Raw genomic sequence first — 64,182 nt, 5'->3', positions numbered from 1 at the left:
ATAATCCAAGAGAAAATTAAAATGCCATGGATTAATCATACAAGAATTTTGCCAATTCCAGCGTACAAAAATACCATAAAACATCAAGAAAATGTCAAGAAGTAAGCATGGATTTTCTAGGAAATTTATCAAAATTTTTAATCAAGACATTGGTTCAAATAGCAAAGAAAAACAGTGCAAATAGTAAAAAAAAGCAAAAAAAACGTGAAAGAAAACTGAGGCCCAAACCAAAACCCAAAACAGACTGGACCTGGATCATCCAAAGGCCTCAGAGGCGTTGGATTGATCCGGATCCAGATCTAACGGTTCAAAACACGCAGCGCATGGTAACATAAATCAAGCATACAGTAACAACGCATCACAGCCATTCAACAAAAGAAACCCTAGATCCTACGGTTCAAAATGAAAACGAAATAAACCGGACCGGTTCACGCGTCTATATAAGGACATGGATACCGGTCCAGTCCATTTCTTTCATTTCCTTCTCTCTCTAAACTTCCCTCTCCTCTCACTTCTCTCTAACCTCGCCGCCGGCGAGGATGAAGCTACGGCGGAGACCTTGAAGGTCCGCCGGAAACTTCATCTTCTCCGGCGAGTTCAAGAACTCCGGTGACCTAAAATTTCCAGAATTTCAAAATTTCTTCATCAATCAATTCGTCCTTTAACCCTAAACACGAATCCAGCAGTTGTTTTTTCAAATTCAATTCGAAACGATGTAGATCTGGAAATTTGCCGTACGGCTTTGAATTTGATTTTGATTTTTCGAAAGAAAACGTTTAGATCCTTGAAGATCTACATCATTTCGTTGTTTAACACCTCTTTGATGTTTGTTTTTGCTTTCAAAACTTAGATCCTTATGGATCTAGGTTTTGTGTTTACGGTTACGGTTTTGGCTTTGAATTCTGGAAATTTTGGATCTATTTTGCTTGCGTGATTTTTAGGTTTAACAGTGATATTATTTCTGAGAAAAGTTTATGAGTTTTACCTAAGGTTTTGGTTGAAACCTTTAATGGAGGAAATCTTTGGAAATCTTGATTCTGTTCTTGATGATTTTGATTCTGTTTGCTTCACCGGTCCAGATTCTTCATCTTCTCTGACTCTTTCTCTGCTTCTCTGTGATTACGTGCTTGAGCTTGCTTCAATGTTTCTTAGATCCACGCGAGGAAATCCTGTGATCAGTGCTTGAGCTTGCTTCAATGTGAGCTCGCACTTGGAATTGCAGGAAAACCTTCAATCCGGTGATGAAGATTCACACGAATCTCTGAGGATTGATAAAAAAAATGTTGATTCTGATGAAAATTAGGGTTTCTGGAAAACGGTTAGGGTTTTTGTTCTTGGTGTTCTTGATGAATCTGAGAAATTTTTCTGTTTTGATTCAGTTGCTGAGAAAAAGAAAATTGTATTTGTGTTTATGAGTTGGCGTGTAATCATTGCTTCTGATTCTGACTCAATGCTTTTATAGCTGACATGTGTACACTTGAGCCAATAGAATTGTGACATCTGGATTTGCTCACTTGGGCGCTGCTTGCTATTTTAAGGACCAATCTGCAAATTGTGAAAATGACAAGGACTGGACTGCAAAATTAAAAAACTCGAAATGAAATAAATAAAAACAGTTTTGGACAAAAAATGCAATTTTGGGACCTCAATTGAGGGACCAAAATGCAATTAAAAATAAAATTTGAATAAAAAACAAAATTTGACCAAACGTAAAGTGAAACAAAAAATAAAACTGACAAAACGGACTAAAACGAACCAATGGCTTAAATGAGGTACTTCAAAGTAACCTCCCTATGTCAAAATTTTATGTGAAATGACCAAAATGCCCCTAGGGCTAAAAATGACCTAAACAGAGCCAAATTGACTCGACACTGACTCAGATGCAAGTTTGAAATGAAATTAGCAAGGTTTACTGATGGAAAGTTAAAAATGAATTTGAAAAGACTCAGAGACAGTCACAAGGATGAAAATGGGTCCCACTGCAGGAAATGACCAAAATACCCTTCTGTATGACTTTTTGCAAATTTTGAAATAAACTGTAGAAAAAAGCAATGTAATGATTCAGAGACACTTTTAAATGACTTACAAGACAAGTAAAGACATTTTAAAAGGTTTTATGCAAGAAAAACATAGGTAAAATTGTGATTGAAAATACTGCGAGGCAGAGACAAATTGAACTGTGCAGTTGAAATTTGATAATTGACAAAGTTTGAAATGAAATTGGGCCCTGGTATTTTTAGGTCCAAAAACGGGGTATAACACAAGCTTTAAACCTTAATCTTATGTAACCCTAATTTCTTATCAAAATTCACCGCTTTAACATGGATCAACCATTATGAAACTGTGGAAACGAAAGTGGAGGGTTTGATAATTATTTATCCATCATCTCAAATATCAATTCATAAAACGAAAGTGGAGCTTTGATATTCGAACAAGTGAATTTAGACAAAGATTGTAAAGGCAGTGAAATAGTCTTTACAATCTTTGAGACATATAGTTTCGAACTTCAAGGATTCTAAATAGGCTTGATTGCTAGAGGAACAAAAGAGACACTGTCTTTAGAAGTTAGGTCTAACATAAGGTTATAAGTTTAATAGTTTGGTTTGAGAAGGGCTTGTCGTTAGGATGAACCAATAATCCCAAGGCTTGTATCTTTTATTATTATTTTCTTTTAAATATACAAAAATACAACTTTCTACTTTCTATACTTTAATTCTAATCATTGTTAAAAGATAATTGAATTCATAACTCCCTGTCGGAACGATACTCTTATTTTACTACTTCGATAGAACCGTGCACTTGCTCAATCGCCACAAGCACCGCCCCGAACACCTATTCAACGCCACCCACATCACCAATGTACCGTCTTTCTTCGCGGAGGAGAAAAATCTCAAATCATCCAAAGACTGGATCCACCACAACTGCACGACCCTTTGCAAACCTAAAGGACGACCAGAAAGAAGGAACATGAACCAACGATCTGCCACCGAGAAAACTACCAACCACCACCAGGAAGCAAACCAAACCAGCCCACCCAAACAGCACCAAACGCACCAGAGACGCTTCGAAAAGGGCGCAACGACATTGACGACAACGGAGAGAGAGGATGCCGATTGAATGCACCACTAAGAAGGGAGAAGTTGGCGCAAACCAAACTAGGAAGGAGAAAAACCGCAGCAGCCGTTGCCACCTGCACAAACAGCCGCCAGAAAGCAGAAGAGGGTCCAGACACTAGCACATGCAGCAACCAGCTCAACACCAAAAGGCACCACAACCACCAACCAACCCCTATAACCTCCGCAAACAATCCTCTAGCCACCACCCATAACCACCACCACCCACCACAGAACAACACACCAAAGATCCACAAAATCGAAAAAACAATCATGAATATTGAGATTGTGGTTGCGATCTATGGAAAACACCAAAACATGAAAACAGATCGGACCAAACAAGGCTAAAGCGCTCCGATCTGTAACATGGGTTGTGATGGCCACCTAAGAAATCTACCTTCCGGCACCGGAGAACCACCGCCGAGAGTAAGTGATGCGGATGGCTAGCCCATCATCGCACCACTTGCCACCACCATCTACATCTTGGACAACCGTGATTTGGATTAGAGGGGCGGTAGTAATGAGTAGAGGTGTCAAATGGGCCGGCCCGGCCCAGCCCGGCTCGGGCCCTAGAGGCCTGACTATAGAAATGGGCCAGCCCAGCCCGACCCGTTTATGATTGGGCCGTGAATTCTAAGGCCCAGCCCTGGTGGGCCATGGGCCAGCCCGGCCTGGCCCGTTTATGTTTTATTTTTAAAATTAATTCATTTTTTTTTTATGTATTTTCTTATGTATGAGTTACTCACCATTATTTTTTTGCTAAAATATGAATGGATGAACATAAAAATATAAATAATTTTTACATTAACATTGAATAATAATTAAACTCTAGATTATTCTTTCAATTAAATCAAATTAATAATTTATAAACTTTAAAATTTTAAAACTGTAAGCTAAATTCATCCATATTTATTAAGTTTATTTCTTTAAATATTTTTTTGTTAATAAATTTTAAATTAGTTGATAATTTTTTTAAAAAAATATGTTGTTTTTTAACAAAAATAAAATGAAATATGGGCTAATGGGCCGACCCAAAGCTCGGTGGGCCAGCCCGGCCCAACTTTTGTATGGCCCAAATGGGCTTAGGCCAAAACAGCCCGAGTGCATATTTTGATTAGTTTTTTAGGCCCGGACCGACCCAAAAATATGGGTCAATGGGCCGGCCCATGAGCCCGGCCCATTTTTTACAGCTCTAGGACTAATGAGGGAAAGTTAGAGTGAGGTCAGAGAAAAGTTTATTTGTAGAGAGAGAAAATTGTTGTCTATAAGTCCTAACAATAAGATATTATCTAACAGATACGTTGTCTAATTACTACTCCCTTTGTCACATATTAGATGACCTATTAAACAATGTGCATTGTTGAATTAATATATTTTGACTATATTTTTCTACTAATATATAAAAATAAATAATATCATATAAGATGTTGAATTTGTCTCGATGAATATTTTCAAAATATGAAATTTTCATAATTTTTTTATAAATAATTAAAAATAAAAAAAATATTCATTAGTATACGTGACAGAGTTAACAATATCACTTAATATGCGACGAGGGAGTATAACAAAGTCATCAACTTAGACTACTTTAATCTGTCCGTTTGATTTAACTTTAGTTTTATTGTTCAGTTTACCATCATCCATATCCCCTACGCCATATCACATGTCTAACATTGAAATCCAGTAAAGGTAACCCAGACAAGCATCAAGCACGAGTTATTTTTTTACTTTTTTTATAATTGTTTTGCAGCTAGAACAAAACTAATTAATACTGTTTAACTAAGCAACTTGCCATAGATAAACCAAATTCTTAAATCACGTGAAAACCAACGTGCTTTGCTTGCATAACAAACTATTAAAGAATGACTAAGCACGAGCATTTTTTAGGGAAACTATTAACGAATACCAGGGTCATTTTTTTAATCTGATTTTGGTACAGAGTTTTTTTGTATAAAAAACAGTTAAATCTCACTTTGCTTTAAAAATTAATTAACAACGTTCCACTCACTGTATAAGTCTCAATCATGACTACATTGTAGTATTCATCTCAAACATTGTATTTTTCATCTCACATAATGACAAAAATTATAATAATCGCAGAAATGGCAGTGCCTTTTGTAACTGCCCGATTTTCGCTAGATTTATTTTTTAATTGTTTTAATATGTGTTTTATGTGCTTGTGTGTGATTATTTGTCATTAGATGCATTTTAATGAGTTTTAGTGCAAAGGGTAGTTTAGTCATTTTGTAAGTAAGGGTAAATTAGTAATTTTTAGTGATGATTATTTTTAGTGTTATAGTGAGAACCATTATTTTACTAAGTTATTAGTGTGGTAAATAGTTGTGAGCCGTTAAGTCACCGTTGTTAGTATTTTACCGTTAAGTGTAGAAACATTTTAAAATTGTGAGTAAGTGGGTTAAGCCCACTAAGGCATTAGGGTTAAGCCCAATTGAGAGTAACCTATATAAACCTTGTCTTAAGAGAAAATAGCATTCATTTTTCATTTCACAAGATTTTTAGAGAGAGGTAGAGTGAGAAAGTGCAAGAGAAGAGGAAAAAGGGTTAGAAGAGAGGAGACTTGAAGACCTAAGAGGTGGTGGTGATTCTAGGAGCTAAATTGATGTTTGGGCTAGGATTTGTGCTAACTAAGGTAAGGGGGTTAGATTTCAATCATAACCACTTAGTTAGTTTCTTTTCTCTTTTTCTATGCATAAGTGATTATTTGAATAAGTGATTATTATGAACCCAATCTTTGAAATTCGTGCTCATGTTGTAGTGATATGTTTAAGTATGTTAATTTGATGTTAATTGAATTGTTGATGATGAAATTTCATGTTCATGATGTATGTAAATGGGTAGTTTGTGAATTATGCTCAATTGATGAATTATGACATGTTGTTGTTGAATTCTGATGGAAAGCATGATTATAAGTTGTGGTTGTGGTTGATTGTTGATGATAACCTCATTTCATGACTTGGGTATGAATTATGTTGAGTTGTTGTTGAATTGGAAAAAATGAGTTGTTGTTGTTGTTGAAGACTTATTGTTTTGAGAAAATCAATTTAAACAATTTCATAACTTATTCAAATTCCACAAAACGAGCGAGTTCGACGTGTTAGAGCCTCGAGTTATGCCTCATATCATTTTTAACGATTGGGGGTTTTAAGTATTCGATTTTGGGGCGAAATTGGCGAAAACCCGCGGCCGAAACACGCAAAAATGCGCGTTACGGAGCGCTGCGCGCCTGAACAAGGGCGCTAGGCGCCCATATGTCAGAGAGCTAGTGCTAGGCGCTGCACCTCTAGCGCCAGGCGCCCAGGACAGTACAACTGGAACAAACTTGGCTTTATTGAAACTTAGATTTTTCAAATGGTTTGAAACTTGTATTTGTGCCGTTTCGAGTGTCAGATTTTCTCGGAAATGAACTTTTGTGAACTAAATGAGATTACAAGTTTGGTCTACAGTTTATATAGAATTAGGCAAGGCTTGTAAAGTTGGTTAAATGTCTTAATCATGTCAAACTTGATATTTCGGGTGGGAAAGTGGAAAATGTGAATTTAGGTTTTCTCATACGAACTTAAGCGATACTTTGAACTAATGTCTAATAGTTTGTAAGTGGCTTAAGCTCATGACTACATCATTGATTAAGATTGATTTGTGAGTTTTCAAACTTGAATAAGTTACTTTATTTTGGTAATCATCAATGTTGGCCGTTTTGCCGCTTGATATGAACTTTGTCAAAAACGATTCTTTAAAGCCAAATACGTTATAATCTTTTGTGATTAGTTGTATAGGGTTGAATGTGGTTATGTGAGTAATTGTGAAGTATTGAATATGATATTTATCATAAGGTGTTGTATTTTCCTCCTTTACTTGTATTATGAGAAGTTGAATGGAGCTGTTGAACTATATGATATAGTTGAAGTGGATTAATGAATACATGTTGATGAATTATGATATTTTGATGATGACTCTTAATTGAATAATGACATGTTGATTGTGTCGATGTAAATGCTTGATAATGCAATTGTTGTTGAAGTTGAACAATGTAATTGAATGTGTACTTTTACATTGTGTTGGTATATGTATATGTTGAGTAGTTGCATTATTGGGTCTTTGCTTATGTCCATGCATCATTGTCATATCGAGTCATATGAGAAATGTAAAAGGAGGTGTACTTTTACATAGTTGTGTATAAGAGGAGGTGTACTCTTACATAAGATGTGTGGTTGGCATCATGTTGTTGTTGTTTAGTACCACATGCATGTATATTGACGTGAGTCGTAATTGTTGCATGTGAATGATAATTTTGAAGATTGTGATGAGAATGTGAATGATAATTGTTGAAGATTGTGATGAGATTGTGAATGATAATTGTTGATGATAAGTGTGCTTGGTGAGTACTTGATCGTGATATTTGGGATTATTTTGTGAATGTGTATATTGAATTAATTGTTTATGTGAAGTACTCAGACTTGATTTTAATTCATATATGCTCAAGTTTATTATATTGATTATGATTGATGTGAATCTTACCCCTAGTGATTTTGACCGCCTACCTGTCTGTATGGATGATAGACGACGTGCATGATTAGTTGCTTTGGTGAGTTGCTCGGTGGTTGCTTAGACAACGGGAGCTATCTCCATTGTCGTGTCCTTAGAGTCTAGGATATGCTCTGATCTAGGTGTCTGTTTATGATTACTCTAGATTATTTGTTGTGGATTTATTTATGTGTTGGAGATTTGCCCACTTGTCGGGATTTGGAGAATTTTTATATTGAGATATTTTGATATCATGACATGTATATTTTTTAGGTGTATGCTTTATATCCGCTGCGACTGTTGGAATTTTTATACATGCGTGTTGTTTTGAATTTTGTTGATGACGTGACGTCTATTTCTTGAATATTTATCTTATTTGCGTGTCTTATCGCTTTGATAGAAATAGGGTGTTACATCTTTTGCGATTGACCAACTTCTTCCATTATTAACAGAAGAAGTCAGTCTGCTCAAAGATGTTCACAACGAATTTGAAGACATTAAAGATGAACTTGAAAGTATCCAAGCCTTTCTTCAGGATGCTGATAAAAGAGCTGTAGCTGAAGGAGACAACACTAGCGAAGGAGTGAAAATATGGTTGAAGCAGGTTAGGAAAGCATCTTTTCGCATAGAAAACATCGTTGATGATTATGTGATCCATGTAGGCCAGCAGCCTTGTGATCCTGGATGTGTACCTTTCCTCTATAAGCTCAAAACTTTGACCCTTCGCCATCAAATAGCATATGAGATTCGAGACATTAAGTCATATGTTTGTCGGATCAAGGAAAGAAGTGACAAATATGGCTTCCAACGTTCTATTGAACAAGGTTCAAACAGTTCTAGAAAAAGCCAGAATTCCAAATGGTACGACCCTCGAGTGGCTGCTCTTTACATGCAGGAAGATGACATTGTAGGCTTTAAGGTTCCAAGAAGAATATTGATTAGTTGGATGGTGAAGGGGAGAGAAGAGGGCACTATCATCTCTGTGGTAGGAATGGGAGGGCAAGGAAAAACAACTCTAGCAAAGAGAGTTTCTGACAACAAGGATGTCATTGGACACTTTAATTGTCTTATATGGATCAGTGTCTCAATCATATGATGTAGAAGGGTTGTTAAGCGACATGTTGATAAAGTGATACAAACAAAAAGGAAAGGATCCCCCTCAGAGTATTTATCAAATGGATCGAGAGTCATTGACAGATGAAGTAAGAAACTACTTACGGGATAAGAGGTATGTTGTTGTGTTTGATGATGTTTGGAGTTTACATTTTTGGGATGATATTGAATTTGTTGTAATTGATAATAAAAAAGGAAGTAACATATTGATAACAACAAGGAACCTGGATGTTGTTGTCTCTTGTAAAAGGTCTTATTTCACTGAGGTACTTGAGTTGCAACCTTTAACCGAAGAACAATCTATAGAGTTGTTCAATAAGAAGACGTTCAAATTTGAACATAGTGGGTGTTGTCCAAATGATCTGATTGTCATAACTAATGAAATTGTTAAAAAATGCCTCGGTTTACCACTTGCTATTGTTTCCATGGGTGGACTTTTGTCTTCACGAGAGAAAAATAGATTTGTGTGGCAAAAATTTATAGAAAATCTAAGTTTAGAGTTAAAGAAAGATACATATTTAATTGGCATAAACAAAATTTTAGGTTTAAGCTATGATGATTTGCCTTACTATCTCAAGTCATGCTTGTAGTATTTTGGAGTATGTCCATAAGATTATGAAATTAATTTAAAGCGAGTAATTCGACAATGGATAGCTGAAGGGTTTGTGAAGGAGGAAAGCGGGAAGACTTTGGAAGAAATTGCAGAAGGATTCCTAATAGAGTTAATCCATAGAAGCTTGGTGCAAGTATTGATGAAGAATAATATGGAAGTCTCTCTAGAATACTAAAGAATAATGTGGAAGTCTCTAGAACACCAAAGAATAATAGGGAAGTCTCTAGAATACTAGATAATAATAAGGTAGCTACTAGATACTCTACTAAATGAAATAAAATTAAGCACTAGGAAAATCTTAATGTTTCTAGATCCTTCTAGTCATACGTACTAGAGTATCCATATCTCTTGACTTTTCTTGGTTTCTAGATATTTCTAGTGTGTCATGGAGTGTCTTCCTAGAGTAGTATAAATAAGGCTCACCACCAAGTGTTTAGGATACCTCGGAGTTGGCAGCAGAACTGGTTACGATACCTCGGAGTTGAGTTTGAGCGAAAAAACTTCACTTTGCGGCCATTTGTTTGCGAAACTACCTCGGAGTTGAGTTATAGCGAAAAAATCAACGGAAAGTGAGTTTTCAAGTGAGCATGGAGTTGCCTATGGAAAACTTCACTTTGCGGCCATTTTGTTCGGGAAACTAACACCGTCATTTTGATTGGGAAGTGAAGAAAACTCTTGGTTAACAAGTCTTCACCACCAACAAAACCACCACTCACCACCACAATCTTCACCAAATAGCTCGTTAAACCACCATGGTCAAAATGCCACCAAAAAAACAAAACCAAAGACGTTTGCATGAAATTGAGATGGAAGAAATGAGGCGACAAATTCAACTACTCCAGGAAACTGTCAACGCCCAACAAGTATTATTGGAAGCATAACAAAGAAGAAATGATGATGATGACTCTGGTAGTGACTCTTCATCTTCCAGAAGTAGTCGCTCACATCGACGTCAAACTCGGATGAGTGATATCAAAGTAGACATTCCAGATTTTGAAGGGAAGCTACAACCTGATGAGTTTGCGGATTGGCTACAAACTATTGAATGAGTATTTGAGTATAAGGAGGTTCCAGAGGAGCAAAAAGTAAAGATCGTTGCTGTCAAGCTGAATAAACACGCTTCAATTTGGTGGGAAAATCATAAAAGGAAACTAGAGCGTGAAGGGAAAAGCAAGATCAAGACATGGGAAAAGATGCGTCGAGAACTAACCCGTAAGATTTTACCTCCTCATTATTATCAGGACAATTTTATTCAATTACAAAATATCCGTCAAAAATCTATGTCGGTAGAAGAATATACTAGAGATTTTGAGAAGTTGATGATGAAATGTGATATCCAAGAAAAGGAAGAGTAAATGATTGCTCGATACCTTGGAGGGCTAAACACCGACATTGCGCACCTAGTCCAACTTCAACAATATTGGAGCATGGATGAGGTTATTCGTCTAGCCATCTGGGTTGAGAAACAACTACCTAAAAAATTGTCATACCAACCTCTTTCCTCCACCAGAAGTTATACCCACCTTAACAAACCACCAACCCAAGAACCTAGCTCCTCAAGCAAACCGCCACAAAAGACCACCAAAGAGAACATTTCTAAGACACCTAAATGCTTTAAATGTCAAGGGTTTGGACATATTGCTTCTGATTGTCCAAATCGCAAAACCATCACCATCATTAAAGGGGAGATACATGAAGCTTCTGAAGAAGAAGATATTCATGAAGCGCTAAAACAAGAAGAGATGGGCGAGCCAATATATGACGAAAAGTTTGTTCTTGCTGATTGCGGTGAATCACTAATAGTTAGAAGAAGCTTACACACCACAACATTCAAAGAAGAACCATGGCTAAGACATAATATCTTCCACACTCACTACAGCTCGCAAGGCAAAGTTTGCGATGTCATCATTGACAATGGAAGCTGTGAGAATGTTGTATCAACCTATATGGTGGAAAAATTGGAGCTGGCTACAAAAGATCACCCATATCCTTACAAGTTACAATGGCTCAACAAAGGTAACGAGGTCAGAGTCTCTAAGCGTTGCCTTGTATCTTTTTCCATTGGGTAAAAGTACAAAGACAATGTATGGTGTGATGTCATCCCCATTGGGAAAAATTATAGCTGCCTACAAAAGATCACCCATATCCATACAAGTATGTGTTTTTAGGTTATTCTATTGGTTTTAAAGGTTATGTTCTTTTAGATATTCACTCTAGAGAAATCCATATCTCTAGACATGTCAACTTTCATGACCATATTCTACCTTATCCATCAAATCCTTCCTCCATCACTACTACTTGGAACTACTTTTCTCCCGATTCTTGCTCTGCAAGTAATCTTCCACCTGATAGTTCACCTACTCCCATCATTCCCAAAACTCCTATTATAGACCCTGATCCACCATATATTGAGCCTACATCACCTATACCTTCTCTTTCTCCACCTATTATCAAGAAAATCATACAGAACTATAAATCCACCTTCACATTTACAAGACTATGTCTGTAATAATGCATCTTCAATTTTTCCTGCTTTATCTGACAATGTTAAATATCCTATTTCACATTCCCTATCATATACTAGTTTGTCTCCATCTCATTGTGCTTACTCCCTATCCATTGATTCACACATTGAGCCAACAACCTATGATCAAGCAAGCAAGCACACTTGTTGTAAACAGGCTATGCAGGTTAAGCTTACAACTCTTGAAAATACTGGAACTTGGAAACTAGTGAATTTACCACCTAATATCAAACCTATAGGTTTCAGATGGATCTACAAGACCAAGCATCATGCAGATGGCTCCATAGAGAGATACAAAGCAAGACTAGTTGCTAAGGGTTACAGTCAAATTAAGGGATTGAACTATTTTCTCGCTTACTCTCTAGTTTCTAAACTCACCACAATCAGAACTGTTATTGCTTTGGCTTCTATTAACAACTAGAATATTCACCAACTAGATGTGAATAATGCTTTTCTACATGGTGATTTACAAGAAGATGTGTATATGCTTGTACCACAAGGTGTCACTACTTCCAAACCTAATCAAGTTTGAAAGCTCTTAAAATCTCTTTATGTTCTCAAGCAAGCTAGCAGAAAGTGGTATGAAAACCTCACTTCCCTTCTCCTTCACCATCAATATACGCAATCCACCCCAGATCACTCTTTGTTTATCAAGAACACTACGACTTCCTTCATTGTGCTCTTAGTATATGTTGATGATGTGATAATTGCTGGTAACACTATGTCTGAATTTCAACATATCAATGATATCCTGCATTCGTCATTCAAAATTAAAGATCTTGGTCAGTTGAAATATTTCCTTGGTTTAGAAGTTGCACATTCATCTCAAGGAATCTCTTTGTGCCAAAGGAAATATTGCATTGATCTTCTTATTGATTTAGGTCATCTAGCTTCCAAACCTGTTTCTACACCTTCTAAACCATCATGTTCCTTCATACAGAAGATTGATAGGGAGGCTGACTTATCTCACAAACAATAGGTCAAATATTTCTTTTGCTACTCAACAGCTAAGCCAATTTCGCTCTTCACCTACTTAGAAACATTTCACTGCAGCTACTAGAATCTTAAGGTACTTGAAGAAATGTCTTGGTCAAGGTCTCTTCTTTCCGAGAGATTCTTCTTTGTGCATTTCAGGATTTTCAGATGCTGACTAGGCAGGGTGTATAGATTCTAGAAGATCCATTTCTGGTCAATGTTTTTTTCTTGGGAAGTCCCTTATATCTTGGAGAACTAAGAAACAATTAATTGTTTCTAGATCTTCATCAGAAGCTGAGTATAAAGCATTAGGAGCAGCTACTTGTGAACTGCAATGGCTCTTATATATGCTTAGAGATCTACATGTGTCTACTATCAAGCTTCCTGTCCTTTATTGTGACAATCAGAGTGCTTTACACATAGCTGCTAACCCTGTATTTCATAAAAGGACAAAGCATCTTGAGATTGACTGTCATTTGGTTAGGGAAAAATTGCAAGCAGGGATCACGAAGTTACTTCCAGTTTCTTCTAAGGATCAACTGGAAAATTTCTTTACTAAGCCTCTTCTTCCTCAACCTTTTCATCTACTCTTATTTAAGCTGGAAATGCTTGATATTTAACATGTCCCAGCTTGTGGGGGACTATAAGCGAAAGAAGGAAAGGAAGAAGAGATCATAACTAGTGAGATTACTTGATGTACAAGTTACTTAGCATAACTTAGTTAATAATTGAGATTAACATGTAATTAGGAGCTTTGTACTCTTATAAATACTCCTTGTAGTTGCTTATTCATCTATGAGAAATGTACTTGCTTATTCATCTATGAGAAATGAGAGTTTGTTCATTTTACACATTCCATAACAGTGTTAAGTTTAACGCTCTAGTCGTTGTTTTATTTATTTTAATTTATTTAGAGTCTTGTATGTGATTTTAAATAATATTTGTGATTTATGTGGTGTATTACATTTTATTATATAGTTTATTTTTATAATAATTGGATTAAGTGAAAAATAATTATTATTTTGGAGTTTGGGGAGTTAATTAGAATTTATTAGAATTAATGGGGAGTTAAGTGAAATAATGGGAAGTTGAGAAGGAAGTTAAGAAAGTCAAAAAAGAGTCAGAAAACAGTTTATGTAAAAACTGTCAGTTTTGGGAGAAAAGAGAGAGAAGAGCAAGTAGAGCCAAGAAACCAATTTGCTGTGCATTTCTTTTGCAATTCTAAAGGTAAGGGTGAGGTTTGCTTCAATAGTATAGATGTTAATTCTGATTTTGAGTTTAACAGGTTTTTGGTGAGAATTGGGAATTATGGGTTTTGTGATGAAATGATGATTTTGGGGTAGAGATTGTTGTTCTGATGTTAGAAATAGGTTCTGAGTGTATAGAGCAAGTTAATTCACATTTGTAAACTAATTTGGGGAGTGAATTGGAGGAAAATGGGATTTTGGGGAAAAACCTGCTTTCTGCCCGTACAGAGGTTCATCGCTCGCCTCGCGAGTAGCCTTGCTCGCCAAGGCGAGTGAGTAACTTCATGGCTCGCCTCACGAGCAGAACAACTCGCCGTGGCGAGTAACCCAGTATAAAACATGATTTTCAAATTGTTGTTATAAGATGTATTTTGGTTAGTTTAATGTACCTAAATGATTTTAGAGAGGACTGGAGCAAGTTTTAGATTAAAAAGATGAATAGGGAGCTTAGAATTGAAGTTTGAGTGAGAAAAATGTCAAAACTCCCGAGAGCACCATATTCTCGCTCGCCTCGAGTTCACCTTGAACTCGCCATGGCGAGCAACCCGTTTTCTGAGTTCGCCATAGCGAGCAGATGTGCTTGCGAGGCGAGTTGTCCAGTATTTGCCTTGTTGATTCTGTTTTGGTATGTTGTTGATGTTTTGGCATAATTGTGATTAATTGTGCATCTTCCTGGATTGCTGGATTACTGATTGATGATGTTGTTGATGGCTGTAATGTATGTTGAATTTACTAAATCATACATGTTGTATAAACTCGGAGTCATATGAAAATGTATGCATGGTGAAGTTGTATGTAGATATACACAAGTGAGTCCATTGCATATGCATAAACAGCGGGAGGACTCATGTCCTGAAGCACTTGTTGTTCACAGCGGTGAGGGCTTATGTCCCGATGAATGCTTTAACTGTAACGCCCCATTTTTATTTAATTATTTTTAGTTGATTTAAAGTCTTTTATATGATTTTTAAATGATTTACGTTGATTTTGTGGTGTGGTATATTTTATTAAATGACTATTTTGTTATTTAATAGAATAATTGAGAATTAGGATTTATTTTGGAGTTTGGGGGTTAAATTAGAATTTAATATAATTAAGAGGAGTTAAGGAATATGGAGAGGTTATATATATTAAGAAATAGAAAATAAAAGGGGAGAAGCAGTTTTCACGTACAACAGAGAAAAGGGAGAAAAGTCAAGAAAAGGGAAGAGGACCTTGAGGGCTGCGATTTCGACTTTCTAAGGTAAGGGTGAGGCTAACTTACATTAATTTTAGTGTATATGATTCTGATTATGTTTTAACTGAAGTTATGAACAATTTGGAGAATTGGGAATTAGGGTTATGATGAGAATTGATGATTAAATGATGGAATTAGGGTGAATTGATGTAGAAATGATGAACAGACCTTAGATGTTTCATATATTGGTGTTTAGAATCAGTTTTAAGGTTAGAACAATGGGTTTGGGTGAATTTTTGAGAAAAAATGTAACCTGGCCGTACTGTTATTCATCGCTCGCCTCCCGAGTGATGAACCTCGCCATAGCGAGTGATGAAGATCATCGCTCGCCTCGCGAGCAGGAGTGGTCGCCTCGCGAGTTGCATTTCGCAGCTCGCCATAGCGAGCAAGTTTACTCGCCGTGGCGAGTGTGGGCAGAGGGCTTGCAAGATTTTGTGTTTTTGAGCTGTGAGTTTAACCTTAGGTGTTTATGAGGGCCTGAACATGTACCCTAATGATTAGGCAAAGTTTTAGAATGAGATTGAACTCGGAAATGAGTCAGAATGGATTCTTGAGCGTTTTACCCTAACTCGCCGTGGCGAGTAGAGGCTCTCGCCTCGCGAGCTAGTGCTTGGCAGACTGCGTTGTTTAGGATTTCATGTGACTTTGTCGCACGAGAGGTTGTGAGTTGAACTTGAGATAGCAATGAAAGACGTATAGGATATAAACGATGAACTGTGAATCTAGTCATGGCAAATTGAGGTTATTAACGTGATAAAATTGTATAAGTAATACCTGGATTATGTGAAAATGCTAGACATCGTTGAATTGTATAAGATATTGTTATATCATGCTGATGTATACTGTTGTGTTGCTGTTGATTGATTATGATTGTTGATGATCGCTGGATTATACTTAATTGCATTCAATTAGAATGTACAATATGTTGGTTCGAGTTGTAAGTGGCGAGTTGTCGTTCTAAGTAACGAAGTCATAGGTTGTTGATGTTGATCGAGTTGGGGAGTGAGTCATAGTTATTATGCACGGTCGTTGTCGTTGCCTATGTTGTCGTTGTCGTAGTTGAGTTGTATGCTGATATACACAAGTTGAGTCCTTCATGATTAGGAAACCGTTGAGGGCTTATGCCCTGGAATGCTTTGTCATTCAACTGTTGAGGGCTTATGCCCTGGAATGCTTTGTCATTCAACTGTTGAGGGCTCATGCCCTGGAAATGCCTTGTCATTTCAAATTGTTGGGGGCTTATGCCCCGGAATGCTTAGTCATTCAGCCCGTTGAAAATAGTACCCCGTTGTTGTTGTTGTTGTAGATGTTGTGGGAGAGTTGCTGTTGTAGTTGTTGAGAGAGTTGTTGTGGTAGATGTTGTTGAGAGAGTTGTTGTTGTAGATGTGAATGAGTCATTGTCGTAGATGTTGTCGAGTGAAGTGTTGTTGAATGAGCTGTTGTAGTTGTTGATAAATACTGATGTGTCGTTGTTGTTGGTTGAATTAGTAAGTGTTATTAAAATTGAAGAAGTATGAATATTATTATTGGATAAATGTTGTCAATTATGTTATTTAATTAAGTTGATGATTTATATACCTATTATTATTGTTTGTGAATCTCACCCCTTCTGCTTGGAATTGTTGCCCTTCGTATGGGTAACTTGCAGGTATTGAAAAGTAACTGAAGTGGTGGCTCATGTGTCCTAGGGCTCTGATACGTAACGGGATGGGAATTTGTTGTCATGTTTTCATTCCTTATGTGTCACTATGAACCTGTTGATATTGATTTGAATCTTTAAGGATATTTTGTTGAGGCCATGTGCCAAGGATTTATTAGAAGTGGTTTAACGTTGAAAGATATTTTCCGCTGCAAATTATTGTCGTTTAAGAAGGATATTTATTAAATAGTTTTATATTCTATTTAAGAAATTTTAAAAAGCAGTGTAACACTCCGTTGTTGATTTAAACTCTGATTTTATTTATGAATACAAATTGTTGGGAAGTCGGGGTGTTACATTAACCATTCAAAAGCGGTGAGGGCTTCGGTCCTGTTTGGTACCACATGCATAATTGCATTTATTGAGGGGTCTTAGTGGTGTCGTCATGTCATGCATGATTCATTGTAGTTGGTTGCATTTGCCTTATTGAAGATGATGTTGTTGCTTTGTGAATTATATATTTATATTTACAAGATGATGTATTGATGTTTATAGGATGTTAGATTCAATTGATGATTTTAATATCTATATTTTATTGTTGTGAATCTCACCCCTTCTGCTTGAAAATGTTGCCCTTCCTATGGGTAACTTGCAGGTGATCATGAGTAGTTGGTGGTGGCTCAAGTGTCGTGTCTAGGGCTCTGATACATTCGGGATGGGTTTACCTTGTTTATTTACATTCCTTATGTATCATATTTTTGAGACTTGTTGATGTAGCCCTATGTTGGTTGAACTATGTTGTTAAGGCTTTATGCCAAGATATTATTTTGGAGGTCAAAACAGTTGTTGATGTTTTGATGATAATATTCCGCTGCTAATTAAATGTTGATTTCTTTGGATGTTTAATAAATAGATTTTTATATTCTATTTAAGAAATTTTGAAAAGAGTAGTGTGACATGCCCGTTGGGTTGTACTCTGATGTGTTTTTAATTATTATTTAATTACTTTTGGGTAACGGGGTGTTACATTAAGTGCTAAAATATTCTTTATATTATATGATTATGTATACAAATTGATGAGTTAATTGAAAAAATTAATGATATTTGTTTCAACCATGGAAACATTTTGAAAGAAAGTGATTACATTAACTTAAAAATTACTAAGAATGTACATATGGGATTAAATTAAACAAACCTCAAACCACTGTAACATATATATGTTATTTGTATTGAAAATTAATTATGAATTTCAAATTCTAATGTCCTCGATAGCATTAGAATTTCTAAATTCTAATAACCTCAATATTTTTTGTGAGGTCTACAATAAACTCCTAAATATTTATATTTATTCTTATCTATTTGTTACATGTGTTATTTGTATTGAAAATTGATGGCATTTTTGGAAATAGAAAAGGTCAACCCAAAAGAGCTGAAAGAGGTTATTTTCTTTATATATAGTATAAAATAGATTATTATTGTTGTTATTGTTACTAGCGAAAAGACTGACACACACATGTCCGTCTTTCCATTATTTTTATTGCGCTAATATTTAAAAACTATGAACGTTGTATTTTTATTAAATTTTTGATTTTGATTAAAAGTAAAAATATAAATATTTATTGCATTCAAATTATATATAACAAACTAAATTAACCATGTTTATCTCTTTCGATGACATCAACAATATAACAACAAAAATATAATCTAAATCCTTATCTTTGTAATGACCTCAACAACAATCACTACTATAGAAAAAGTTGTTTACGCGGTTAATGAAAAAGTCAACCCAAAATCTCATATTTAACTTATATAAAGTAAGTATGAATATACCCATCCAGTTTATTACGCTTTTTAAAGAATAAAGGAAAAAAATTGACATATAATCATATCTTATTTATTATATGTGTTATTTATATTGAAAGTTGAGAGTTATTTAAGAAAAAGAAAAACTCGGCCCAGAAGAACCAAAATATATGCTATTTTCTATAAATATAGTATAGATTATTATTATTATTATCATTATTATTATTTTTGAAACAATTATTATTATTATTATTATTATTATTATTATTAATAGGGAAAAGACAGGCACGTACGCTAACAGGTGTAGATTATCAACAATATTTTATAGAAATTTTCATGTAAATGAAAATCGATATTTTATATATTTTTTTTATAAAGATTAAAATTATAAGTATAGCTATTTGCGACTTTCAAATGTAATAAACTCAACAAACAATATCTATCTTCTTCAATAATATCAATAATGTAACAAATTTAATAATTTTTTTTATCCTTTTTAATAACGCCAACAATATAACATTATATAAGAATATTTGTTTAAGGGTATAATTAGAATAACAAAAAATCCAGCCCAAAATCTTTCCAAAACCCTATATTTTCTTTATATATAATATAGATTGTTATTGTCATACCCTAAATTTTGACGTAAGGTTCCACTAACGCGCGGCGTTTGACTCTGATCGATCTCTGATTTTCTTGATTCAGTGAAATTTCGGCAGAGAGGTATTTTAAAATACCTCATTTTTTTATTCCAAGTCAGACCCTCTTCTCTCTTTATTTTCTCTTTTGTTTCGTTTTAACTTTAATTTTAATTTTAAAAATTTATTATTATTATTTTTTATATATATATTTAATAGTTCACTTTCTTTTTTTGTCATATAATGTCAATAAGTCTGAAAAAATTCCAGCAAGGGGTCCCAAATTTTTTTTTTACGTACGCCTCATGTTTAGGCAAGTTCATAGGGTCAAGCTTTTGTTTCCAAATCCAGTCCTCCGCAAGTTCTTTCCTTTTTTCACCTCAACCCTAATGCTATAAAATCAAACCTGCAAAACACAGAAAAAAAAAAAAGAGAAAAAACCTAGCCGCAAAAAAAGAAAAACCGGACAATTTCCACAGCCGTAAACAGAAAAGAAAAAAAACCTAGCCGCACAGTCAAATCACAAAAACCCTAATTTTCCTTTTCTCTACCCATTTTCGGATCACACAAACTTGAAACAACCAATCCAACAATTTTCCAAACCCCTCCATACAAACCGATTCACAGCAACACGAATCCTCCGGATAACCAATACACGGAGTTCGATCATAGTTTCCGATCCAAACACACAATCAGTTCAGATCGTGAATCCAGTAAGCACTGATTCACGAATCCGTACAACTCGTCAACAACAAAACGAATCAGAGGTACCAGCTTGGAACGCAACCGGATCGGAGAGAGGAAGAAGATCGGATCGGAGCGTGAAGGAAGAAGAAGAAACTGAACCGGCCTTACAACGCTGAAGCATAAACCGAATCGGCTCCTCCTTGCTAGAGTAGATCGGAATCCGAGGTAAAGAAGGTAGTATTTTTATTTTCGTGTTGTTTGATTGTAGATCTAGAACGCGTTGTTGCTTTTCTTTGAAATCTAAGTCCGGATCTATCATCTACACGAAAAAGGATATAATAATATGTAATTGTTTTTTGAAAAATGAGTGTTTTGAAAACTCCGGCGCGGTGGTGCACCACCGGCCACCGCGCCGGAACCCCATCCCTTCCGTCGGAGAAGATGAAGAAAGAGAGAGCTTTCACGTGAGAAAAAAGGAGAAGAGAGAGAAATGATTTGAGAAAATGAAAGAAAAAGGGTCTTACACCCTATATATATCAATCCGAACCGGGCGGGTCTAACCGACCCGCCCACGACCCGTTTGTTGCTTAAGCCCAATTGTTTTTTTTATTCACTACAGTTTCGCTAGTTATACCCCTGTTTTACTTTCTGCACCTCTTTCACTTTTGAAAATCTCTCTAAAAATTACAAAAATATGTTTTGCTTTGTGTTAATTGTTTATTTACTGTTTTGTCATTATTATTGTAGTATATTTGAATCATCTCATGCATATTTAATTTTTTTTGTTATTTTATTTCATGGGTATTATTTTTAGTGTGTATTTAGGAATTGATGTAATTTAATTTGTGCACTTTTTATTTCTTGCTATCATATATCTCTTGAGACCATAGAATGTATCTAGGAATTGATGTAATAATGTAGGTAACACAAGCACCGACACTACCCCACTTTATTTACCGCTTTACGCTTATTTCTATTGTTTTACGCTGTTACGCTAGTATACTGTTTAGTTTAGAGAAAAATCGTTTTACCAAAAGATCAAATATGCAAAACTCCAAAAATATTTTCTTAATAAACCTTGGCTTGTAACCCAAGTGCTTTTTTCCTTTTATTTCCTTAATCAAATGCTTAATTGAATTAATATTCATAATAGACTTGATTTTCTTGTAATTAAAATTTATCTCATGCCTTGAGGCCTCTTATCCCTTCTCAAAACCATTTTCTAAAAATCTAAAATCAACCAACCCACCAAAAAGAAACTTTTTAGGTGAACTACATTGGTTTTGATCCCTTTTCTTTAAGGGTATGTAGGCATAGGATTTTTATCCTTCCAAATCAAATAAAAATAACCAAAAACATACTTCTTCTCCCCCTATTCTTTCACTTAGATTTTTTAGGTAATAATTTTCAAATAAGCAATGAATTTAGCACAAGATAGATTAGGTAAGAGGTTCCTACGGAATACCGTAGACGCTTAGGGTGCTAGCACCTTCCCTTTGCGTAACCAACCCCCGAATCCAAAGTCTCGATGAGGGTTTTTACTCATTTTTTCCCTTCCCACGAATAAAAATCGAGAGTTCAAAGATTGACGATTTAAATCAATTAATGGTTTGATATCCGAAAATCACGAGCACAGAAATGGCGACTTCACTGGGGACTCAAATTCCACGCGGGTTAAACCCACCTTACCTTCCTTTATTTTTGTGCTTTATTATTTGTTTATGCTTTGTAAATACTTTACCTTATTACGTGAGTGGTGAGATAAGTCCATCACCCAGACTTGAGAGAAATACTAGGATAGGATGGTGGTATAATCATAGTGCTACGCCAAGAGTGAATTTTGGTTTTGGCGCATGTGATAACCCCACTCAACTCAGGAATCTTGGGGATATACTATGTTGGCATGAGTATTCGTGTTTGACATGTTATTTTCAAGTGACCGCTAAAAGTTGAGAACCTTTAGTAACCCTTAACCCATCTTGGCCTTTTTAGGGCGTAGTGCGGTGGCTAGCCTTGAGTAATCTTGGTTTAGTTGACACGCGACACTACACTCAGACGAGACTTCCTTACGAACATCATTGGAACGGAAGTATTTCCGTAACCCGACAGTGTTCGTCAGTTGTTGATGACTTTGGGAACTTGGTAGAACCCGTGATACAGGTACATTTGAAACCATAGTCCTTACCAAATGGCGTTGTTACCTTTAACTCCAACATGTGGACTTAACCTCATTATGTATTTTAGCATAATCATGCATGCATCCATTCATAAATTTATAAAAAATAAAAATAATAAAAATAAAAAAAAAAGATCAAAGGACTTCTAGAGATTCTTTTTTGTAAACATCATAGATGGAGATTCCTAGAAGAAACACTAGGAGTTATTCTTTCCAGAGTCCGGACGTGTCCAAGTTAAGAGAGCTAGGAAGGAAGATAGCTAGTCAGGATGATTTTCTCGAACGTCATGGGAAGTTGCTTAATATCCTCCAGACAGATATCACAAAAGGAGTCTTGGAGACATTGGTTCAATTTTATGATTGTCATTGTCATTGTTTTACTTTTCCGGAGTATCAGCTTGTCCCTACCTTGGAAGATTACTCACATTTGGTCGGTCTACCTGTGCTTAATGAAGTACCCTTTAGTGGTCTTGAACCCGATCCCAAATGCTCAACCATTGCAAAAGCCCTCCACCTTGGAGCCTCCGTCATCAAAGATAATCTCACCGTCAAAAAAGGAATCTCAGGGTTCTCCGCCGATTTCCTTTACAATCAAGCATCTTTTTTTGAGGAAGCAGGCATCAACTATGCTTTTTACTCTGTCCTAGCCCTACTCATTTATGGCCTGGTACTCTTCCCACGCATCCCCAATTTCGTTGATATTCGTGCTATCAAAGTCTTTCTAACCAAGAACCCTGTCCCTACCCTTTTAGCCAACACCTACCATTCCATTCATGATCGGACTATAGCGAGTCGTGGGGCTATACTTTGTTGTGCACCTTTACTCTACAAGTGGTTTGTCTCTTACCTCCCCCGTCCTTTCATAGCCAACCATGAACGTCTCCCTTGGTCTAAAAAAATCATGGCCCTAACACCAACTGATATAGTTTGGTACCATCCGATTTGGGATAAAGGGACAGTCATTATCAGCTGTGGTGAGTACCCCAACGTGCCTCTCATTGGCATGGAGGGAGGAATTAGCTACAACCCTATCCTTACCCGACGTCAGTTAGGATACCTAATGAAGACTAAACCAAGTGGCCTTGCGCTAACTGAGGAGTTTTACTACAATAAGGATGATCCCTTAGGCATTAGAGGGAAATTTGTGCAAGCATGGCATGGTATTCACAGGCTTAACAGGAATCAATTGGGAAAAAGGGATGATTTTATGCATGGGTCTTATAATCAGTGGGTCATCAGTCAGGCTATCAAAAATCAAATGCCATACGTGGTACCAAAACTCGTATCCGCAACCATTCCATCATCCTCCTTACCTCTGCCCTCTAAAACTATGGGAGAATACCATGAAGAATTGGCTGACAATGACCGAGAAGTTGCCACTTGGAAGAGGAAGTATGATGAAGTCATGGTCATGATGGAAGATAGGGATGAAGTAATAAGGAAGCAAGACAGTGAAATCCTCAAGATGAGGCAACAAATGATCGAGAGAGATGATCTACTCCAAGAGAAGGACAGGTTGCTTAAAAAGCATATCACTAAGAAACAGCGTATGGATTCCATGGATGTGTTTGACGGTCCGCATTCAAATTCCGAGGAGTAGTCTACTCTAGGAGCTTGAGGGCTCCCCGTTTTGTTTTCTTTTTATGTTATTTCCTAGTTTTCTGTTATTTACTTTGGAGTCTATCCCTTGGCTCAGTTTGTTAAAAGGGAATTATCTTGTTTACTTTAAAAGTCTATCCCTTGGCTTTGTTGTTAGAAAGGGAATTATCTTGTAATCAACTTTGTTTTTTTTATTTTTTATTTTTTATTTTATATGAATTGTTTAGGTTGATATGTTTACAAAATTGCTTCTATAGGTCCTTCGATAAAAATATATAAAAATTGCATATTCTGACATATAGCATATCATGCATCATATCGCATTCATAAAAAGTGTCAAAGCCAAGTCTCACACTTTCCTCATTTCTGCCTCAGGAGAAAAGCGAAGGTGGCCCGGCGTATTCAGTACAGACCTACCCGTGTTCACCATACTCGAGCATACATCAAAAGGAAAATGGTAGCTACTGAGCAAGAGAACAATGACCTTAGGGAAGAGGTTAGTAGCCTCAAGGAAAGTATGGAGAAGATAACTGCAATGATGATGGACATGATGGCCGCACAGGTACAAGCCTCTCAAGCAAAAGTTGTTCAGACTGTTCGAGCAGATGTTGAAGTCTCTTAGCCTGCTGGTTCTCCGGTGACCCAGCCAATTTCTACTGCAACTATTGGTACTACACAGCCTTTGGTGAATCAGTTTTCCTCAGGTGATATGACAAACATGTATAATTCAGGGTTTCGTCCTGCTGGCTCTCTTGGTTTTTCTATCCCTCCTCAGTATCATATGCCGCCAGGCTATCTGTGGGGCATGCCACTCGCAAATAATGAAGGTGTTCGTCATAATGCACCAGAAATGCAGTTCCCTATTGGTCAGCAACAAACACCATTTTATCAGTCCGGCCAGCCTTTTCCTCAGCCTTTTGGTCTAACCGACTCGCCCACGACCCGTTTGTTGCTTAAGCCCAATTGTTTTTTTTATTCACTACAGTTTCGCTAGTTATACCCCTGTTTTACTTTCTGCACCTCTTTCACTTTTGAAAATCTCTCTAAAAATTACAAAAATATGTTTTGCTTTGTGTTAATTGTTTATTTACTGTTTTGTCATTATTATTGTAGTATATTTGAATCATCTCATGCATATTTAATTTTTTTTGTTATTTTATTTCATGGGTATTATTTTTAGTGTGTATTTAGGAATTGATGTAATTTAATTTGTGCACTTTTTATTTCTTGCTATCATATATCTCTTGAGACCATAGAATGTATCTAGGAATTGATGTAATAATGTAGGTAACACAAGCACCGACACTACCCCACTTTATTTACCGCTTTACGCTTATTTCTATTGTTTTACGCCGTTACACTAGTATACTGTTTAGTTTAGAGAAAAATCATTTTACCAAAAGATCAAATATGCAAAACTCCAAAAATATTTTCTTAATAAACCTTGGCTTGTAACCCAAGTGCTTTTTTCCTTTTATTTCCTTAATCAAATGCTTAATTGAATTAATATTCATAATAGACTTGATTTTCTTGTAATTAAAATTTGACCAACCTCACCTTATTTTATCTCATGCCTTGAGGCCTCTTATCCCTTCTCAAAACCATTTTCTAAAAATCTAAAATCAACCAACCCACCACAAAGAAACTTTTTAGGTGAACTACATTGGTTTTGATCCCTTTTCTTTAAGGGTATGTAGGCATAGGATTTTTATCCTTCCAAGTCAAATAAAAATAACCAAAAACATACTTCTTCTCCCCCTATTCTTTCACTTAGATTTTTTAGGTAATAATTTTCAAATAAGCAATGAATTTAGCACAAGATAGATTAGGTAAGAGGTTCCTAAGGAATACCGTAGACGCTTAGGGTGCTAGCACCTTCCCTTCGCGTAACCAATTCCCGAATCCAAAGTCTCGATGAGGGTTTTTACTCATTTTTTCCCTTCCCACGAATAAAAATCGAGAGTTCAAAGATTGACGATTTAAATCAATTAATGGTTTGATATCCGAAAATCACGAGCACAGTTATTATTATTATTATTATTATTATTAAATAGAAGTTTAATTTATTCTCTTCTCCTAATTCACGTGAAATAAACCGTCATACCCACATAAAATAATTAATAAAAAAAAATTAGAAAAATAGACTAACAAATATTATATAAAAATAAATAAGGCTAAAATATTTGGCAAAAGTTAAGAGTAACTTGAGATGAAGAGTAAAAAACTACAATATAAAGTTAAAAAATAGGAAAGAAAATAATGTTCAAATGTGCTTCATAATACATGATTCAGACAAATGCTGCGATAGATTGCAAGAGCTTTATTCTCCTCAAATTAGGATATAGAACACTTGTAGCATAATGAAGTGGAAGACAAGCAAGAGAAGAAATATAAACTATAGAAAATTTAAATCTCTTCTCTAGAAGCATAGACAGAGCTGCAGCAAACGCTATCGTTGTTGCCACTAAGGCAATAAGCAAATAATACAAACCGAGCTTTAATCTAATAACAAGTTCAGTTTGAATACCTTCTTCGTTGATGGGTCCTTTTGTCTCTGGTAAAAGATTCATAAGAGAAGCCATTGAACAATAGAAGGCTATTGCATCTGACACAATAAACACAGTGAATTTTTTATGTAGCAAGAATATTGGTATTCCTTTCTCTTGGTTGTTACCTCCAGGTACAGTTATTGCAGCTGCAAAGGTGATTGTCGCAATAAGAGTTGCCACTAACATACAACCGTTTGATCTATCCCTTATCCAATTATTCCCTTCTTCAACCATTGGTTTATGTTCTTCAATGAACACTTCTCGGGCTGTTTTACCATTTTTGTTTTTAACTACTTTATGGAAAGGGTGATTCAATTTCTCTACTTCCTGTTAATGACGTATATATGTAGCTAAGTTATCAATAACTTTATACAATTTCGATAAAACTATATGTGGTATTCTTTAACATTGATAAAATTTCATGTGAAGTTAAATATAGCTTTATGTTAACAATGTTTTTTAATCAAACTTTAAATAGATAAATTACTTCTTCAATTCATCAAGATAACATCTAAACTACATAATTATTGTTACAATATCTAATTCATCATAATTAACATGTTCCTTTTTAGTTTTGATTTAGGATTGTGACGTCACTGTTTTGAACGATGGTCTACTTGTGTTGTTGGAGTTGTGAAATATTCTTTATATTATACTTTTATATGATCATTAATGAAATGTTTAAACCGTGTAAACATTTTAAAAGATAGAAACTAGATTGACATCAAAATTAATAAGAAAGTACTTATGAGATTTAAATTAAACAAACCTGAAGCCACTGTGAATCTCTTTCAACTTGTAATGCTGCACCTAAAGTTGATTTATTGTTAGAACAAACCCTTGCTGCCAGGTGCGATGTAGTGTTATTTGATTCATCTATTGCTAACACTAAAAGCTTGCAAATGATTGGCATCTCGGATAGAAGTCTAATTACTTTTTCTTGTCTATTCTTGATGGCAATTTGAATCAGATACCCTTCATTTGGAATGTGAGTCCAAACCAATTCAGGAAAAAACTGAAAACAAATGCTTAAAATTTCAACTATGCCAGATGATGTTGCGTTGAAAATAATGTCCGCACTCACAAAAGATTCGTAGAATTGGTAGTCATTCATGGCTGAAGCTTGTGAGAAAACAAATTCAGTCAATCTTACAGCAGATAGATGTGTCAACTTTGCATCTCTAATTGACTTCCAATGAGCTGCAAATGAAAATATCTATGTTATGTATAAAAAAAATGTTTCAAAAGAAACGAAAGTTTAGAGAATCCATGAGATGAGCTACCATACCAAAAAAATGTTGAAGTAAATTCGATATTATCTTTCCAGAATGAGGATCATTAGGTAATAATTCAAGTTCCACAGGAGCATCTGATATAGTTTCAGAAATGTTAAATCTCAGTAAGGAAGAAGAGTGTTACAATCAAGCAGTTTGTTCGACAAAAGAATTATGCTTAGAAAAATTACTTACGTTTGTAAAAGAATATAGTGGGAGGCACATACGTGTTTCCACTTGGAAAGTGTGATGGTAATTTTGACAGAACATTGAGTATAATGCTTCCGTTTGAATCAGAAATTGTTGCCAAACCAGGGTAGCGCTGCAGAAGATGCATGGTGATATCTATGCATGGAAAATTTAAAAAGGATATAAACATATGAGAAATATTATTATATGCTTGGTATTAAAGCAACAAAATAATTCTGAAGAAATAAATAGTTACATGCATAAATGTTTGAAACTTTGGATACTTTAGCATTTTAAACATATATCAAGCTGTTAAAAATATTGTATCATGAATATTACATATTTCTCTGTATAATAATATATAGGTGACAAGTAGGGTACCCATGGAAGAATGGTGGGTAATTTGTCTCAACCAATACACATTAGTCACATAAGCACATTTTTAACTGGTATCCATGAACTATCTTGACCCCACAAACAAATTGTTCATTTTCATTGGTTGGTAGGTAAATTACGCACCATTCTTCAAAGATAATCTAGAAAAAATCATATAAGAATAAAGCTAGATGTCGCGACGGCCTCTCTCACGAGAGCATCACGAGTGCATTTATAGTGGGACCCCTTTTTTACCTTCACCTATCCACGAATTCAGTCAAACGTAGAATTTAAGGGTTGTAATGCATTCTCAAATGGTTCGTGAATTTTGTTTACGATACAAGAAGCAATATACTCTATGAAAAAGTTAACTAATTCTCTCTCATAAAGGTTAACCTTGAAAAACAAAAGAAATTGTCAACAAAATTAAACAACAACAAACATTCTTAATTCTCTTGCTTTTTTGACGATGAAACCTTCCTATTGACACAAGTAAAATACGTAAATGCCCCCAGCAGTAATTAACAACCGTTGGAAGAATCGCCGGTAGTTAACAGACGCTGGTGCCAGCGGTAGTTACCGACTGTTGCATTCTGTATCTTAACATATCGCAGAAACCTCCAGTTTCTCATTACATACATGCAAACTTCATTCAAAAATATAACCAACAATCACCCAAACTTCAATTTGCTCGAAAATCATTCAAATTTCATCAATTAATTCACAAGTAAGTTATTTCCTTCCTATTTACATGCAATGTAGTTTGTTTAGGGTGTTAGTTTTCATAAATTTGAGCAAAATGTTAGTTTTAGATAGTTTTAGGTTATGTTAGAAAATTGAAAATTAAGCATGATTTAGATGTTTAGATGGATTGTTTATGATGTAATTGTTGTTTAGAGACAATGTAGGTACAATGTAGCCCTTTAGATGTTCAAATAACACTAATTATGCTCCTAATTTAGAATGCTCATAAGGTGTTTGATAAAAGGGTTAATGATGTTTTACCCCCTGTAATATAGGTCATTTTTTATTTTTCCTCCTGTAAAATTTTTTCTTTTATTTACCCCTCTGTAAATATTTTTTTTTTTGGAATATCCCCCTAATAGGTCATAAAAAAACGAAAAAAAATAAAAAATTAAAGTCGTTTTTTTATGACCTATTAGGGGGGTATTCCAAAAAAAAAAATATTTTACAGGGGGTAAAATAAAAAAAATATTTTACAGGGGGTAAAACCAAAAATGACCTATATTACAGGTGGGTAAAGTACCATTAACCCTTGATAAAATGCATAAGTGAGAAAATCTTTTTTTTTTTTTGTGTAATTTATTTTCAAATATCTTCAATTTTATAAAGTATATACGTTATAATTATTATAAGCTTAAATTTTTAAATTTTTTCGCAAGTTTGAAGAATGACATAATGTGGTATGTTATATAAATGTGGTATATTATAAGCTTGGATTCTAAGTGTGGATTTGTATTTTTTTTTTTTGAAGGAGTGTGGATTTGTATGAATGCCTAAGTTTCTTTTTTTATATGTTACATGTTACTTGGTTGGATTTTTATGCTATGTTAAATGTCTTAAAAGTATATAGTTTTTAAGGAAATGCTTAAATACATTGTCCGCTTATTTGTGTTTTTTTTAAAAAAATTGAACAGATATGGCTAAGGACGAGGATGAGCGGCAGCGGGTTATTAGAGAGGATAGGATGCGCAAAGTACCGCTAGCGCTCGGAAGGAAAAGGTTGACCAAAACCCGTATGTCCCGAAGACTCGAAAGCGGAGGAACGTGAGGCTAGGTGTAGAGAGCTCACAGCCACATATGGATTACTCCTCCCAGGTGGTTGATCCGACACAGACGTATGAGTATGCGGAGGGATTTCAGGGATATGATCGGATGTAGGAGGATATAATGTTCTATCTGCCGGAGGACGAGGCAGAGGATGAAAAGGTGGTAGGTGATGTGGAGGTGCCAGAGGATGTTGTGGCGGATTATATGGGGGCAAAGAGTGTTATTCCTGAGGGTGAACCTGAGCCTCAAACTCAGCGACGACGTCGTCGTGTTCCACAATTACCGCCATATCCTGTTGGAGATCCTCCCTATCCTGGAGGACCTGAGACCACGTCACTGTTGTCCGACTACGCGAGGCACGTGGAGAACCATCTTTTGGTGAACCATCATAATGTAAGTGTTTAAATTATTTAAAATTATTTAAATGCTTTAAAGTGATTATTTAAAATAATGTAGCGTAAATGTTATAATTATTTAAAATAATGTAGCGTAAATGTTTTAATTATTTAAAAGAATGTAGTGTAAGTGTTTTAATTATATAATATTATGTAGCATAAGTGTTTTAATTATTTCAAAGAATGTAGTGTTAATGTTTTAATTATACAATATTATGTAGCGTAATTGTTTTAATTATATAATATTATGTAGCGTAAGTGTTTTAATTATCTACAAGAAGGTAGCGTTAGTTCTTTAATTATATAATATTATGTAGCGTTAGTGTTTTAATTATATAATATTATGTAGCGTAAATGTTTTAATTATTTAAAAGAATCTAGGGTTAGGGTTTTAATTATATAATATTATGCAGCGTAAGTGTTTTAATTATATAATATTATTTAGCGTAAGTGTTTTAATTATATAAATTAGTGACAATGTCTTAATTAATTTGAATTTTAGATGTGGCATGATCAGACGGGTTACCTGTGTATAAATGTAGGGAAAAACATGAAAGAGCTTGGTAAGCCGGAGGCGTGTTTGAGGTGGTTTTTGGAGCTTGTGGAGGGGTCTGGCCTACATGATTTGATATACACGGGGTATTTTACCGTGACCCATCCATGATACGTGCTATGTGCGAGAGGTGGCACACGGAGACCAGTAGTTTTCATCTACCTATGGGGGAGATGACGATCACTTTGGACGATGTGTATAATCTCCTACACATTCCTATTCACGGCTGCATGCTAGACCACGATGAGCAATGGGTCAGTAGCATGCGATTGATTTGATGACCAGGTTGTTGGGTATGTCAGATGCTAATGCTATGGCTGAGATTAGGACTGAGTCTGCTGGTCATATCAGTTATCCCACATTGAAGCGGGTTTATGAAGACCACCTGATAGAGGCTAGACGGCTGGAGGACCCATTGACGAGGGAGGAGCTGCAGGAGAGAGCCAGGAGAAGACAGTGGTGTGTGAGGAGTTTGCTTCTATATCTCGTCGATTGTGTGTTGTTCACTTACAAAACGAACAGACACATCGACTTGATATATCTTGATTGTATGGCGGACTTGCAGGCGATTGGGATGTGGTCATGGGGAGGGATGGCCTTAGCGTACCTGTACGACTATCTGGATGATTCTGTTATTCTGAATAACAAAACGATGGCTGGGAGTACGACTCTTTTTATAGTAGAGGCCATGCTGATATGCACCATTACCGCTCACGCCTGGATCGCTTGGAGGTGGATGACGTCAGGTTTTCTACTTATGGTGATCATAGAGACGTGCACCCATTTCAGCCTATTGTCGCTTACTCGAGATGGCTGATGTGTGGGATGGAGAGGGTGTACCGTCATTTACCTAAGCGGGTAAAGAGGAAGCTTTTTTATGTACAGGATGTTCCCAGACATCCGTCATCTGTCGCTCAGGTGCCTACGCATGATCTCACCACCGTGTTGCAAAACGCTCATGCGTGGTACTTCACTGCTTGGGGAGATGCGTGTAAGAGACCATGGCATCATGCGCCTAGCTAGATGGCTTGGTATGCCAAAGTCTCTCACCCTCGTATTCTCCCACCTGATGAAGGACCTCCTCCCAGGCCGGAGAACGTGGACCAGATTATAGAGGAAGAGCATGCCAGAGAGATGCTTGACACACTGATGATCATCCTGTATGTGGTGCATATACCTGACGATATTGTGGCCAGGCAAGCCGAGATGACTAAAGAGGAGATTGTCCAGGAGGTGATACGGATAGCCGGTACTGGTCGCCCTGCCCTTACGTATCAAATTGCGAGGCGGTGCAGGGGGTCGAGGCATGCTAGGCAGCAGGGTTGATTATGATTAGGGTTTTTTTTTATGTACTTTGTGACTGTGATTTATAATTATGACATGTTCCGTACATTTTGGTATTTGTATGACATTTTCCGACATACCTTTTGTATTATTTCTTGCGTTTTAATTTTATCTGTTAAATATTATTTTGTACGTACGTGTTAATTTCCCGACATATCCTTGTTATTAACTTTAATTTCCAACAGGATGCAAAAACAAGCCAAAGTTCCTGGAAAAACCAAGTGTAGAGTGCACCGGTTCTGTTAATTGGTATGAACGGTAGTTAACTTCCGCTGGTGCCAGCGGTTGTTAACTGCTGGCGTATCATTGAGCTTTTGTTAACGGCCGTTAGGGGCATTTGCGTATTTTACTTGTGTCAATAGGAAATTTTCATTGTCAGAAAAACAATTTTCATTTAATTAAACAGGCCAGCCTAAGGCTTGCAAAAAAGCCTATTAAGCCCATCAGGCCGGCCTATTAATCTTTTCATATATAATATATCTTGCATTATTGATATTTTTGAAGTTTTTTTTTCTTCATAAACAAAAGCCTTCATATGATTGGTTATTTAGTAGCTGATATATTGGTGTGATTAGACCTTCCGAAGAATTCATTATTTAGTAGCAAACATATTTGTGTGCTTTAGGCCTTAATAAGTTTTGGCCTATTTAGGAATAGGCTTACATGTGTTGTCAGGCCTTAGCATAAAATTGGCTTTTAAATAGGCTTTCAGACTTCATCAGGCCTTTAAAAAGGTCAGGCCAATCCTCAAAAATGAGCCTATAACGGGTAATAGGCCAGACTCAGGCCTATAATTTTTGAAGTAGGCCAGGCTCAGACCTTACAAAGCCCGGCCCAGCCTAGCCCATTTCCACCCCTATTAGTACATTACTTTTGCTTTCTAGTGTAACTTCATTGAGTCTAGTGAAATTCTAACTATTGGAGATCTTTAGCAAGAATGCGACTCCTGTGGTTTATGCAGCATATATATATATATATATCGAAATTTGTCCAGAAAAAACACTGTACTTTAATTAGATAAGCACTGGAGTGAATTATACTGCAACTTGTTCATCACTATGATCAGTAGCAGTTGTTATTAATTTCACCAATAAACACCACTTACCGTAACACGATATCCTTGAAGCAATAAATTGCTGCATATGCCTACTAATATTTCTTGGCAAGAATAATGTTGTCAACAATAGTGTCTATCACACTATTCATAGTTAAAGCTTCGAAGATACTAACATGATAAACTTAATAACTCGTTCTATGACATGAATCAGGACTGAAAAGAGTTGCAGTATTTACACATTCAGCAAATAATTTTAATTACCGTGAAATCCAGAGGCAGTGAGCAAAGCAACAAGTTGACTAGCAGAAGGACCAGAAAATGGACACCCAGGTCTCTCATCTGTCGTATTCGTTAAAAGATACCAAACCATGTCCCTGTGTCTTGTAGAAGTAAGACTATAGATGAGTGGTGTAAATCCTTTAAAATCAGTAACTTGTGTAACAGAAGAATTTTTAGCCACCAATTTTTTTGCAACATCTACCTTGCCGCTCAATGCAACATAGTGAAGGCAAGTACAACCCATAAAATCCAATTCTGTTAGAATATTTGTAGGCATACGCTGCAACAACATCTCAACAATGATCCATTGAGATCCTACAGCTGCAACATGTAGTGCAGTCCTACCATATACCGTAACCTTCGCTGTCAATGCACTTGGATCGTTATCAAGGAAAGCTCTTGTAGATTTCCAGTCGCCTTTCAGTATTGCTAAGTGAAGGGGTAGATAGTAACTGTGGTTAAATCCTCTAGCTTTTGGCGATAACAGTGTGACAACATGAGTTTGTATCATAGGAGAAAAAAATAGTTAACTACAATATTTTTAAACACACTATCCTTAAATCATAAAAATGCATTATCTGTTAAAAGTGATTATAAAATATAGAAGCTTTTGTCCGAGTCAAGTACATATGACTAGCAAGCTTATAACTAGAAGAATTAAGCTTTTCAACTAAGGAGATTAGCTTCGAATTATCTTGTAAACTTTATACTTTTATCATAAAGATTACTTACTATGATCGATATATTATTTTTTTTTATATTTTTTTTGCATCCTTAAGCATACGTACTAACACAATCCAAAACATTACTTTGTTTATACTAATCCATAGTTAGTTTTTGAAGAAAAATAAGAAATAAATATCATACCGAACTCGGTGACAGCAGCCTTGACATGATCGGAAGATATAAGTGGACTTGATTCTGCATATGCTGATGCCATATCTACTGGGAGCTGAAAACTAATTCAAATGGATAATAAAATGCTGCAGGAGAAAACTCTTCCTTATATAAGAGTTTCAAATGTGTGTCTATACACACACTGTACACTAATTTTTAAATACACTAATAAGTACACTATTTTCACAATATATTTCAATTCTTTCATTCATTCATTGACTTGTGCTTTGAAGACTCCAGTAGAGGTAGACTTTGTGGTCATTCTTTAATATTTTATTTTTTAGGCAAGCTAATGTAATTATATTTTTTTATAAACAAAATAATCGTACCAAAGTAACATAAAAAATTACACTGTAAGGAGGATTAATCAATCTTGTTTAATCAATCTCTCAAAAAATATTAAAGAATGACCAAAGAAAACTCAAAGTCTTCTCTCAATATAGAGCCAAACCGAATCAAAGGCAATTATTCACGAAACATCATTATTATGAAAGCAGGATCATTTATCTTTACTGATATGCAGGGTCCTTTGTATTAGGGTCCACAATCTTCACTTTTCCTTTATAGGTTTCCGCATTTTCCCTTCCAAGTTTCTTTTTCACATTTTTTTTAATTTAAACTGTTTCAAATTATATGTATATTTATTCATTCTCTCGTCACTAATATAAGCAAAAATCTATATTTTAGATACATTCAATTAATGATGTATGTGGTCTTGGTTTTTATTATATATCACATACATCATTAATTAAATGTATTTAAAAAATGAATTTTTACTTATATTAGTGATTGAAATATGTATGAAGAAAGGTAACGTTTAGTTTGCACCATCAATTACTTTGGGAGTAAACCCTCATTTGGGTCCCTGAAAGTGTACCTCGCTATCAACCACGTCCCTAAGTCAAGAAAACGCAAAAAAAAACTCCCCGAAAGTCTATTCCGTTAGTCATTCCCATCCAAAATGTTAACTGAGCGACACTAATGTTATTGGGATGGTGAACATTGCTATTAGATCCAACAATGAAGTTCACTTGTATTATGATCATGATGTAGATGATCTTATCATTGGTGATGAAGCTCCAGTTGCATTACTAACTCGTGGTGAAGAAGTTGTTGGTGTAACGACCACTTTTAATTAATTAATTATTTAATTGAGTCTAGACGAGTTATATTATATTTATATAATATATGTGTGATTTATGATGATTTAGATGACTTACGATGATTTTAGATGATTTATGTGATGTCACGATTTTTATGAGGAGATGAGACTTATTTTGTTGTTTAATAAAATAAGATTTGAAAATAAAATAAAATATTTAGTTAGGGGCTGTTTTGAGATTTTAGAGAGTTTTGGGGGAGAAAGAGAGATAAGATAAGATAATTGGAGGAGGTATAAAAAGGAAACCTAGTTTTAGAAAAAACACTGTATGTACGATCTAATTTTGGAAAAAGGGACAAAAAGCCAAAGAAGGGAGAAGACAAGAGGAGGGCAGCGATTTTCATCAATTAAGGTAAGGGTGAGACTAACGATTCAGTTTTCTTAATCCATGTAATTCTTATAGTCAAATTAACAAGTTAGGATTGAATTAAGAAGTTTATGAAATTAGGGTTAATAGATGAAATTGATGATCCAATGATGATAAGTTGTTAGATTGATGTATAAACCGTCCTTAGACCCTAGATAATGATTAAGATGAATTATGGGGTCGAAATTAGGCTTAAAACCATGAGAGTTGTTGAATTTTCGTAAAAACTGCACTTCTTCCCGAGCCTATATTCATCGCTCGCCCTCGCGAACGATGATCCTCGCCTCGCGAGTGATGAAGTTCATCGCTCGCCACACGAACCAATTTCCCTCGCCTCGCGAGTTGCACGTCGCAGCTCGCCACAGCGAACAACTGAACTCGCCATAGCGAGCATGACCCAGAGAGCATTCAAGATTTCGTAATTTTGACTTTTGAGTTGAACCTTAGATATTTTTGAGTGCCTGAAGATGCCTATTAAAGATTAATTGATAACTTAGAATGAGATTGAACCTGGTTTAACCTAGAAGGAGATCAAATGCATTATTAGAGATACATGCTGATATTTGTGTGATTGTTTTAAAGTTTGGTGGCCAAAAAGAGTTTAAAAAAAATTACCCTGGATGAAGTGAATTCGTTTTTCTTTGCATCCACATGAAAAAGGAAGACTTTGCTTCTATCCAAAAAAGAAAAAGAAACAAAAGAGGAAGACTTTGTGGTCATTCTTTAATATTTTATTTTTTAGGCAACCTAATGTAATTATATTTTTTTATAAACAAAATAATCGTACCAAAGTAAGATAAAAAATTACACTGTAAGGAGGATTAATCAATCTTGTTTAATCAATCTCTCAAAAAATATTAAAGAATGACCAAAGAAAACTCAAAGTCTTCTCTTAATATAGAGCCAAACCGAATCAAAGGCAATTCTTCACGAAACATCATTATTATGAAAGCAGGATCATTTATCTTTACTGATATGCAGGGTCCTTTGTATTAGGGTCCACAATCTTCACTTTTCCTTTATAGGTTTCCGCATTTTCCCTTCCAAGTTTCTTTTTCACTTTTTTTTTAATTTAAATTGTTTCAAATTATATTTATATTTATTCATTCTCCGATCACTAATATAAGCAAAAATTTATATTTTATATACATTCAATTAATGATGTATGTGGTCTTGGTTTTTATTATATATCACATACATCATTAATCAAATGTATTTAAAAAATGAATTTTTACTTATATTAGTGATTGAAATATGTATGAAGAAAGGTAACGTTTAGTTTGCACCATCAATTACTTTGGGAGTAAACCCTCATTTGGGTCCCTGAAAGTGTACATCGCTATCAACCACGTCCCTAAGTCAAGAAAACGCAAAACAAACTCCCCGAAAGTCTCTTCCGTTAGTCATTACCCATCCAAAACGTTAACTGAGCGACACTGATGTTATTGGGATGGTGAACATTGCTATTAGATCCAACAATGAAGTTTACTTGTATTATGATCATGATGTAGATGATCTTATCATTGGTGATGAAGCTCCAGTAGCATTACTAACTCGTGGTGAAGAAGTTGTTGGTGTAACGACCACTTTTAATTAATTAATTATTTAATTGAGTCTAGACGAGTTATATTATATTTATATAATATATGTGTGATTTATGATAATTTAGATGACTTACGATGATTTTAGATGATTTATGTGATGTGACGATTTTTATGAGGAGATGAGACTTATTTTGTTGTTTAATAAAATAAGATTTGAAAATAAAATAAAATATTTAGTTAGGGGCTATTTTGAGATTTTAGAGAGTTTTGGGGGAGAAAGAGAGATAAGATAAGATAATTGGAAGAGGTATAAAATGGAAACCTAGTTTTAGAAAAAACATTGTATGTACGATCAAATTTTGGAAAAAGGGAAAAAAAAAAAGCCGAAGAAGGGAAAAGACAAGAGGAGGGCTGCGATTTTCATCAATTAAGGTAAGGGTGAGACTAACGATTCAGTTTTATTAATCCATGTAATTCTTATAGTCAAATTAACAAGTTAGGATTGAATTAAGAAGTTTATGAACTTAGGGTTAATAGATGAAATTGATGATCCAATGATGATAAGTTGTTAGATTGATGTATAAACCGTCCTTAGACCCTAGATAATGATTAAGATGAATTATGGGGTCGAAATTAGGCTTAAAACCATGAGAGTTGTTGAATTTTCGTAAAATCTGCACTTCTGCCCGAGCCTCTATTTATCGCTCGCCCTCGCGAACGATGATCCTCGCCTCGCGAGTGATGAAGTTCATCGCTCGCCACGCGAACCAATTCCCCTCGCCTCGCGAGTTGCACGTCGCAGCTCGCCACAACGAACAACTGAACTCGCCATAACTAAACAACTGAACCAATTTCGTAATTTTGACTTTTGAGTTGAACCTTAGATGTTTTTGAGTGCCTGAAGATGCCTATTAAAGATTAAATGATAACTTAGAATGAGATTGAACCTGGTTTAACCTAGAACAACCATTGTTGGGAATCTGGCTTGTACTCGCCATGGCGAGCAGATGCTCTCGCCTCGCGACCACTTCTAGAACTGAGTGCAAGTGAGGAAATTGCGATCTTTGTCGCATAATTTGATTAGAGATGGACCCTTGGGTAGTATTGAGACCTATATAAGAAGTTAACTGCAATCTGTGAAGCTGTTATGAGATGTTAGTGTTGAATATGATGTGATATAATGTTTAATTACATTACTTGAATTATGAATGAATGATTGAGATGATGCTTGCTTTTATTTGATATCGTTATATGATGTCATACTGTTGTTGTAATCTGCCTATGCTGCTATTGTTAATTAACCAAGTTGCATGAGTCGGTATAAGATGATCAAGATGATGTTGAACCTCCAAATTATTGGATAAATAAGAGATGATGATTGTGATGTATAAGTGATCGAGTCCATGCATTAGCATACATTTGTTCGGGGCTCATGCCCTGGAGCTTTGTACTCAACACGATGAAGCTTTAGCTCAAATAGCGATGGGGGCTCATGCCCTGAATTGGTACCACATGCATATAAGAGGTTTAAGTTGCATAGTCGCATAGTCGAGTCAATGATGAAAGATGTTAAGCTGCTATGAGATTTATGATGCTTTAATGAAGTGATTACATGATATATTATTATCTATGATGCTATGATGTTTAGGATGCTTATGTTGAAGATTTATGTTGTTAATTACGATTGTTGAATTATATTGATTAATATTATTGTTTTGTGAAATCTCACCCCTTCTGTTTGGAAATGTTGCTCTTCGTATGAGTAACTTGCAGGTGACCGAGCTTAGAGTGTTGTGTTGCTGTCGTGAGTGACTTATTCGTCACTGAGTCGATTAGGTTGCTCTGATACGTAACGGGATGGGGTCTCTTGAATTGCATGCTTCTATTCCTTTACGTATTTGACTATGTTTTTATGATTAAGTTGTTTAACTGATTTATGAGACATCTTGATGAGGCCTGCGTGCCAAAACTATTTTTGATGATGAAACTAATTCCGCTGCGAAGTTTGAAGAATTTTGTCGAAGGATAATTTTTTATCTATCTATTTATGATTTTTGAGAAATGTGATATCCCATTTGTGACGTGTTACTCTGATTATTTTTATGAAATTCTTATGTTGGGAAAACGGGGTCTTACAGTTGGTGAGGCTGAGACTGAAGATATTCAAGACCAACATGTTGTGCATGAAGAAAATGGTGCTGAGGACCAAGCTAATGGTGAAGATGTTGTTGGTGAGACTGCGAAAGAAGATATTCAAGACCAACCTAATGTTGAAGAGATACCTGATTTAAATGCTGCTACAACTGATGTTATGTTTGGTGATGACACTGAGGATGATGAGTTTGATGATGATAATGAAGCTGAGGAAGGATATGATGCTGAGTTTGATTATTATGATGCTGCTATGGATGATGAAAATTCTGGTGATGAGCTTGAGGATGTGGTAGAAAATGATGTTAATGTGCCTATGGATGATGGTAATGTTTCTGCTGAGAATGCTAATGTTCCTATGGCAGAAAATTATGCTAATGTGAATGTTGATGATGCAAGTGAGAATGATGATATCAACTCATACAAGTTTGAAGAATTAAATAGTCCAATTAGTAGTGATGAAGAGGGGAATGGGAGAGCAGTATTCCCTCAGTTTAATCCAGCTGCACAGTTTGGTCAAATACAATTTGAAGTAGGCATGGAGTTTGATACATTAATGACATTTAAGGATGTTGTGAAAGATTACATCATCTTTTATGGAAGGAACATAAAGTGGGCTAAGAATGACAAAGACAGAGCAAGAGCTAAGTGTGCCCAAGATGAATGCAAATGGGAAATCTATTGTTCATGGAGCAAGGTTAATCAAAGCTTTCAAGTGAAGACTTATTATTCTGAGCATACATGTTGCAGAGGTTTTAAGAACAAGCAAGCAACTAGAAAGTGGGTTGTAAGCAAGCTCCAACATCAAATTAAGATTCAACCAAGCATTACATATAGTGAGTGTTTTGATTACTTGCAAAGGGAGTTTGGTATACATGTCAATGACTCAAAGTTGTTTAGGGAAATTAAAGAGGCTAGAGAATTGGTGGAAGGCAATCTGAGGGAACAATATGGTAGGTTATGGGATTATTCTCATGAAATAAAGAGAAGCAATCCAAGTTCATCATGCTTCATAGACACAATACCTATCCCTAATGCCACTCCTCAATTTCAAAGGATTTATATATGCTTGGATTCTTGTAAAAAAGGTTTCAAGGCTGGGTGTAGGCCCTTTATTTGGCTTGATGGGTGTTTTTTGAAAGGATATTATGGTGGGCAGTTGCTTGCAGCAGTTGGACAAGATGCTAACAACCAAATTTTTGTTATTGCATATGCAATAGTTGATGTTGAAAACAAGGACAATTGGAAGTGGTTTCAGACATTGCTGCATGATGACTTGGGTAATTTCAGGGAGCATGGATGGAATTTTATGAGTGACATGCAAAAGGTACGTACTTATCCTATTATATACTGTTTTGAATATTTTAAGTAACTTACAGGGATGCAATTGACAGTAAGTGACTACTTTAGGGGACCACGAGTGGAAGTTTATAATTTCTGACTGTGTATTTTCATGGTAGGGTTTAATACCAGCTATGCAAGAGGTTATGCCTGGTGTTCATCACAGATATTGTGCTATGCATCTTTGGAGAAATTTCACAAAACAATGGAAGGACAAAGAGCTTAGGGGAGCTGTGTGGGCATGTGCAAAAGCAACTACACCTGCACAGTTCAACTTACATATGGAGAGGGTTAAGAGAAAGTCTGTTAAGGCATGGGAGTATCTGAACAAATGGATTGTGACATCATGGAGAAAATCTCACTTTAGTGAATGGCCCAAAGTTGACAACATAACAAACAACACATGTAAAGTGTTTAATGCTAAGATCTTGAAGTTTAGAGCTCATCCTATTCTTACAATGGCTAAAGAGATTAGATGCTACATCATGAAGACAATGGCCACAAACAAGTTGAAACTTGAAAGTCGTGCTGGCGCATTGTGTCCAATGCAACAATCAAGATTGGATAAGGAGAAGCTTGAAAGTAACAAATGGACACCAATCTAGTGTGGGGACAGTTATGGTTATAGGTTTGAGGTCCAAAATTGGCAAGAAAAGATGGATGTTAATTTAAGCACTCGTACTTGCACTTGTAGGTTTTGGCAATTGACAGGTATGTTTCTGAACACACACTTATATGTTTCTGATTTGGAAATTGTAGATTTCTTAGTATGTTAATTAATGTGTTAACTTAAGCAATCTTTATTGTGTTAGGTATGCCATGTGCCCATGTTATTGCTGCCATAGCATATAAAAATCAAAAACCTGAAGATTACTGTCATGGATGGTTAACCATAGGAGCTTATAAAGCATCTTATAACTATTTCATTCAGCCATTACAAGGACAAGAGTTTTGGGAAGTAACTCAGTTTATCAAGTTAGTCCCCCCACCAATAAGAAGGCGCACAGGGAGACCTAAGAAGCAAAGAAGGAAAGATGGGAATGAAGATGGTGCTAGTTCAAGCAAGCTCAAGAGAAAGTACCCTGCAATAACTTGTGCAAGGTGTGGTATCCAAGGTCACAATAGCAAAGGGTGTAGCAACTATGGTGTCCTAATTAGGCCTAGAGGTTGGAATTCAAATGATGGTGCAAGTGAGATGGAATGCATTGGCTCACAACTAGCAACTGATTCTCAGGTATTAACTCCCCCACATAGGCAATTATGTTAATGCATTTGCTTGATTTTGTGCATGATAGTTTTGGTTTTAGGAATTAGGAATGGCATTTGCTTGATTTATAGTGTTTTGGGTGTTCCATCTTATAGTGTTTCAAATGATTGATAGTGTTTATTTCACTTATATAGGAAATGCATATCCCTAAAGGACCACAAGCTGTACCATTTGTAGCTGGCAATGTGTGGCCATTTGCTGGAACAACTGGAGTTTGGGCTCCACCAATTAGAGGTTCGAGTTCAACATCAAATATGACTTTCATCCCAACACCTAGGCTTAGGCTGAGACAGAAGCAGAATGGACCTAATGTGCCCATGTTTGTGCCACCAAGGAAGGGAAACTATCAACCTCCTAGGCACCCTTGAAGAAATGAAGCTTTTTATGTTTTGAAATGAGATATTTTGTGCATTCAATGATTGTTGCTCCTTATGTATTTTGGCATGATGAACATGTAGTTTACTTTGATGAATCTTAAATTAGTTTTTTTTATGAATCTAGAATGAGATAGCTTTCAAAACAAGATATTAGGCAATGTTGGTTATGTGAGCTATCTTCTCTTTGGTTATGTAATGTCTATTGGCCGTGCCAGACTTCTGACTTGTGGGAGACATATTTTGTCTCTCAATCTTCATATTTTTGTGTCCAATCTGCTCCAAATCCCTTTCTTTTGCTCCAAGATTCAATCCATCCAATATTCTTCCCTGAAATATAATAAATTACAATTTAAAGTAAACTATCCTAAAAAGGAAATAATACTAATATAAAATTATATAAAATCTAAATAAAACTAAACTAAAAAGCATATTAAAATAGACAATAAATGACTCATCACTAATCCACTCACAACAGCAACTTAAACTCGATCACCTGCAAGTTACTCATACGAAGAGCAATATTTTCAAGCAGAAGGGGTGAGATTTCACAAAACAATAATATCAAGCATATAATTCAATAATTATATTTAACAACACAAATAACTTCATCTATTAGTAATAATAATTCATCATGTATAATCCTTAATAGTCCAACCAACTTTTAAATATCATTTACTTCATATTCACCACATTATAACATAATCATATAACACGTATTAACCGAATCATAACAACATAGATCATCACATCATACTCATAGTTCATATTCAACATAACATCTTAATCATAATTCATAAACATAACAACATCTTAATCATAATTCATATACAACATAACAACATCTTAATCATAATTCATATACAACATAACAACATCTTAATCCTAATTCATATAAGACATAACAAAATCATTAATTCATAATAATAATTATTCGTCAAACATCTCATTATTAATTCATGAATAAAATACAACTTATCAACTTTAACATAACCATCATCAAGTACACTTAACAACTCATAGATAACATCATGTAATCATCATCACTAATAACTTAAACTACAATATAATCACCATTTAATAATAATTGTATACATCATAACATAAACATCTTCTTATAATAATATACCACCAACGGCATATTCATCATTTTATAATAATTTTACAACAACATATTCATCTTCTTATATTAATATAACAACAACGTATTCATCATCTTATGAAAATATAACAATAACATATTCATAACATTCACTTAATAATAATTAATCATATATAGTACAACATATTCATCACTTAATAGTAACAATTATATACAACATCATAACAACTTAACAATATCATAATCAATATCTTACACAACATAGCAACATAACAATATCATAATCAACATCTTAAACAACATAGCAACATAACAATATCATAATCAACATCTTAAACAACATAGCAACATAACAATATCATAATCAATATGTTAAACAACATAGCAACATCTTAGTCATCATCATATAATTCACATCATAAACATCGTATAATCTTCGTAGGTACTTCTTTAACAACACATAGGTGGAAGACAACTCGACAACTCATAGATGATAATTCATCGACAACTTAACAACTCATGGATGATAATTCATCAACAAAAACCTTGACTCGACAAATGCGACAATGCAACTTAGACACTTATATGCATGTGGTACCAATCGTCATCATAAGTATTAATATACTTTCATCGTGCGGAGGACAAAGATCCTAAAACGTGCGGAGGACAAAGCTCCTAAATGTGGTGAGGACAAAGCTCAATGAAATGCTATGCATGGACTCTTAACAACAAAACACCATAATCATCGTAATCAACATATTATCATGCATCCAATAATTTGGAGCTAAACGTCATCAACTTATTCATACTCTTGCAACTTAGTTAAATAACAATTGCAGCATAATCAAATCACATCAAGTTAAATAACAAATCATTCTCGAAAGTTTCTTGATCATTCAACAACAATTCAAGTAGGTATAATTCAATCCATAATTCACTTCTTAATCATTTAACAATTCATTTCAACAACATCTTGATCATTCAATAATATTTCGAGTAATGCATTTAATCATTAAATCACATTACAAACAACTTAGCATTTCATAACAGCAACAGAAACATCACAAGCAATTCACAACATAACAATATTATTATGAAGTATCAACAACTTAAACATCAAACATCTTCCACATAAGGCATATAAATATTTCACATAACCAACAACAGCAACATAGGCGACACATAAACATCTCAGGATATAACAATATCAAATGATAATCAACAACAACTCATGCAACTTAGTTTAATAACAATGGCAGCATAATCAAATCAAATCAACAGCTTAATATCAATTCATTTTCAACAACTTCCTAATTATTCAATAATAATTCAAGTAATGCAATCAATCAATAAATCACATTATAAACACTTAGCATTTCAATATAGCTTCACAATTCACAATCATTATCTTTAATAGGTCACACTATGTACCTAAAGTTCATTTCTAACCAATCCAAGCAACTCACGTCTCAAACTCCTCAAAAGCACTCAATTCTGGATGTGCTCGCGAGGCGAGAGCATTTGCTCGCCATGGCGAGTACAAGCCAGATTCCCAACTAAGGTTGTTCCAGGTTCAATCTCATTCTAAATCATTCTCTAATCAATAGTAGGCACCTAAAGGTACTCAAAGGCATCTAAGGTTCAACTCAAAAGTCAAAAACTCAAAATTCGACATGCTCTCTAGTCAAGCTCGCGAGGCGAGTTCAACTGCTCGCTATGGCAAGCTGCAACGTGCAACTCGCGAGGCGAGGAAAGGTTGCTCGCGTGGCGAGCGATGAAGTTCATCACTCGCCGTGGCGAGGATCATGGCTCGGGAGGCGAGCGATGAATGTCGCTACGGGCAGAAGTGCAGTTTTTCACAATTTTCATCAACTAACAAGGTTCCATGCCTAATTTCAATTCCAGAATTCATCATAATCATTATCTAAGGTCTAAGGACAGTTTCTACATCTTTTTAACAAGTTTCCACTGTTTAATCATCAATTCTATCAATTTGACCTAATTCTCGATTCCTCTTAAACTCATCCTACATCATGTTAAATGTAACCGTTGATTCACATACTTAATAGAATTGCACAGTTAGTCTCACCCTTACCTTAATTTGCAGATATCGCAGCCCCTCTAGGTCTCTCCCTCTTCTCTTGACTTTTTCTCCCTTTTCTCCAAAAGCAGTCGTACGTACGTTATGTTTTTCTAAACTAGGTCTCTCCTATTTATATAAATCTTTAACCTACTTATTTTTCTCTTAAATCCAAATATTAATATTCTATTCTAATATATACATATATATATATATATATATATGTATATATATAAAATAATTCTATAACAATAATAAATAACAAACATATCTCTAAAACATATATATATATATATATATATATATATATTTTCATAACAAATCATTTATATTTCTATAGCAAATGACATATATTTCTACAATAAATCATGTATATATTTCTATAACAAATGACATATATTTCTACAACAAATCATGTATATTTCTATAATGAGTCATATATATTTCTAAACCAAGTAACATATATTTTTCTAAAACATATACATATTTCTAAATCAAATAACATATGTATTTTCTAAGTCAAATCACATATATATTATATTAATAAATATATAACATATATCATAACAAAATATCACTCATCAAAATAAATCATATACACCACACAAATCATATAAGTATATTCTAAACTCATTTAAAATAATCAAATAATTAGAGAGGGCGTTACAACTCTCCGCCCCTTAAAAGAATTTCGTCCTCGAAATTCAATCATTGCATAACCATACTAAACCATATATAGTTAAATAGAAACTTCAACAAAACATGCAAACCACATCAAAGTTAGTCAATCAAACATGATCATATAATAAACATAACTATTAATCAGAAACACAACAACACTTAATCAAATAGCATAAAGATAGTAATATAACTATTACTAAAACTTGACACGACTCTTCTAATTGGCCGGACGGACCAACCTGCTCTGATACCAATTGTAACACCCCGTTTTCCCAACGTGAAAATTTCATTTATTTAATCGGAGTAATTCACAAAAACGGAATGTCACCTTCTTTTCTTAAAATCACAAACTGAATAAATAACTATTTATCCTTTAAAATTCAATAACTAAATCTTTAATACTTCGCAGCGGAATTTATTCAGTAATCAAAAACGGTCTTTGGCACTAAGGCCTCTTTATAATTATCTCATAAAAATCCATTCTAAAAACATAGTCATAAATCTTCAAAACAATACGTAAGGAATAGAAAGACAACATTAAAATTCCCATCCCGTTACGTATCAGAGCACCTAAAGACACACATGAGAGCTAATTGATGAGATAAAACCGCAAGTGCACGGTCTTACCGAAGTAGTATAAAAGAGTATCGTTCCGACAGGGAGTAGTTCAATTCAATTAATTTTTTAGAGATGATTAGAAGAGAGAAGAGAATTGTAAGCTGGGGGTTTTCAAGCGTTTGAAAGAATATAATAATAAAAGGAGTCTTGGGATCGTTGGTTTCCTCTAAATGACAAGTCCTTCTCAACCCAAAACCATAAGCTTATAATGTTATGTTAGACCTAATTTCTCAAGACAGTTTCTCTTATGTTCCTCTAGCAACCAAGCCTATTTCGCTGACTTGATTACTATTAGATTTTGGTTCCTCTAACAACCAAGCCTATTTCGCTGACTTGATTGTTATTAGTTCCCTTGAAGATCGAAACTATATGTCTCAAAGATTGCAAAGCCTATTTCGCTGACCTTGCAATCCTTGTCTGAATTCACTTGTTCGAATATCAAAGCTCCACTTTCGTTTTATGAATTGATATTTGGAATAATGGATAAACAATTATCAAACCCTCCACTTTCGTTTCCACAGTTTGATAATGGTTGATCCATGTTAAGACGGTGAATCCAGATAAGAAATTAGGGTTACATAAGATTAAGGCTTAGGGCTTGGTTTGATTAGGATTATGTCATTTAGACTTATCCAACAATCCCAAGACAAGGAGAAGTCTACTCACTCATGTTCATTGTAGACATGGGGGAGAAGAGAGAAAGCATAAAAGTAAAAGACAAGAAAGTAAAGGAAAATAAAGGAACTTTAATTAGAAAAGCAATTGTCACTTATTGTATTCCAAGTAAAGATGAATATTTGTGATGGCTAGCTACTCTATTTATAGTACACATTTGACTTAAAATCTAAGCAAGTATATTCCAAGAATATTTCACGATAGATTGTGCGCCAAAATAGAATAGCTCAGAATCCAAGCAAAAGCAGCAAAAGGTGTTCTGGAGGGTGGCACGGCCGTGCCAAGGCTAGCACGGGCCGTGCCAGGCTTCTGACTTGTGGGAGACATATTGTAACACTCCGTTTTCCCAACATGAAAATTTCTTAAAACATTTATCAGAGTAAGCATCGTAAACAACGGGATATCACATAAACGTAATCCAAAACAGTTAAATAATGATTTAACCAAATATCTTAAACATCGCAGCGGAAATTATGTCATAATCATAAAACGTTTTAGCACGCAGGCCTCATCATAAATCTTAAAAGAAATTAGTTCATAATCATAAACAGCATAAAAGTCACGTAATAGAATGAAGCATGCATAATCATAAAGCCCCATCCCGTTACGTATCAGAGCGACCTAGACGACACAGTGAAGGCAAGGCCACTCACGACGGAAACAGCACACTAAGCTCGATCACCTGCACGTTACCCACGGTCGAGGTAACATTCAAACAGAAGGGGTGAGATTTCATAACAGAATAGCATTAATCAATGCAATTAAGAATCATAAGTTAACATCCTAATCAGTCTTGATCATAATCAATTTAAAACATAATCATCATTGTATCTTTAATAAGCATTTATCACGTAATCACATAATTAATCATCTTCAACAATATAACGTTATCACGTAATCACATAATCAATCATCATCAACATAGCATAATAGACATGACAATGTGACAATGCTCCTAGACTCCGTATATGCATGTGGTACCAATCGTCATCATAAGTATAAATATACTTTAATCGTGCGGAGGACAAAGCTCCTAATAATCGTGCGGAGGACAGAGCTCCTAATAAAATGTGGTGAGGACTAAGCTTAATGATATGCTATGCATGGACTCTTAACAACAAAACATCGTAATCATCGTAATCATGTGCATTCGATAACTTGAAGCGAAACGTCATCATTTTCATTATATTCATATATAAACATTGCATACTCAGTTAAATAACAGCAGCAGCATAGTCAAGTCACATAACAGCAGGGAGATATCAATATATCAATAGCAATTCAATAGCATCAGAATCATTTCATTATATCTCACATATTGCATAATACATTAATCATGCTCAATTAATATCAACATATCTTAATAACTTTACAGACTGCATTAAACGTTATCATTAGGTTTCATTACCAATTAGGGGTTCACTCTTGATCAAAAGGTGCGACACAGATCGCATAACCACTCAAACAGCTACATTCTGGACTTGCTCGCGAGGCGAGAGTTCGTACTCGCCATGGCGAGTACCACTCAGATTCCCAACTAATGTTGTTTTGGGTTCAATCCTGTCCTAAAATCATTCCTAATCATCTCTAGGTATGTTTAGGCACTTAAAGGCACTCAAGGTCCAACTAAAAAGTCGAAACTACAAAATATGACATGCACTCTGCCTAAGCTCGCGAGGCGAGGAAGGGTTGCTCGCCATGGCGAGTTGCACCAAACAACTCGCGAGGCGAAGGGAAAAGGCTCGCGTGGCGAGCGATGAACTTCATCCCTCGCGAGGCGAGGATCATAGCTCGCTATGGCGAGCGATGAATGTCGCTACGGCCAGGCTTCCTAAAAACACAAAAATCCGTCGATTCACATGGTTCTAAGCTTGGTTTTGATTCCAGAATTCGTCCTAAACATATTCTAAGGTTAAAGGACGGTTCTTTCATCAATCTAAACAAGTTTTACCGTTTATTCTCAAATTTTAGGGTTTTGACCTAATTCCAAAACTTCTCTAAATCAATCCTAACTTTGTCAACTAATCATCAGAATTATAGAGATTAATATTACTGAGTTACTAGTCCCACCCTTACCTGGTTATGAAGAAATCGCAGCCCTCTTTGGTCTCTTGCTCCTCTCTAAGCTTTTTCTCCCTTTTCCAAAAGTTTTCACGTACAAAGTGTTTTTTCTAAACCTAGGTCTATTCTTTTATATCTCTCCTTAATAACTTATCTTATTTCACTTTCTCCCCCCAAACTATCTAAAATATCAAAACAGCCCTCAACTAAATATTTTTCAAATCTTTATTTTATTTAACAATAAAATAAATTCTCTAATCTTATCAAATCCTCCAAAACTCATAATTTATCACGTCATCAATCAAATCATCAAAATCACCACAATTCATCAAAACATATCAAAATCATGCACATATTATATAATTATAATATAATTGCCTAAACTCGATTAAATAACAATTAAACGAAAGTGGGCGTTACACATATTTTGTCTCTCAATCTTCATATTTTTGTGTCCAATCTGCTCCAAATCCCTTTCTTTTACTCCAAGATTCAATCCATCCAATATTCTTCCCTGAAATATAATAAATTGCAATTTAAAGTAAACTATCCTAAAAAGGAAATAATACTAATATAAAATTATATAAAATCTAAATAAAACTAAACTAAAAAGCATATTAAAATAGACAATAAATGACTCATCAAACTCCCCCACACTTGAGTCTTTGCTTATCCTCAAGCAAAAGGCATAAACATAGTAGCACCAACAGTTATATCAAATGACAATTCAATTAAAGCACATGTCTCCTGAAGGGCTTAAATCCCAAATGTACACTAATCACAAACTCAAGCATTTCTTGTAATTTTTATTCAACCCAACGATCAAGTTTCAAGTGAGTGTGTGTGTGAAGTCCAACCCTTTTCTTGCTCCTGTATAAGATAGGCATTATGAGGAAACATGGTCTAATCCTAGCACTAAACTAACCAAGAAAGATTCCTTCTATAATTCATATAAGAGAGATGGGAGTATTTGAGAATCTTTGTTCTTTGCCATTTGCACATTTAAGTTCTTTATTTAAGGAACAACATTTTCACGTAGGAGGTCGGAGGGCCTACCCCCTTCCCCAATCTAGATTCAATGGTATCCCTTAAAACATCATCTTCACGTAGGAAGTCGGAGGGCCTACCTCCTTCCCCAATCTAGATTCAATGATGCTTTTTAAAGTTTTTCCTTAAGGTATCAATCATCTTCACGTAGGAAGTCGGAGGGCCTACCTCCTTCCCCAATCTAGATTCAATGATGATATCTTGGAATTTATTTGGCTTTTTGGCTTTTTATGAACTCCCTTATACTCACTTATACTACTGGCACTTTGAGAATCTTTAAAGGTTAATGTACCACTAAGATTAAAACGCGTTTCCTTAAAATACCTATTCATACATTTACTCAAGGGAAGCAACTTTTGTGTTTTTCTCATTGGAGAATTTTATTCACTTTAAAACAAGATGTGGGTATATCAAGAAGACTTAAAACACAAGAGTTTGCTTTCATGTACAAGAATCAACAAATAAGAGGAGACAATGAAAAATTTTGTGTCATGACATTTTCAATAAAAATTAGCTACTTAACCATGCCTTTTGCAATAAAACAAAACAAAAGAATAAAGTTCAAGGGAGTTTGGAAACACTACGACTAAAGACACTTTATTAGGCTCCCCCCACACTTAGGAGAAGCATTGTCCTCAATGATTCAAGATAAAAGAAAAGTAGAAGAGAAGGAGAGGTAGAAGAGTGAGATAGAGATTGAAGAGATAAGGTGAAAAAGAGGAAGAGGAGAGCTCACATTTTTATTGAGGTCCATAGGGAGGGCCTTGGAGGTGGAAGTGTTGCATCATGTTCCGAAGCATTTGTTTATTTTCTTCGGATATGCGGTTGCCCCGTAGGACATCATTTCTTAGCCCAGATAATTCAAAACCTTGCCTTTGTTGCTCGGTGCTTATCCTTTGTACCTCGGTTTGCATCCATGACCATCTTTCATTGTTGTCGTTATGGTCATGGGGCTCTTCTTCATGGTGCATGTGTGCACCTTCTTCGTCACCTTGATTATGCTCTTCATGTACCTGTAATCCATCACCAACATACAACAAATTTTCCTCCACCTCGGGGTTAGTCCAAGATGGGTTAGGAAGTAGAAATAAAAGTGGTATGCGAAGTTGAAGTGCATAAGTCATGGGTGGGGGAATCTTAATGAAGTTCATAGCAACAAGGGTTTCAATATTAAATCTATTGTTGCCCTCAATTGGATTTATCCCATCTTCCTCACCCACTCCAAACTTCCTAGCGATGAAGGTAATGATACCACCGACTACTATCTCAGCTCTATTGTCAGGTCTAGCTCCTATGGAGGAAAGGTAGTCAAGTAGGTAGAAACAAGTATTAACGAGATTGTTACTAAGCATTGCTCAAAGCATAAAAAGTTCATCCGTCCTAGTTGTTCCTACTTCTTTTCTACCACAAATGGTACAAGCCATGACTCATTGGAGGTATCTAAGCACTGGGTTGTGAATGTTACTAGCCTTGTTGTTGCGAGGATTATATTGCCTTAACCTGGTAATGCGTTTCCAAAAGAGAGCGGGGTCATAGTGTTCCGACTTTAAATTTGGATTCCAAGAGTCAAGGATGAACCCCGCATTTGCAAAGTCCATCTCTAAACAGAAATTTTCAAGAGACATCTCATAATCCATATTCAAAAGTCGGAAAGAGACTCTATGATCGGGGTTGTCAAAATTCACCTTATCCTTCGTAAATTCAATAGAACTTAAGAATTCATAAGTGAAATTTTCGAAGCCTTTCATAGGTCTAAGCATATCAACCCATCCTAAATTTCCTAGTAAGCTAAACACATTATCCCTTAGTCCTAGCACACTCAAAGTATAAGGATCTGGATATCGACAAGGATGCAAAGATTTAGAGAGAAGAATTTTATACCTGTCCCTTTGCTTGGTGTCCTTGAAGATTATGCCATGATTCTTGGCTTGCGTTTTCTTCTTTGGTTGTGGTCCTCCGGAAGAGCTTGCTCCACCTTTCCTAGATGCCATTAATCCGGAACCTTGGTTGACCTTTTGTGTTTTGGGTGAAGGTTGGGTTTTGGGAGATGTTTTGGGTAGAAAAGGTTGTTTGGGTGATGGGGTTGGGGTTTGAGTAAGTGTTAGGAGTTGGGTTGGGTGAATTTGTGAAGAATTTGTGGGTTTTGTAGTTGGTTGAATGGGGGCTACGAGTTTGGTGTTTTTTGGTTGGGATGGAAGAAAGTTGTTTTTGATGGAAGGGTTATGATTGAAATGTGGATTGTGGTTAATGGGATGAAGAAATTTTGAGAATTGGTGAGGTTTTGAGGGAGGTAAGTAGTTTGTAAGGTTTTGTGGTTATGGAGGTTTTAGAGAAAAATGGGAGGATGAGGGATGTGAGTGGTTGAGAATGGGGGATGAAGAAGATGGAAAGTTAGATAAAACTGAACCTGGGATCGGGCACGGCCGTGCCAAACTTAGCACGGGCCGTGCCAACTTTCTGGATTGTGGGTCAGTTTTTGGATAGCAAGGTCTGGCACGGCCGTGCCAAGGTTCTGGACATGGGGCCTCAAAATTTTTCTCGTTTTCTTGAATCACCTTCGGACAATTACCTACAAAATAACTTAAAAACAAAAAACAAACAAAACGAAAGCAGTTAAATACGTGGGTTGCCTCCCACGAAGTGCTTCTTTATAGTCATTAGCTTGACGTTATAAGAAAGTGTCCTTAGAATGAATCAAAGAGGTCATATTGTGTAGATGACGCTAATAAGCGTTCTTTCACTTTATGACCCTTAATCATATTACAATAATAGAGGGCGGGACCTTTCATATAATTCTCCAACTCAAATCCTATCATCTCATCACTCACTTGAAAAACAATCCTACCGTTTTGAACATCTACTATAGCACCCGCAGTGGCGAGAAAGGGTCGTCCTAAGATTATAGGGCACGCATTGTTCTCATCTATATCAAGCACCATGAAATCAGTCGGGATTTCTATCCCTTCTATTTTAACGGGGATGTCCTCGACATATCCGACAGGTTGGATATTAGAACGATCGGCTAACTTCAATGTTGTTTCGGTAGGCTTTAGCTTGCCCAACCCCAGCCTTGTACAGAGGGGTAAGGGCAACAGACTAACACTAGCTCCTAAGTCACACAAGGCTCGGTTGAAGGTTTCATTCCCTATCATACAAGGGATGGCAAAACTTCCTGGATCTCTAAGCTTTGTAGGTGGCTTCTTGATGATTGCACTATTATCCTTTGTCAGAGCTATTGTTTCATTATGATCTATAGCCTTTTTCTTTGAAAAAATTTCTTTTAAAAACTTGGCGTATAGAGGCATACGAGACAAAGCTTCAGCATAGGGGATTTTAATGCAAATCTTTCGAATTATGTTAAAGAGTTTAGTGAATTGAGCCTCCAAGTTGAGCTTAGTAAGCCTTAAAGGTGTTAGGGCTTCGTTCTTATCAAGCGGTTTCTCACTTTTTATCACACCATTCTTACCTAGACACCTGACACTCTCCCTCTTGACATTTTTGGCCTTAGTAACAGTCTCTTCTATCTTACTACCCCCTAGAAAAATAGCGTTGACATGGGCTTTGGGGTTTGTTTCAGGTTGACCAGGAAAGACTCCTGGTGTTTGAGAAGAGGTGGCCACTTGTTGGGCCACTTGGGAGATTTGGGTCTCAAGCATTTTGGTGTGCGTGGCGATGGAATCAACCTTGGTATTGAGTTTGGAGAGAGAGTCGTTCAGAAATCCTGTTTGGTTTTTCAATTCTTGAAGATTTTTATTTTGATTTGCAATGCAATTTTCTAGTAAAATCTCCAAACTTGATTTCTGAGTCACTCTCTGGTTGTTTGTATAGCCAGGTTGTGCTGCTTGTCAATAGGAACCTTGAGGATTTTTGTAAAAATTTGGGTTTGGCCTCATTCCTTGGTTGTATGGAGCGTAATTCAGTTGCTCAATATTGGCAGCACTACCTAACTGACAATCAACACCTATATGACCAGTTATACCACAGACTTCACAAGGAGGGGTTGCAGAAGAAGGTGGGACAGCATTAACATTAAGTTTTTCAATTTTTTGGGTTAATGCCTCAACCTTAGCAGCAAGGTGGTTATATTCAGAGACTTCGTATATACCTGCCTCTTTCTTAGAGGGAGTAGGAGTAGTGACGGCTCTCTCGTTGGTCCATTGGTAGTGATTCTGAGCCATGTCCTCAATCAAAGCATAAGCCTCCGTGTAGTTTTTGTTCATTAGAGCTCCACCTGCAGCTGCATCAACAGACATCTTAGTGGTATATGACAAGCCATTATAAAACGTGTGGACTATAAGCCACTTCTCTAGGCCATGGTGGGGACAAAGTCTAAGCATTTCCTTGAAACACTCCCACGCCTCATAGAGAGATTCCCCATCTTTTTGATTGAAACGCGTGATTTGGTCTCTAAGCTTAGCGGTTTTAGATGGGGGGAAAAATCGGGTGAGGAATGCTCGCCTCATATCGTCCCATGAAGTAATGGAACCGACTTCTAGGGAATGGAACCAAGCTCTAGCTCTATCCCTTAAGGAAAAGGGAAAGAGATGAAGTCTTACGGCTTCTTGATTTTCTTTTATGGTGCCACTGAGTCTAAGAAAGGAAGAAATATGGAGATTTGGATCCTCAGTGGGTGATCCAGAAAACTGATTCTGCTGCACTAAATTGAGTAGTGCAGGCTTGATTTCGAAGTTATTACCCGCAACCTTTGGGTACACGATAATAGCTTGTGGCTCTTCCGTTGAAGGAGTAGCATACTCTTTGAGAGTGCGTTCAGCCATAGCGGTATTATTTTGTGCCTCTCTCTTTTTCTTATGCAAAAATCTTTCGATCTCAGGAATAAATTCTCCGAGACTTTTACTTCTTCGCATAAGAAACCGAGAACCCAAGAAGTTAGTGGTAAGACAAAAGAAAGAAGTGGAAGAAAAGAGGAAGAGAAGAGAGTTCTAATCACAAGGAAACAGTTAATCAAATTAGTTTACTCCCCGGCAGCGGCGCCAAAAACTTGATGAGATGAAACCGCAAGTGCACGGTCTTACCGAAGTAGTATAAAAGAGTATCGTTCCGACAGGGAGTAGTTCAATTCAATTAACTTTTTAGAGATGATTAGAAGAGAGAAGAGAATTGTAAGCTGGGGGTTTTCAAGCGTTTGAAAGAATATAATAATAAAAGGAGTCTTGGGATCGTTGGTTTCCTCTAAATGACAAGTCCTTCTCAACCCAAAACCATAAGCTTATAATGTTATGTTAGACCTAATTTCTCAAGATAGTTTCTCTTATGTTCCTCTAGCAACCAAGCCTATTTCGCTGACTTGATTACTATTAGATTTTGGTTCCTCTAACAACCAAGCCTATTTCGCTGACTTGATTGTTATTAGTTCCCTTGAAGATCGAAACTATATGTCTCAAAGATTGCAAAGCCTATTTCGCTGACCTTGCAATCCTTGTCTGAATTCACTTGTTCGAATATCAAAGCTCCACTTTCGTTTTATGAATTGATATTTGGAATAATGGATAAACAATTATCAAACCCTCCACTTTCGTTTCCACAGTTTGATAATGGTTGATCCATGTTAAGACGGTGAATCCAGATAAGAAATTAGGGTTACATAAGATTAAGGCTTAGGGCTTGGTTTGATTAGGATTATGTCATTTAGACTTATCCAACAATCCCAAGACAAGGAGAAGTCTACTCACTCATGTTCATCGTAGACATGGGGGAGAAGAGAGAAAGCATAAAAGTAAAAGACAAGAAAGTAAAGGAAAATAAAGGAACTTTAATTAGAAAAGCAATTGTCACTTATTGTATTCCAAGTAAAGATAAATATTTGTGATGGCTAGCTACTCTATTTATAGTACACATTTGACTTAAAATCTAAGCAAGTATATTCCAAGAATATTCCACGATAGATTGTGCGCCAAAATAGAATAGCTCAGAATCCAAGCAAAAGCAGCAAAAGGTGTTCTGGAGGGTGGCACGGCCGAGCCAAGGCTAGCACGGGCCGTGCCAGGCTTCTGACTTGTGGGAGACATATTTTGTCTCTCAATCTTCATATTTTTGTGTCCAATCTGCTCCAAATCCCTTTCTTTTGCTCCAAGATTCAATCCATCCAATATTCTTCCCTGAAATATAATAAATTGCAATTTAAAGTAAACTATCCTAAAAAGGAAATAATACTAATATAAAATTATATAAAATCTAAATAAAACTAAACTAAAAAGCATATTAAAATAGACAATAAATGACTCATCACTAATCCACTCACAACAGCAACTTAAACTCGATCACCTGCAAGTTACTCATACGAAGAGCAACATTTTCAAGCAGAAGGGGTGAGATTTCACAAAACAATAATATCAAGCATATAATTCAATAATTATATTTAACAACACAAATAACTTCATCTATTAGTAATAATAATTCTTCATGTATAATCCTTAATAGTCCAACCAACTTCTAAATATCATTTACTTCATATTCACCACATTATAACATAATCATATAACACGTATTAACCAAATCATAACAACATAGATCATCACATCATACTCATAGTTCATATTCAACATAACATCTTAATCATAATTCATAAACATAACAACATCTTAATCATAATTCATATACAACATAACAACATCTTAATCCTAATTCATATAAGACATAACAAAATCATTAATTCATAATAATAATTATTCGTCAAACATCTCATTATTAATTCATGAATAAAAGACAACTTATCAACTTTAACATAACCATCATCAAGTACACTTAACAACTCATAGATAACATCATGTAATCATCATCACTAATAAGTTAAACTACAATATAATCACCACTTAATAATAATTGTATACATCATAACATAAACATCTTCTTATAATAATATACCACCAACGGCATATTCATCATTTTATAATAATATAACAACAACATATTCATCTTCTTATATTAATATAACAACAACGTATTCATCATCTTATGAAAATATAACAATAACATATTCATAACATTCACTTAATAATAATTAATCATATATAGTACAACATATTCATCACTTAATAGTAACAATTATATACAACATCATAACAACTTAACAATATCATAATCAATATCTTACACAACATAGCAACATAACAATATCATAATCAACATCTTAAACAACATAGCAACATAACAATATCATAATCAACATCTTAAACAACATAGCAACATAACAATATCATAATCAATATGTTAAACAACATAGCAACATCTTAGTCATCATCATATAATTCACATCATAAACATCGTATAATCTTCGTAGGTACTTCTTTAACAACACATAGGTGGAAGACAACTCGACAACTCATAGATGATAATTCATCGACAACTTAACAACTCATGGATGATAATTCATCAACAACGACCTTGACTCGACAAATGCGACAATGCAACTTAGACACTTATATGCATGTGGTACCAATCGTCATCATAAGTATTAATATACTTTCATCGTGCGGAGGACAAAGATCCTAAAACGTGCGGAGGACAAAGCTCCTAAATGTGGTGAGGACAAAGCTCAATGAAATGCTATGCATGGACTCTTAACAACAAAACACCGTAATCATCGTAATCAACATATTATCATGCATCCAATAATTTGGAGCTAAACGTCATCAACTTATTCATACTCTTGCAACTTAGTTAAATAACAATTGCAGCATAATCAAATCACATCAAGTTAAATAACAAATCATTCTCGAAAGTTTCTTGATCATTCAACAACAATTCAAGTAGGTATAATTCAATCCATAATTCACTTCTTAATCATTTAACAATTCATTTCAACAACATCTTGATCATTCAATAATATTTCGAGTAATGCATTTAATCATTAAATCACATTACAAACAACTTAGCAGTTCATAACAGCAACAGAAACATCATAAGCAATTCACAACATAAAAATATTATTATGAAGTATCAACAACTTAAACATCAAACATCTTCCACATAAGGCATATAAATATTTCACATAACCAACAACAGCAACATAGGCGACAAATAAACATCTCAGGATATAACAATATCAAATGATAATCAACAACAACTCATGCAACTTAGTTTAATAACAATGGCAGCATAATCAGATCAAATCAACAGCTTAATATCAATTCATTTTCAACAACTTCCTGATTATTCAATAATAATTCAAGTAATGCAATCAATCAATAAATCACATTATAAACACTTAGCATTTCAATATAGCTTCACAATTCACAATCATTATCTTTAATAGGTCACACTATGTACCTAAAGTTCATTTCTAACCAATCCAAGGAACTCACGTCTCAAACTCCTCAAAAGCACTCAATTCTGGATGTGCTCGCGAGGCGAGAGCATTTGCTCGCCATGGCGAGTACAAGCCAGATTCCCAACTAAGGTTGTTCCAGGTTCAATCTCATTCTAAATCATTCTCTAATCAATAGTAGGCACCTAAAGGTACTCAAAGGCATCTAAGGTTCAACTCAAAAGTCAAAAACTCAGAATTCGACATGCTCTCTAGTCAAGCGCGCGAGGCGAGTTCAACTGCTCGCTATGGCGAGCTGCAACGTGCAACTCGCGAGGCGAGGAAAGGTTGCTCGCGTGGCGAGCGATGAAGTTCATCACTCGCCGTGGCGAGGATCATGGCTCGGGAGGCGAGCGATGAATGTCGCTACGGGCAGAAGTGCAGTTTTTCACAATTTTCATCAACTAACAAGGTTCCATGCCTAATTTCAATTCCATAATTCATCATAATCATTATCTAAGGTCTAAGGACAGTTTCTACATATTTTTAACAAGTTTCCACCATTTAATCATCAATTCTATCAATTTGACCTAATTCTCGATTCCTCTTAAACTCATCCTACATCATGTTAAATGTAACCGTTGATTCACATACTTAATAGAATTGCAAAGTTAGTCTCACCCTTACCTTAATTTGCAGATATCGCAGCCCCTCTAGGTCTCTCCCTCTTCTCTTGACTTTTTCTCCCTTTTCTCCAAAAGCAGTCGTACGTACGTTATGTTTTTCTAAACTAGGTCTCTCCTATTTATATAAATCTTTAACCTACTTATTTTTCTCTTAAATCCAAATATTAATATTCTATTCTAATATATACATATATATATATATATGTATATATATAAAATAATTCTATAACAATAATAAATAACAAACATATCTCTAAAACATATATATATATATTTTTTCATAACAAATCATTTATATTTCTATAGCAAATGACATATATTTCTACAATAAATCATGTATATATTTCTATAACAAATGACATATATTTCTACAACAAATCATGTATATTTCTATAACGAATCATATATATTTCTAAACCAAATAACATATATTTTTCTAAAATATATACATATTTCTAAATCAAATAACATATGTATTTTCTAAATAAAATCACATATATATTAATAAATATATAACATATATCATAACAAAATATCACTCATCAAAATAAATCATATAAACCACACAAATCATATAAGTATATTCTAAACTCATTTAAAATAATCAAATAATTAGAGAGGGTGTTACACCCTAGTCGTTATTTTATTTATTTCGGATTTATTTAGAGTCTTTTATGTGATTTTAAATAATATTTTTGATTTATGTGGTGTGTATTATTTAATTATATGATTTATTTTAATATAATTAGAATAATATGATAAATAGGGTTATTTTGGAGTGTGGGGAGTTAGTTAGGATTTAATAGAATTAAGGTGAGTTTAATGAATTAAAGGGAAGTTACAATTGGGGAGTTAAGAAAAGAGAAAGTCAGAAAACGTTTTTACGTGAAACAAGTTTTGGGAGAAAAGAACCAAGAACTAGGGAGAGAAGAACAAGTAGAGCCAAGATCGTCTGACTGTCGTGCGTTTTTCTGAATTAAGGTAAGGGTGAGACTATCTCTCAATAATCATGATATATAATTTCTGAAAATTGATCTAAGTATATTGTTCTTCGAGATAAAATTGGGGATTAGGGTTCATGCTGATTTTTGAAAGGAATGGTGTAAGAATCATGTTTAATGTGTTTAGTTTTTCATGTTTAGAATGATTTCTTAATCTATAATGTTGCTGTGATCAGAAATTGAGGTAGATTAGAATTGGTTGGGAAAATTGGAGAGGTTTTGTATGATTTGCTAGAATGATCTGAATTATTGTTGTTAATGCCTGTTTTGTGTTCCTTTAGATGCCTAGTTGTGTATTGGACCTGTAAACATCTGTTAGGAAACATTTTGGGTGATCAGGGGATTAAAATTGTGTTTTGGAGTGAGAAAGGGTTTGAAACCCGTAGGTTTTTGCTCAGTCCAAATGAATGGTCGCTTAAGCGAACGACCCGTCGCTTAAGGGAACACTCATTGTTATCTCGATTTTGGGGTATCAAGTCATTAATTAGGCTTGAACCTTTCAATCTTTGATATTCTCTATTTTTTCTTGGGAAGGGTAAAATTGAGAAAACCCTTAGAAACTCTAAGTTCGGGGGTCGTTTTCGTTACGGGAAGGTGTTAAGCACCCGTAACGACTATAGTATTCTATAGGAACCGCTTTCCTAGCTTTATGTCTACGCTTTACTTTTATGCTTATTTATTGAAAAAGAGAGTTTATTTAGGTTAAGGATTTGGAAAGAAAGTGTATGAGATTTCATTTTATTGGACTTGAAGAGGTTTTAACCTCTTGCCTACATACCCTTTTAAGGGATCAAAATTCCATGTAGTTCTCTTCCAAAAAGTATTTTTGGTGTGTTTCAATTTGATTTTAGTTTTTGAAAATGGTTTTGAAGAAGAGAAAGAGGCCGTAAAGGCATAAGAGGAAAAGATAGTGAATTGTTGGTTCAATTATTAACAAAAAAAGTGTCTAAGTAGAAATTAAGATTCATTTGAATTTGATTAAGAAAATAAAGGAAAATACAATGGAGTTTTGACTCCAAGGTTTATTAGGAAAGATTTGAGTTATGGAATTAATTTGCTTTGAAAAATGAACATTTTCTAAGTATTACGCTTCCTAAACATACATCTAAGCGGTAAACATACAACGTGTGTGCGTGTCGGTGCTTGTGTCGGTGTACATCATTATAAAGAGTCCATTGTCCTTTACACTTTGCCCTAGTTTACATGCTATGGTCTTGTAAGGAATTAAAAGGAAATTAAACTACCAAAAATTACATGTCCATTTGACATAGAAATTGAAAAGGTAAAGTGGCTAAACTATGAGAGATGGAGATGAAATGGTAAAATGCTCAAGAAATGGATGAAAAATGAAATAAAATGGTTAGTAGTATAAGGCATAAAATGGTAAGAAAAAAAGTAAGCAATTGAATATGAGATAAAACGGCAAAATGACGACAATAACCAAAATATAAAAGGAAACACATTACTTGAAACACAAGAAACTAACAAAACATATTAAAAACAGTAACACAAGCATATGATCAGTAGCATATTCATCACAAGATTGCATATTAATCACTCATACCATGGATCAAGATATTATGAACAAAAAGTGGCAAGAACTTGCACAAAATTCCACTAGAAAAGAAGAAAAACAATCAAGAAAATACACATATATTTTTATCAATTTTTGACATGTAAAAACAACACAAAGATATCAAAAATGCATTAAAGAACACATACGGATCTTTTAGGAATTTTATGAGAAAAATTGAACAAGCAGAGGTTCAAACAGCAAGCAAACAAGGTGTGAATAGCAAGAAAATAGCAAAAACGCAGCAAAACCAAAGGGAACAAGCCCAAGCCTAAGGGGTCCGGACGCACAGGAACCACAGGATTGATCCAGGGAATCAAACCCTAGATCAAACGGCCAGGATTGAAGGGAAATGGACCGGTCTTGGACCGGTCTGGTTCACTGGCCTATAAAAGGAGGGGAGCACCGGTTTATTCATTTGCATTTGTTCTTTCTCTCTCTAACTTCCTACTTCTCTCATCTCTCTCTAACTTCCTCCGCCGGATTCATGGATGAACGGCCGGGGAAGATGAAGATCTGGCCGGAACCTTCATAGGTCCGCCGGAATCTTCATCTTCTCCGGTGAGATCTCCAGTTTTCGGCAACCTCTAACCTCACCAGAACTTCAAGATTTTTACGTCTTTCTACTCGCCTTGAAACCCTAAACACGAATCTAACACTGATTTTTACAAAGAAGGCTTGAAACAACGTAGATTTAGAATTTTCATACGGTTTTGAAAATTATTTTTAGGTTTTTTTTAACTTTTTGAATGAAACCGTTCAAACTCCTACATATCTACATAGTTTCGTCCTTGTTACTGTTCTTGAGAAAGAAAGATGAAGTTTGAGTTTTACCTGAGTTTTTTAATCGAAGATTTTACGAGATTCTTCGGAAAAACTTGATTCTTGGCTTTGCTTTGTTGATTTTGCTTGGGAACCGAAAATAAATCGGTGTCTTCACCGGTTCACTTTCTTTATCTTCTTCACCGGTTTGAAACTCTTCTTTTCCCTGTGATCGGTGCTTGAGTTTCTCACCTCCGGTGAGGAATTCGCGCCTTGAATTGCAGGGATTTCAGTTCAGTGATGAAGATTCATCCATGAATCTCTGAGAATTGATACAATCTCAGTGAATTTGTTGATGAAATTTGGTTCTGAAAATCAGGGTTTGTGAATTGTTCTTGGTGGATTTTCTGTTTTGATCCTAACTGCCAAGAGAGAGAGATTTTTCACGTGTTTGTGATGTGGCACTAGTTGAATGGGTCTCTCTGGATTTCTCTGACACTGTGCACTATTTATAAGTTGCCACTTGTACTTGAGATCCAATGAAATGGTGACACCTGGACTTGTATGAACATGGCTCGGCCTTGGACTTGTTGTGACCTAAGGACCTTTCTGCAAAAAAGTAAAATTGAGGACTAAACTGCAATTAATAATAATGGACTAAAATGCAATTTTTTTAAAAAGCTTTGGACTAAAGTGCTATTCTGGAAACTTGCTTGAGGGACCAGAATGCAATTAAAAATAAAATGGAATTAAAATTGGTAAATTGGAAAAAAAGTAAAGTGAAACCTAAAATAAAACCAACAAAAGGACTAAAA

At 35.3% G+C, this 64,182-nt stretch overlaps 2 protein-coding genes and 1 non-coding gene across 3 annotated transcripts; 2 read left to right on the top strand and 1 right to left on the bottom strand.

The window, feature by feature from the left end:
- Positions 1 to 26,088: 26,088 nt before the first annotated feature.
- LOC25490640 (uncharacterized) lies at positions 26,089 to 35,050 on the bottom strand. Its single transcript, XM_013604259.3, has 6 exons — positions 34,580 to 35,050; positions 33,695 to 34,183; positions 27,925 to 28,074; positions 27,744 to 27,824; positions 27,225 to 27,655; positions 26,089 to 26,782 (listed from the first exon to the last, which is right to left on the bottom strand). Exons 1-6 carry the CDS (start codon positions 34,650 to 34,652, stop codon positions 26,195 to 26,197), a joined length of 1,812 nt encoding a protein of 603 aa, XP_013459713.2. The 5' UTR covers positions 34,653 to 35,050; the 3' UTR covers positions 26,089 to 26,194.
- A 4,745-nt stretch (positions 35,051 to 39,795) lies between these two features.
- Positions 39,796 to 41,779, top strand: LOC120579549 (uncharacterized). The gene is made up of 2 exons (XM_039831972.1): positions 39,796 to 41,160; positions 41,294 to 41,779. Exons 1-2 carry the CDS (start codon positions 39,796 to 39,798, stop codon positions 41,777 to 41,779), a joined length of 1,851 nt encoding a protein of 616 aa, XP_039687906.1.
- A 13,608-nt stretch (positions 41,780 to 55,387) lies between these two features.
- Positions 55,388 to 55,494, top strand: LOC120579838 (small nucleolar RNA R71). The gene has a single exon (XR_005645581.1). It is a non-coding gene; the product is annotated as a small nucleolar RNA R71 (small nucleolar RNA).
- Positions 55,495 to 64,182: the final 8,688 nt, after the last annotated feature.

Source organism: Medicago truncatula, chromosome 3, assembly GCF_003473485.1.
Source record: "Medicago truncatula cultivar Jemalong A17 chromosome 3, MtrunA17r5.0-ANR, whole genome shotgun sequence".
NCBI classification, from domain to species: domain Eukaryota; kingdom Viridiplantae; phylum Streptophyta; class Magnoliopsida; order Fabales; family Fabaceae; genus Medicago; species Medicago truncatula.
Note: the sequence above shows the minus strand (reverse complement) of the source record. Positions and strands in the feature narration are given on the sequence as shown.

Excerpts from the sequence above, each read along its gene's own strand:
- LOC120579549 (XM_039831972.1), top strand. The coding sequence starts at position 39,796 with ATGTTGGGAAAACGGGGTCTTACAGTTGGTGAGGCTGAGACTGAAGAT. Across the intron at positions 41,161-41,293 it reads TTATGAGTGACATGCAAAAG|GGTTTAATACCAGCTATGCA; the intron begins GTACGTACTTAT and ends TTTTCATGGTAG.
- LOC25490640 (XM_013604259.3), bottom strand. The coding sequence starts at position 34,652 with ATGGCATCAGCATATGCAGAATCAAGTCCACTTATATCTTCCGATCAT. Across the intron at positions 27,825-27,924 it reads CACTATATTCTTTTACAAAC|ATGCTCCTGTGGAACTTGAA; the intron begins GTAAGTAATTTT and ends AAACTATATCAG. Across the intron at positions 27,656-27,743 it reads TTTACTTCAACATTTTTTTG|CTCATTGGAAGTCAATTAGA; the intron begins GTATGGTAGCTC and ends TTTCATTTGCAG.